Below are 72,089 nucleotides of genomic sequence, written 5' to 3'. Positions count from 1 at the left end.
AAAGGCTAATATCAAAAAGGCAACAAATAACAAGTGTTGGCAAGGATGTGGAGAAAAGGGAACTCTCCTGCACTGTTTGTGGGGATACAAATTGGTGCAGCCACTATGGAAAACAGTATGGGGGTTCCTCAAAATATTAAAAATAGAATTACCATATAGTCCAGCAATTCCACTCCTGAGTATCCAAAGAAAACAAAAACACTAAGTTGAAAAGATATGTGTACCTCTATGTTCATTGCAGCATTATTTACAATAACCAAGATATGAAGGCAACTTAAGTGTCCATGAATAGATGAATGGATAATGAAGATGTGGTATACACACACACACACACACACACACACACACACAATGGAATATAACTCAGCCATAAAAAAAAATGAAATCTGGGACTTCCCTGGCAGTCCAGTGGTTAAGACTCTGCACTTCCACTGCAGGGGGTATGGGTTCAGTCCCTGGTCAGGGAAATAAGATCCCGCATGCTGTGTGGTACAGGAAAAAAAAAAAAAAAATGAAATGAAATCTTGCCATTTTCAAAAATATGGATGGGCCTAGAGGGTATCATGCTAAGTGAAATAAGTCAGACAGAGAAAGACAAATACTGTATGATTTCACTTACATGTGAAATTTTAAAAACAAAACAAATGAACAAACATTACAAAACCTAAACAGGGTCATGCATGCAGAGAACAAACAGGTGGTTGCTAGAGAGGGTGGGATGGGCAATCAAAAGTACAAACTTCCAGTTATAAGATAAATAAGTTCTAAGGATGTAATGTACAACATGATAAATATAATTAGTATACTGCTGTTTTTTACATATGAAAGTTGCTAAAAGAGTAAATCCTAAGAGTTCTCATCACAAGGGAAAAATATTTTTTCTATTTCTTTAATTTTCTATCTATATGAGATTATGGATGTTCACTAAACTTGTGGCAATCATTTCATGAAGTGTGTAAATGAAATCATTATGCTGTACACTTTAAATTTATACAGTGATGTATGTCAATTATATATCAATAAAACTGGAAGAAAAAGATAAAGTAGAGGTTTTGGAGGACAAATGATGAATGGAGTTTGAGCTCAGGCCCTTCCACAGTGAGTCCCTTGAGCCTATCAAGCCACTCTGTGGTTACTTTGGCATCTGGCAGAATATTTATATTGTTTCCCTGGATTAAAAGTTATTACGGTGGGAGGTGGGAGGGAGGAGTGAAGTGGAAACCTCTGAAACCACCTCTGGCCAAGATAGTATATCAGAAACAGTACTGCAACTGGAGTATTGCAGAAGTTCCCACCACCATCAAAGAATTATAAGGTGTGGGGCTAATAGTCCACAGCTTATCCCTTTTCAAATCTCAGCCCTGTGAAAACATGGCTGATTGTGACAGATGATAGTTTATGACGAAACTTAACAAGGTTGCTGTCCCAATTGCAGCTGATATGGCAGATGTGATATCTATCCAGGATTAGATCAACCCAGTTTGGACTATAGCTAATGATCTGGCAAATGTATTCTTGATCCCCATCAGTAGGAAAGATGAAAAAAATAGTGTGCATTTACACGGTCAGGGCAGCAGTACACAGGCACTGTATTTCCAAAGGGCTATATTAACTCTTCGCTAAAGTGTAGTGCACAAGGACCTTGTTCACCTTGACATTCTGCAGACCTTCTGAAGGTCTACTATCAAGATAGTAGACAACCATATATTTATGATTTATACACAGGGATTACAATGGACAAACTAACCTTAAAATATCATATAGCATATACACAAGTTTGTGTGAGTTCAGTAACACCCACACTGGTCTAACCTGGTAAAATAAGAACTCCACCAATCATGAACTTAGATGTCACAGCAATGTCAAATTGCTGTAGAATTTTCTAAAAGCATACCTCTCAATTTCTGCATTTATCTCATCGCAGAGCAGTAACAAACAGTTCACAAACTGGCACCAGTCCACAAACCACACTTTCAGTTAGCTGATGGCCTAGGGAAAAATGAGTGCAACAAATAAGAAATTCCACGAAGATTAAGGATTCTGCCGTATATTGAAATTTTTAGGATGCTGGTGGTCTGGGGCAGGTTGAGACATTTTCTCTAAGATAAATAACAAGTTCTTGTATCTCATTCCTCCTACCATTTGCATTGGTATAAGAACATGCCCTAGGGAATACTGTTTTGATCCGTTATCAGGTGACTTTGAAGGCTTTCAAAAAGAACAGCCTCTGTAGCATATCCAGGCTGTGTGTGCAAGTTGTCATGTCACTTAGACCATATGAACAAGAGGCAGAGAAATGTATCCATAACGTACAGCGGTATTTAGTGGAATCTTTTGCAAGCACCAACTGGTGAGACCTCTGACATGCTATTGGTAGCCCTAGTAGAGACTGAACCCATATGGAATCAACGAATTGCATAACCAGAGCTGCCCATTATAGTGTGGGTATTATCAGATCCACCAAGTTATAAGGTTGAGTGGGCATAACAGCAATCCATTATGCAATGCAAATGGCACATTTCAGATTGAGGCAGAGCAGATCCAGAAAATACAAGTCAATTGTACTACGTGAGCCAGACTCCCATGTCTACTATATGTTTACTGATTCCTCTACCCCAATTCACATTTATTACCTCATGGGGTAGAAGAGGTCTTAAACGAACCAAGGGAAAAAAAAAAGACCTCAGGCTGGTCTGTAAAAAGTGCAATATGATAGTACTAGCCAAAACTTACTGCTGCATTAAAGCCCTACTCAAGAGTGACAAAAGGAAATTTTCTCAGTGGTAAATATTCCCAGAGGGCAGACAAGGAACATTATGCTTCATCATTTACTGTGGGTGAAGGAAAAGAAACCTGAGCTGTGTATATACATGATCTCTGGGTAGCAGATGGCTTGGTTGGAAGGAGCCTGGAAGGAAAAGAATTGGAAGATCCGAGACAAGGAGGTCTGGTGAAGAGTTACCCAGACCTGTGGGCACATAGGTGGGCACAAAATATGCAGATCTTTGTATCTCCTCATGCTCAGCAGAGGTCATTCACTATAAAAGCAGCCCTCAACAACCAGGTAGAATTGTCCTGTGAAATCAGCCAACCCATCTCCCCAGCCAACAAGTGCTGATGCAATGATCTCATGAACAGAGTGACAGTTTGGCAAGGATGGAAACCACACGGGGCCCCAAAGCATAGGCTTCCTCTCATCGTGATTGATTTACCTATTTTCAGTGATGACTGCCTGACATGCCAGCAGCAGAGACCTGCCCTGAACCCTTGATATGGCACAATTTCTGAAGGAGATCAGCCAGCCACTTGGAGACCTTCAATTACATCAGACTCCTTGCTCTCTGGAGGAGACATCCATTTGTCCTTACTGAAATTGATATTCTCAATGTAAGTGTGCCTTCCTGCCTACAAAACCTCCACTGGCACTACCATCCAAGGGCTTATAGTATGCCTAACCTATCAACATGGTCTCCCATATAGCACTGCCTTGGATCAAAGCTCCTATTTTATGTCAAAGGAGGTACACCAATGGACACATGATCATGGGATACACTGGTTAAACCAAGTACCCCATCACCCAGAAACAGCCAGTCCAATCAAGTAGTGACTAGCCTTTAATGCTCCAGATAAGATGCCAGCGAAGGGTCGAGATGAAGATACATTATATGTGTTGAAGTAATGACCTACCTATGGTGCTGTACTCCAATAGCTACAATTAATGGAAGTGGGAATCAAGGGGAAGAAGTAGGAGTGGTCACTCTCACCGTCACTTCCAGGGACTCAAATACAGAATTTGTCCTTCCTAACTTCACAACATTACGCTAGCCAGGTTAGAGGTCCTGGTTCCCAGGGGCAGAATACTTTTGTCAGGGGTCACGGTAAGGGTTCCACTGAACTGAAAGTTGTGAATTTGGCTATTTTGAGTTCCTCATATCAATGAACTAAGAGGCAAAGAAACGTGTTAATTTAACGGCAGGGAAACCTACCCTGATTATCATAAGTTAGAGTTGCTGCCACACAATAAGGGCAGGGAAGAGTGTGTCTGGTACCCAAGTTGTTCACAGGTATGTCACTTGGTGCTTTTATGCCCAGAGATAATACTTAATATGCAATTATAGAAACAATAGCCCAACAAGGGCTACTAAGGGCTAAGATGCCTCATGGATGAACGGCTGGGTGTCCTTACCAAGACCAGTCAGAATACTCAGGAAATCCAGAATGGTTGGGAGGAGAGAAAGATGATGAATATCAATTACAACTTTGGGACCAACTAAGCAACAGTAGTTTCCTTTATTAACCGCTTGCCTTCAGTCTTTTCAGAGATTGTGACTAGCCTCTATTTTAAAGGGAACTCTGAAACTTACTGGACTCGTATCTCCACTCAGATAATGAAGGCATCTTCTCTCATTAAAATGGGGAAGGTTCAGCATAAGCAAGGCATGGAACCAATAAACATCAATAAACATCAGTAGCATGTGGTTCAGGCAGAATACATGATGGGGTCATAGGAGGTGTGCTAAGACTTGTCTAAGGCCACGTGGAGAAGCAGAAGAGGAAGCCTCAAACCTAGGGCTTCTCATCTTAAACATCAAACTTTCCCCTGCATCTTGCTTTTTACTCTATTGAGTAAGAGCCACCGAGTGAGTCTCTGGTGATATCAAGATGTGCTCACTACGGTTGCTACCCTCAAGTACTAATTTAAATTTGTTTTTAAGCATATATTTTCAAGTAAAGAATAACACAAGGCAGCCAGAGCTCAGTGCCAAAGAAATTATACAGTCATACAGTCCTACAAAGACTCTGGAGGAAAAAATACTTCCCCAAGAAGAGCCAGGTGGGCAGACCCCACCTGTTGATCTTGAATCCAGCTTTACCAATACCCACTTAGAAGCAGAGGTTGGGGGAGGGCTTTTCTTGCCAATGCAGTGACCGTTAATTGGGGGCGACCCTTGTGCTGAATGTGAAGCTAGGTGGATATCTGTATGCCTTATGAATGCTCACATTCTCTGCATGTCAGACTCTTCCCCAGCCCCGCTAGTACTTGCTCAGTGGACCTAGGTACAAAGCGGCCATGGTGGCATGGATGCAGGCTACTCAGGGGATTGACAACATGCACTTTGTGTCACCAAGGCTGATCTGCTTTTCACTCTTGCTGAGTGCCCAACTTGCCAAAAGCAGAGACCAACACTGAGCCTCCTGCGTGGCATCATTTCCCAGGGAGACCAGAGGCAGTTTAAATAATTGGACCCCTTCCGTCATGGAGGGGACAAAGAGTTGTCCTCACCGGGACAGACACATATCCTGGGTTTGGATTTGCTGTCCTTGCTTGGAACACTTCTGCTAGCACCACCATCCATGGGCTTATAAAATGCCTTATTCACCATCATGGTATTCCTCACAACATTGCTTCTAATCAAGGAATTCATTTCTCAGCAAAAGAAGTGTGGCAATGGGCTCAGGCCCGTGGAATTCATTCTTATTACATAGCTCATCAACCAGAAACAACTGGTCCCAAAGAATCTTGGAATGAGCTACTGGAGCCTTAGCTATGGTTCCAGTTGGGAGACAACCCTCTGTAAAAAATGGGGTCTGTCTTACAGAATGCAGTATGTACTTTGACTCAGTGACCAATATATGGTGCTACATAGAAATCTTCCATAATAGGATGCAGAGATCTTAGAATCAAGGGCAGGAAGTGGGAGTACCTCCTCTCACTCTGACACCTAAAAACTCTCAGAATTTTTGCTTCCTGTCACTGCAACTCTGAGCTCTGCTAGTTTGGAGGTCTTGGTTTCCAAGGGAGAAAATCTTCCACCAGGATAAATACCAATGGTTCCACTGAGTTAGAATTTGAGACTTCCCCCTGGCCATTCTGGGGTCCTTGTGCCACTGAAGCAACAGGCAAAAAAGCGAGCATTACTCTACTAATTGGGATGATGAATACCAAAAGGAAATTTAATTGCAGAGAAGACTTTGTCTGGAGCCTAGGGGATTCTCAAGGACATCCCTCACTACTTTTGTGTCCAAGAGTAAACAGAAATGCAAAATCACAGCAACCACAAATACACAGACTCTCTAAGGACTTGGACTCTTCAGGAATAAAGTTTTGGGTCACACCCACATTCCACCAGGTAGAAAAACACTGCCCAGATAATATCCTGGATGAGGATGATGAAAACACAAAAATGTGAACAGGTAGTGTAAGAAGGGATATATATATTTAATATAATTTATTCATATGTAATTTATTTGTATAATTTACCTTGATATATATACTTTATGACCAGTTATACGGACAAGGACTACAGCAGTGCATATTTTCTTCTTCCTGTGTACGTGTGTGTGTGTTATTTTACTTTCTGTCCTCCTTACCTTGTTGTCATATAAGTTGTTAGAGGTTAACTTCGCAATAGAGAAGAAAATACTCAGATGGACGGCACGGAGAGAAGCTTCACCCGGGATTCGCTACATGCTTTATCCACGTGGTTTTAAGAAAAAAAAAACGCGGAATCCGGGCGCTACAGTGGCCATTCTCGGGTGGCTGGAGCACGTTACCCAGAAACCGCTCCCTCAGAGGCCGACGGGAGCGGCTGGCGGGCGTCGCGCTTGGGGGCGCTGAGCATGCTGGGAGGTGTGGTCCCGGCGCGGCCCCGAGGATTCTGGGTAGTGTAGTCCTGGCGTCCTGCTAGAGTGCCCCCTCCTTGCCCCCAGCTGGGGGCTCGAATGACCCCTTGTTCTTTGGTGGCGCTGGTGAGTGTGGCTCCAGCGGGACCCTCGCCGCAGCCCTGCACTTCCCCACGTGGAAAGCAGGTCCATTCCTGATGCCTTTAAGGAAGAGGAAACCCTACCCTGCCAGATCTTGAGAGTTTCCAGTGACTCTCCTGAACCTTTCGGTTCTCGTTCTGACCCCTGTGGCTCCTGCCTGCCCAGAGAGGACTGCCTGGTGGGCAAGGGGAGGACTCCTAGGCTCCTGACAGCCCAGCCTCAGGCACACATGGCATTCAGAGATGTGGCTGTGGATTTCACCCAGGAGGAGTGGATGCCGCTCAGCCCTGCTCAGAGGTCCCTGTACCGGGAGGTGATGCTGGAGAATCACAGCAACCTGGTCTCACTGGGGATTCCATTTTCTAAACCAAAACCCATCACCCAGCTGGAGCAAGGGAAGGAAACCTGGAGAGAAGAGAGAAAATGCCCACCGGCCACTGGCCCAGCAGAACCACAGCCAGAACTCCACCTCAGTCCTTTCTGCCCTCCGGATTTCTCCAGTCAGAAATTCCGCGTGCAGCATATGCTGTGCAGTCATCCTCTCTGGATCTCCTCGTGCTGGTGTGCGGAAGATCCTGCCCGGCCGGGAGATCCGTGCCCCGGGGGACCAGCAGCTGCATCAAACCTCCGATGGAAGTTCCCGGAACAATAAAGCAGAAGGTCAGGAGAGAGAAGGTACCCAGCCTTTGGAAAGACAAAGAAAAGGACTTCAGGCACGTTCCCCAGGCCGCCACCCCAGAGGCTCTAGGGATGGCATCCAAGGCGTGGAGGTAGAGGCCAGCCAGCTCAGAGGGGGAACTCCGAGGAAACAGACGGACTGTTGAAGAGGATAGAAGTGTTAGGATTTGGACCAGTCAACTGTGGGGAGTGTGGACCGGGCTTCAGCAAGATGACAAACCTGCTCAATCACCAGAGGATACACTCAGGGGAGAAGCCGTATGTGTGCGCGGTGTGTGAGAAGGGCTTTAGCCTAAGGAAAAGCCTTGCCAGACACCAGAAGGCACACTCGGGGGAGAAGCCCGTCGTGTGCAGGGAGTGTGGGTGAGGCTTTAACCGGAAGTTGACGCTCATCATACACGAGAGGACACACTCGGGCGAGAAGCCTTACATGTGCAGCGAGTGTGGGCGGAGCTTCAGCCAGAAGTCAAACCTCATCATACACCAGCGGACACACCCCGGGGAGAAGCCCTACGTGTGCCAGGAGTGTGGGAAAGGCTTCAGCCAAAAGTCAGCTGTCGTCAGACACCAGAGGACACAGTTAGAGGAGAAGCATTTTGTGTGTGGCGTGTGTGGACACAGCTTCAGCCAGAATTCAACCCTCATCTCACACAGGCGGACACACACTGGGGAGAAACCTTACGTGCGTGGGCTGTGTGGGTGAGGCTTTAGACTCAAGTCACACCTCAACAGACACCAGAACATACACGCAGGGGATAAGCCCATTGTGTGTACGGACTGTAGGCGAGGTTTCAACCAACCAGTCCAATCTCATCAGACACCAGAGGACACACTCAGGGGAAAAGCCGTAGTGTGCAGGGAGGGTGGGCGAGGCTTCAGTCACCAGGCAGGTCTCATCTGGCACAGGCAGAAAGACTCAAGGGAAAAGCCTTACCCGTGCAGGCAGTATGGACTCGGCTTTAGCAGTAAGTCAGCTTTAATCACGCACAAATGGGTACACTCAGAAAAGAAGCCCTGTTTATGCAGAGAGCGTTGCCAAGGCTTTCCCCAAAAGTCACACCTCGTCTTACATCAGATGACACACCAGGGCAAGAAGCCTTACGTGTGCAAGACGTGTGGACAGGGCTTTAGCCAGAAGTCTCACCTCAGCAGACACAGGAGGATGAAGTCCGCCCACCACAAACTGACTTCAGTCTGACCCTGAGGCCCACTTGGGGCAATCTTCTGACCCCTTACGCTCTCTTTAAAAGTGAAGAGGTGGCAAGGACTGAATAATCACACATCTTATACTTTCATGAAATGCATTCCGTAAGTGGTCAAAGGGCATTTGACTTCATTTACTTCTTCCATGCTAAGTCTTCATCTTTTGTGGCCTTTTGTTCTAATAAACTGCATCTTTACAAAAAAGAAAAAGAAAATACTCAGATGATGAAGCTCTCTTTTTTTTTTTATTTTATTTCATCATATGGGTTTTTTAATTTTATTTTATTTATTTATTTATTTTTGGCTGTGTTGGGTCTTCGTTTCTGTGCAAGGGCTTTCTCTAGTTGTGGCAAGCGGGGGCCCCTCTTCATCGCGGTGCGCGGGCCTCTGACTATCGCAGCCTCTCTTGTTGCGGAGCACAGGCTCCAGGCGCGCAGGCTCAGTAGTTGTGGCTCACGGACCTAGTTGCTTCACGGCATGTGGGATCTTCCCAGACCAGGGCTCGAACCCGTGTCCCCTGCATTAGCAGGCAGATTCTCAACCACTGCGCCACCAGGGAAGCCCCTGAAGCTCTCTTTTGAAGAGAGTAGTCAACACAACCTGGTAATGGACAGGTGACTGTCCCCCAGAGATGGATACAATGACTATTGAAAGTTTGCATCTCCTCATCTTGAGAAGAGGATGGGAATGTCTTTGTACAAAAGACGGTTGCATCTTGTTAGGTGAAAGAACAATTCATTTTATGGTTGTGGGAAGTTCAAATCTGTGTAGAAAGGAATGTATAGATGCTGAGGACCCAAAGGAATACCCTGGAACAGCCCAACTGTCTTTCTAATTTGAACCCTTCCTTCCAAACTCCACTTTGTGATACTGGGACTTCTGCTGTGCACTGGCTCCCTGCCCAGCTCTGTCCATCGGAGCCACTGGAGGAAGACTGCAGGGCTGCAGGAGGAACAGAGAAACTTGGCCCTTCCTGTTGGTGCCCTGTTCGCTTCATGTTCCGGTCAGACTTGTCTATCTGGTCCTGGCAATTTGTTTCAAGGCAGCAGTTGAATACAGTTTGAAGTTTCTCCAATACAGGTCCCCCGCCCCTCACCCTTAGAAGGATTGAGTCCCAACCCCATGAGCCCTTCCTTCAAACTCAGCAATACCAGTCCCAGCCAAGCAGTTTCTTTTCCTTAGAAGTTTGACTTTCAGCTCTGTGGGTCCTCTCTTTCAAGATTCTAGGTTTTAATAACTCCAACCTCTTCTCTTTGTTGCCCCAGTTCTAGGGGTGGCGGCTGCTTCCTGCAGTTGCTACTTGCATGACACTCTAGTGTTCTCTTTTCAGTGAGTGAGCAATTCTTCTGAGCTACTTACTGTTCTTTACATTAATTCTCTATGTTTACAATTTTCAAAATACCTGGTATGGCTTTTGTCTCCTGATTAGACCCTGACTAATAAACCATTCAAGGGGGATCTCTACAATGACGTGGCAGACAAAGATGGAAGCGCCTCCTTCGAATCTGGCCTCGACCACTCTGTGCTCTAGCAATATCAGAACTGCCTGTAGCTCCCCATCCATAATGTGGTTTCTGCTTCTGGGTTATCTACCTATTTTGGAATCATGACAAGACCATCTCTTTGGACCAAAGACTAAAATTAAGATGTGTAGGGGCTTCCCTGGTGGCGCAGTGGTTGAGAGTCTGCCTGCTAATGCAGGAGACACGGGTTAGAGCCCTAGTCTGGGAAGATCCCACATGCCGCGGAGCAACTGGGCCCGTGAGCCATAATTACTGAGCCTGCGCTCCGCAACAAGAGAGGCCGCGATAGTGAGAGGCCCGCGCACCGCGATGAAGAGTGGCCCCCGCTTGCCACAACTAGAGAAAGCTCTCGCACAGAACGAAGACCCAACACAGCCATAAATAAATAAATTTAAAAAAAAAAAGATGTGTACATAACACAAAGTGTTAAGTGCCCTAAGAGATAAAGCAGTGTGGGACTATAAAAGACTGAGATATTCCAATTAGCAGTAGGTGGTGAGGGAACCAGGAAAAGCTTCATGAAAAATATGGCATTGGATCTGGATTTGGAAACTTAGGTAGAATTTGTACAGGTAGGGGAGAACGAAGGAAGGGCATGATGGGCAGGAAGCATGGCATAAGGAAAGGCCCGGAAATGGAAAATCGTGGGTTGTGGGTGGAGAAGAGTGAATCAGATTATTTGGATGGAGCATTAGGTGAGTCTTCAGTGGGATAGTCACCCCTTCAGCTCCATACCCCACAGTCATTCCCCCAGCTTCACCCCTGCTGGAGCTCAGCTACCCCTCTAACTCATCCATCTCTTGCTACTTCCATCTCCCCATCCCTGCCCCCAGGGAACCCACAGTCAGAATGGAGGGATTTATGAGCAATAGCACTCCCTTCTCAGATCAATGGCCGAAGATCAATGGCTATAATTCAGAAAATTAATCCATATTCATTAGAATTGATTTGAGCAAATGATATTATAAAAACTCCCTTGGAAATCTATGGAAGGGAATTAAAGAGAAAATTATTCTAATGTCACTACTGTCTGCCAAGCTACAGGTTTAAGAAATCAGGCAACTGAAGCTCCTGTTAATATTCAAAGGAAGCTCCAAAGGTCATTTAGGGGCATAGCTATATTGGCCAGTTGGATGTAGAGGGTAAGGAGAGGGAAGAGATGTTTTCCTCCCTCATCTTCCTTGGAGATCTAAGAAACAAATGAACTCATGGGTCGCCTCCAATCCTAGAATCTTGTAACTCCTGTATTCCTCCCTGATGTCATGAGGAGTCACAGATGAGCTTCAGGAATGTCAAGTGCAATCATTAACTTAGAAAACAGCCTTGACTCCTGAAGACCAGGCTCCCTAGGAGGTCCCCTGTCCTGTCCCAGGGAGCCTCTGGTCATTCTCTGAGCCAGACCCCCCCACCCCCCATCTCTATTCACCACACAACTCACAAAATAAGAATAGATACAGATTCACAAGTCTTAGTCTAACACAGCTGTGAAAAGTGGAGAAAGGTCAAAGGGAAAGTACAAACTTGGCCTGGTGAACGTTTGCAGAGCTCAGGCAGAAGGACTGGATTCCAGTTTTGACTTCACCTCTTAGTAGCTGTGGGAAAATGACAGAATTCTTTGAGTCTCAGTTTCTTTGTCTGCAGAATAAGGATAATAATATAATAACTCCTCCCTCAGCAGGATTACTACGAAGATTAATTAACACAATGCATGGTGAAAGTGCTTTACGCACTGCGAAATGCTATTCAAAAAATTTTATTGTCCTAAAAGCTTAGAGGTGTTCTTCTGAAGCAGGCATCTTGTTAATGGAATCTGTCTATGGTTCCATGAGGTTCATAAATGCCCTGAAATTGTATGCCAAATTGTCTATGTATGTATGTATGTATGTATGTGCATTTTGAGGGGGAAGAGGACCATGGCTTTTAAGAGATTCTCTAAGAAGTTTGTGACCAGCAGCCATTATGAATTAAGAACCCCTGATAGAAGGAGACTGACAGAAGTGCCACATCTCTGTGCAGATGGGACCAGAGTCTTTTATGCATCACAGCAAGAGAGACCTTACCTTAGCAGGAATCACTGCAAGATGAAGCATCAAAGCCATTGAGGAAAGTTGTAGAATCTTGGTGGTCAGCCGTGCGAATGGCCTGGGTGCTGACTTGCCCTGAAGCAGGTGGAATGGTATTAACAGCTCCTTAACAGTTCTTCAAACCTCCATGGTGTCCAACCCCAGGGGGCTCTGTTCAGCTGTATGTGACTGGAGCCCTTTGGAGGTGATCCCTGGAGTTTGGCAGAGAGGGGGGCTTGCCTCCATTACTTCCCTCTGCCCTCTTTCCAATCTCAATCCTCACAGCAAAAGGAATCACAAATTCTATGGTAGCCTCTTGCTCTCCTTTACCCTTCCTGAAACCCCAGTTGCTTCCTTCTCCCCCGGGCATGCTGGGAGATTCCTTGCTGGGGGGAGGGAAGGGAGCATCTAGATTGCATCTTACTTTACAGTATCTTGTGTTTGGAACCAAGACTCAGGTACAGGATGGTCCCCCACTCCCTTCTTCTAACCCAGGGTGTCTAAAATCTCCCCTGGAGTCCCTGGAATCCTCCAGGGGAAAAGTTAATCAGGGCCCCAGCTCACTGAAGGCATGATTGGCCAACTGTTAGGTTTTTGTTTTTATTGTTCACATAATTTTATTCCCCACTGATGGCACTTGAAAATCCTGGAGGCCCCTTACTTATATCTTCTCCAGTGTTTATAAGATGGGGGCATAGAGGATGACCCACACTGGAAGGAAATAAAGAGGTTATCTTGTCCTTGCCCATAGCTTCCTTCCCTGAAAGGGCCCCAGGGTGGACACCTCACAAGCTCCCCTCCTCAGGAGACCAGAAGCTTCTCCTGGTGTCTCATCTGAGTCCCTTGGATGGTGCCATGTGAAGTAAAGCAAGTGACCCCACATCTAGACTCAGTCTCTTCCACTCCAACTTTCTGCAAGTCTCAGAGCCCCATAAACTACTTTGGGTCTCTTTTCTTCCTCTGAGTTTTATTTATTTTTTTCTGGGAAACTGCCAAGTATTTGGGGGAGGTAGTGTGGACAGAAATGACCACAGTGCTAGAGGGAATGTTTAAAGAGTCCAACAACCATCCAACACGATTTATTGAGCATCTGTCATGTTACAAGAATGATGCAAGTCACACAAAGAGATGGACTCTGGCTGGGTGAGCCCCTCCAGGAAGCCAGCTTCCAAGGACAGGGCAACCACCCTGCAGGTCAGTTCCACAATGTTTGCCTATCTTTATGGAGTTTATCCCAGTCTGTCTAATGGGTATCATGGCGATTTGGGTAAAGGATCTACTCCCCTACTGGACCACAGATGCCTTAAGGGCAAGAGGGGTCCAGACATGTTCTGCATTTGTTTGTTGAATTAAATTAAATTAAAACAGGGTTCATGCCCTGTTTTTTATTATCTCTTTAGGTGGTAGAGAGCAAAGGTAAATAGGAGTAGAACAGTGAACACACACAATGCTCCTGAAGAATTCTCCTCTATTAAACGCACACACACACGCTCATGCTCATATACACACATGCACATATGTGCATATTCATGCACGCACACACGTCACATTCAGAGGAGACTCTTGGCTCCCTGCCGCTTGCTTGAAAACCCAGGCTTCAAGAGACAATTAAATATTTATATCTTTACATCTCAGTGTCTTCTTTTCAAATCCAAACAGCCCCAACAGGAGCCATCACTGGCACTTATTTAACTCCTTAAAAACATCCACGAGGGGTTTTATCCTTTTACAATTATGTTGTTAAGAGCAGAGAAGATGCAACAGGCTTTAGGGTGGGAATGAGCTTACTCCCCAGAAACAAGGTCGTGGGAGCCCCAACTCACTCTCTTAGACTCAGTCTAGGATCCAGCGCTCCTGGATCTGGGGCCCAGCCGCCCAGCCCATACCCTCACCCATGGTCCGCAAAGGACAAAGGGATGCTCTCTTGCCAGCTTTCCCCAACAGGCACTTGAGTGCCCTGCAATCAGGGCTTGGCAGATTATGCAAATTGCCTGTGCATAATAATGTCCTCACTGAGTAGATTAACCCAGAGTGGGGTACCGGACAGGAGCTAGCAGGTACTGGCTGCCAGGCCCTTAGCTCTCTGCCCCAGCCCCAAGCATGGTGACAGTGCTTCTAGACCAGGCTGCCGATGGCCTCACTACACTACCTTCCCCACCTGCCACCGGGCCTCTATCATGTGCGCACTCTTACCTCTTCTCCCTCAGTCTGTGCCTAACCGCCTACCCTGTGGGATCTCCAATGTCAGGGCCGAGAGGAAAGGGAACAAAGCCCTTTCCCAGGAGTTGCTTGAGCTAAGGGTAGGTAAAGGAGCTTTCAAATGGGCCGAATCTTACCACCTTGAGTCACTGACATATGCATTTATGTCTAATTCCCCATCTGTGTGCAGGACTTATGTCCCTGAACTCTCCATAAAACCCATTCTAGGGCCTGCAACACAATAAGTACTCACCAAATGAATGTTTCCCGGATAGAATTGAATTCCAAAATCACAGGGCTGGGAAAACATCTTCAAAATGATTCAAGCAGTCAACAGACATATTCTGATTATGACTCATCTGCCAGGCACTGTGTGAACGCTGGCATAGGGATTTTAACCTTGCTGCTACGAGTTCCTTGAAATTATAAGCAAATTATATGCTCATACGTTTTTCTGTAGGGAGAGGGCCCATGGTTTTCACCAGCTTCTTCATGGGGTCCTGACCCCTCCCTAAAACAAATGTTAACCACTGCCTGTCCGCGGGAAGGACAGACATGAAAACCAACAATCACAACAGTGTGATAAGCCTGGGACCAAGATGAGCACAAGATGGTATGAGGGCACAGAAGAGGGTCCAACCTGCAGAGGACAGAGCCCTGAAATCAGCATCACTCCCTTCTAAGGTAGATATTCCAAGTCCCATTTCACTAGTTGGGAAAATGAGTCTCAGAGAGTTTAGGCTACCTGACCGAAGTCACACATCAGTAGAACCAAAAGTGACTCGAAGCTCAGTATTGAGCTTGCTCCCTGCAGCTGCCTTGGCATTTGAGATCCCAGCTTCGAGACCCCTCATGCTCTCCCAGGGTTCAGGGGGCAGAGGAATGGAACCCCTGCAATGACTGTCTGAATTCTGATCAGCCATGGAGCAGGCTTGGCGGCTAGGCCTCCGGGTCCCCGGTGTGCACATCTTTGCATGCTTCAGCGGACTTTGTGGAGTCTATTTACCACATCTAAGACCAATTTCCTTCCCTTCGGTTGCTTTGAAGATAATTTAAGGTACTTGCATTGTCTGCCTGGGAATGTAAAAAGCTAGCTAATGCCGAAATCGATGCTTCCTGCTTGATGCTGTGCCTCCGCCCACCTGCCCTGAGCAGCGGCTGGCTCACCACACAGCCTTCAATGACGGCTTCAGCAGATCTTCCCGGCCGGCTACTCTGTTCATCAGAAAGTGGCTGGGGGCTGGTGGGGGGGGTGCCTCAGGATAATGGCAAGCAGATTGGGTTGTTAAGCCCGAATGAAATATTTAGTAGCACCACTGGCAGGATTTGGCTGGTCGGGAACAGTACTTCAGCCCTGCTTGGGGAAGGGGGGGGGGGTGGGGAGGGTGCCCAACATGGGCTCCCCAAGCTAGGGGTGCAGATTAGCCTGTTCCAGCCCGCAGTGAGGGAGCAGGGAGCAGCACCAGATCAGGCTGAGAAAATGCTGCAGAGAGGAGGGAGGAGAAGACCAACCCGGACATGACCTCCCAGCTGGCTCTGTTCCCAGGGCAGGCTGGAACCACTTAGGAGGGCAGGTTGCTCTGCCAAACCTGCACCTGCAGCCCCCAGAGGGCATGAAACAGGGGTGCTCATCACCAAGGAGAGAGCTCCCATTGTCTGCGTATCTCCACACCTCTTCTAGGTGCCGATGCTCTGCTCTGGAGCTGAGCTTTTCGTAGAAAGTTTAACCGGGACTTAGAGGGCTAGCTGAAGGGTGGGGTTGGAGAGGTAAGAATAGAAAAGATGGCATTTTCCACGTTCTTCCTTCCTAAACTACTCTGGGAACAGAGTACTCTAGTCCTATGTACTTTGTATTATACTATCCTGACTTCCTCACTGCTAAAATCATGGAATCTCAGCCTTAGATGGGACTTAGCAGATCACATGTTCATTCAACAGTTATTGAGCTACTTACCTACTATGATCAAGTATAGTATATACCATGCCCTTCACCCATCCCACATTCAATATTTTAATCCCCTTTATAGCACCCCATCCCAAATTGGCCAATACTAGAATGACTTCATGGATGGGGAATGAGTTATTTCCTACTGATCCTCATTCCAGCAATCTTTATTAGGAATAATTCCCTTTATTCAAACCAAAATCTGTACCCCTTCAGCTTTTATTTATACCCTTGGCCCTTGTTCCCCTGACCCATTCCCTACCCCCCCCCCACCCTCCCCAACATTGCCAAAGCCACAGTAGCATCCTTCAGGTATCTGAAAACATCTCCAGGCTTCTTCCAAGTCAGCAGTATGACCAAAATCTAATTATAATCTGAGGAACCAGGTGGGCTGTGGCAGTGCTAAATCTTTTGGATGTCAAATAAATCTTTCCATAGCTTTTCTCCCTCACGTTTATTTGATTCCTTTTCTACTTAATCTCCAGGTCTACCGCAAAGTGGCAGTCACAAAACTCCTTCATAAAAGCAGGTTACAAAATTTCTGCTCTTGTCTGGGGCAGACTGGCTTGTATCAAACAAATTCTTCTGCTAATAAAAACTTTAAAAATCAAAATCAAAAAACAACTCTTTAAAAATCAACAGAGAGCTGCCAAGGCATCCAGGACCTATGAGCCAAAATTAAAAAAAGAAGGGAAATGAACTGAGAGGCACCCTACATTCATGATTGCTTTTCCCTGATTCATATTTAGTATCTCAGAGGCTGAAAAGACAAGCAGAGACTAAGAAGATGAACATAAAGTAGTAGCTAAGACACAATGAAGCCAAGCAGTCTCATGAAGCTGAGGAGACATATACTGGAGCTCAGAGCTACCAACCAAGGCATTTAGGATATAAAGGTTGAGATCCTGGAGACAAGAGAAGACCAAAGAAGTGAGCCCAATATTTAATGGCACTTTCCCTCAAGGCATGTGTGATCCATAAGCAGCAACCCAGGGGATGAAAAACCTAACTAAAAACTGGCTACAAGGCTGGGAAATTTTAAAAGGCTGTTAGGTCTGGGTCCTTGCTGCCAAGATGCCAGAAGGGCTGGGTGTGTTGTGCCCCCTTCCTAAGAGGATCTTCATCCTGGTGTATAGACCAAGAAAAGAAGTAATAATGGTCATGCCAAAAAGGCTATGGCCACATGTAGCCTATATGCTGCACTAACTGCACCCAGCGTGTGCCCAAGGACAAGGCCATTAAGAAGTTCATCATTCAAAATATAGTACAGGCCACAGTCATCATGGACATTTCCAGGGCGAGTGTCTTTGACACACTTGTGCTTTCTCTATGTGAAACTGCATTACTGCATGAGTCATGCCATTCACAGCAAGGTAGTCAGGAATCATTCTCACAAAGCCCAGAAAATCCACACACCTTCACCTAATTTAGACCTAATTGTGCTGCCCCGTGACCTCTGCCAAAGCCCATGTAAGGAGCTGGGTCCTTAAGGACTGAAGAAAAACTTGTCCTCTGGAAAAAAAACCGACTGGAAGTTATGCTTTTAAAAAAGAGACTTTAATAGTCTCACAGTCCTAGGAAGACAAAAATGAAAGGCCACAACCAAGGAGGAGAAAGCCTGGTACACATTCCAGGATTTCATTTGGGGTCCATGAAGCGCTAAACCAAAAGAATAAATGTGAAGAGGGCATATACCAACCTTCACAGAGACTGGAACTCAGCTTCAAATACAGGTGCTCTTCCTCTACTATAGTTGACTAAGCAAATCTTAACTGGAAGAAGATATCATCTAGAGATTACAAATTTCATAAAAATGTCTGGCATTCAATAAAAACTGACTAGGCATGCAAGGACACAGAATGAAATAACTAAGAATGAAAATAAAGGTCAGATCATAGCTTCACAGCTGAACCAAATGTTAGTATTTTCAGACACAGACTTTAATGTCACTATGACGAATATCTTCAAGAAAATAGATCAAAATGGGAAATTTCAGTAAAAAAGAAAAAAAAACACTCTGGAATCTTTAAAAAGAACCAAAATTCAAGAACTAAAAATATATAACACCTAGAATCAATAATTTGGGTTTAATAAGAGACTAGACACTGCTGAAGGAAAGAATAGGTTGGAATGGCAGGTTGGAAGACAATAACCAGACTGATAAAAAGAGAAAATATTTCTAAAAGATGGAAATGCAGTAAAGAGTACAAGACATATGGGACATGGTGAAAAGATCTAACATGTGAAACTGGAGTACCAGAAAAAAAAAAAAAGAGAAAAAATTTAGCATAAACAATATTTGAAAAATAGTGACTGTGAATTTTCTGAAATTCACATTCTTCTAAACTGAAGAAAGACGTTAAGCCACAGATTTTCAGAGAACCTCAAGTGGGATAAATGTGTAGGCATATCATGGCAAAATTATTGAAAACCCAACACCAAGAGAAACATTTAAAGCAACCAGAGAAGAGACCCACACTACTTTCAAATGAGTAACAATAAAACATAGATAACTTCTTAATAGAAATGATAAAAGTAGTAAAAGTAATGATTTCAATTTATTGTAATAAACCAAAGATGCATATTATAATATCAGGAGTAGCCAATTAAAAAAAATGGCAAAAGACTATACAACTAACACGATAATAGAAATAATAAAACATACTGAATTAACTCAAAGAAGAAAATAAAGGAGGACAAAATAAAGCATTACAAATAAGAAAATACACACTATAATGTGTTTAAGCCCAAATATATCAGTAATTACATAAAAGGATAAATACACTAAATTCTTCTATTGAAAACAAAATTTGTCAGACAAGTTTTTAATTTGTCAGATAAGTTTTTAATACCAATTATTTATTTATGTTATTCAGAAGACAAATATAAGGTTTCTAGATTGGGGCAGACTGTTACTACTTACAGTAACAACTGCATTGGTTCCCCATGGCCAATTTTCCCCCTTAAGGGTGGTATAATGAGAGCCAGATGGTTAGGACTGTACATGCAAAGGGTACACAGAGGAGAGGAATTCAAAAATTATGAATCTGAGAGTTTATATAGGAACAGCCATAAGGCTCCCCTCCCGCCTTCGTCCTGAGAGAGGGAGAGGAACCTTTCTAATGCAAACTATTTTCTCAGGGAAGAGATATGACCAAGTCTCTACTCTGGAATTCAAGTACTTGGCTCTGGGGTTGATATATTTACTTACCCTTTGAATGGGAACAGATGGCTCCATTATAAAGAATAAAAGCAGCTCCAGGTTTATCACCCTTAGAATGTGAGGAGCAAATGTGACTGGGGGAAAGAGACATTCTTTCTTTGCTTAGAAAGACTTAAAAAACTTTAACCAGGCAGAAACATGAAAATATTCATATTGCTTTCCAACAACTATGATGAAGGAAAACAACTATATGCTGCTTATAAGCAATGCATCTTAAGTATAAGACCAAAGAAAGGGTAAAAGAATAGAAAAAGATATACCATGCTAACACTAACCAAAGGAAAGCTAGTATGGCTATATTTATATCAGACAAAGTAGACTTTTAAGGCAAGAAGAATTACCAGAGATAAAGAAAGACATTTCCTCATGGCAAAAAGATCAATCTACCAGGAAGACATAAAAATTCTTTATATGTATGTACCTCATAACATGACTTCAAAATGTAAAAAGCAAAATTTGGAGAAAGGAGAAATAAAGAATTTCTTACGTTTTTCTCAATAACTAGTAGAATGAGTACACAAAAATATAAAGGATATGATTTGAAATACACACTTAATAAACCTAAACTAATTAAAACTGTATTAAACTAATTAAAAATACACAAAAACAATACACTCAATATCCTTTTGGAGTAACAGGTAACAGATATACCTTCACACCTAAAATAACCAAAAAACTTGAACAAAATTTATAAAACAATGATTCTTAAGGCTTTGGACATCAGGATACAAAGAAGAATGATCCTTGAGAGATGGGAAGTAAGGGAGGAGTGAGCCCTGTTACTGCTCCAACTTACTGCCTGCAGAAAGTTTTCAGGCTCTGGTACAAGGAGGAGAAACCCAAGTGGAACTCAGTGGTCTCCTTGAATTGAGGAAATAAATTCAAGAGTCCGGGGAGTCCAAGGTGACCAGAGTTCACTCATACCACAGCTCAATAATTCTCTCTTATTATTTTTCAGTCTTTATTTTTATGTTTCTTTTTGAATACTTTCCACTGCTTTGTCTTCAAATGTACTAATTTTTTCCTGTACAATGTCTAGATTACCATGATCCCATTTAGTATCTTTTTCATCTGAAACATGGCAGTTTTTTCATCTTTAGAAATTCAAATTGGGTCTTTTTCTTTCTTTTATGTCTCTACTTATGCACAGTAGAGCTAAATTTTCCTCTAGCTTTTTGAGCCTATGGAATACAATTATAATAACTGTTTTCATGCCCTTGTCCACTAACTCTACCATTTGGATCAGTTTTGATTGGTTGAAAATTCTCCTTATTATAGGTATACTTTTCCTGCTTCTTCACAGATCTGATGATTTTTTATTGGATGCCAAGCATTATAATTTTATCCCATTATGTGCTGAAATATTTGTATTCCTATAAATACTCCTTAGCTTTGTCCTGGGATACAGTCAAGTTATTTGGAAGCAGATTGACCTTTCTGAAGTTTGGCTTTAGGATTTATTATGTAGGACCAGAGAAACATTTAATCTAGGGTTAATTTTCACCACTACTGAGGCAAAATCCTTCTAGTTTCTGTCCCTGAGGCTCCATGAATTATGGTTTCCATTCTGGATAGTCGGAATGGGCACTATTCTCAATCCTATGTGAATGCCAGAGATTGATTGTTCCATAGAATTTTTTCAGGTGTTTCTCTCCCTGGCCTCAGGTAGTTTCCTCAAATCAGTTTTCTCTCTCCCTTTCTCTCTCTCCCTCTCTCTCTCTCCCCTCTCTCTTTCCTCTTCTAAAGTTAGATTACAATAAGTTTAAAATACATACTATAAGCCCTTAAGATACCACTAAAATGGCAAAGCAGATAGTTACAGCTAAACCCAACACGTGATAAAATGGGATTGTAACAAGGACTCAATTAATACAAATAATAGCAGACATCTTAGGCAAATCTAATACAACAATATATAAAAAGATAATATATCATGACCAGGAATGCAAAATTGATCTAACATTTTAAAATCAATGTTATTCGTTGAATAAACAGACCAAAAAAGACAAACGATATAACCATCTCAATAGATGCAGAAAAGCATTTGACAAAATTCAATGTCATTTCTTGTAAAAACTCTCAGAAAACTAAGAATTAAAGAGAACTTCCTCAACCTGATAAAGATCATCTACAAAAACCTGCAGATATCACACTTAAAGAAAACTTCAGGTACAGATGATTTCTCCAGTGAATTTTATCATACATTTAAGAAAGAAATCTACACAATTTTTTCCAGAGACTAGAAAAACTTTACAACTCCCAACTTATATTATGAGACCAGTATAATCTTTTTTTTTTTTTTAATCGTATTGTCTGTGAATCAGCTATCAGAATTCAGCTGAGAATAGAAATCTCATTAAATATTGCATGATAGAGCCAAAGGCCTCGACCAGTATAATCTTGATACCAAAACCTGATAATAACATTACAATAAGAAAAACTTCAGATCAATCTTTCTCATGAATGTAAATTCAAAAATTCTAAACAAATTATCAGCAAATGGGATCCAATGATATACAAAGAGAACAATATATCACAATCAACCTGGGCTTATTCCAGGAAAGTAAAGTTTGTTTACTATTTGAAAAGCAATCAATGCAATTGATAGTAATTCACCAATTAACAGAATAAAGGAGAAAAAATTACATGATCTCCTCAATAGATGTAGAAAAGTCATTTAATAAAATTCAACACTCATTCATTTTCAAAATTAGAAAAAGAAAGCTTAACAAATTAGCCACAGAAGGAAAACTCCTTAATTTTATAAAGGATTAAGGATAACTATAAAAAACTTGGAACAAACACCATTCTTAATGATAAATATTGAAAGACTTACCCCTGATATCAGGAATGAGGCAATGATGTCCACTGTCACCCTCCAATACAACATTATATCATAGGTCCTACCCAATGCAATAAGGAAAAGGAAAAAAAGTATATAATGTTTGAAAATAAAGTCATTTTGCAAGGGATGTGATTGCGTATTTGAAAATCCAAAAGAATATGCCGATAAACTGACAGAGTTAAAAAATTAATTTAGCCAAGTCAAGCAAGGTTACAGTTCAACATGCAAAAATGAATTGAATTTTTATATACAACCAAACTATTAGGAAATATTTTTTAAAGATAGCGTTTTCAAAATAATATTTTCAATAGCATCAAACACATAAAATACCTAGAAATAAATCCAACAAAAGATGTGCAAGACTTCTAGGAAAAAAAAAAAACCTACACACTTTATTAAGATAAATTAAAGAAAACTTAAATGAGTGGGAGATATTACATATTTATGGATTGGAAGATTCAATATTGTAAATAAAATACTGTAACAAAAAGTCAATCCTCCCCAAAATGATGTAAAATTCAATGCCACCCTAATCAAAATCTCAGCGTGTTTTGTATTTTGTAGAGATGGATAAACGGATTCTAAAACTTACATGAAAATGCAAAGCATAAAAAGAGCAAAGACAATATTGAAGAAGAGTAACAAATTTGGAGGACCTAAACTACCAGATATTAAGTATATCATTAAGCACCAGTAATTAAGAAACTGTTGAGTTGGCACAAGGTGATCAAATGTACAATAGAACAGAATAGAGAATACAAAAACAGTCTGATACATGCTTCACTTCTAGCAAAGGTGATAAATGGAATAGCGGGCAATGAACAGTCTTTTCAATAAGTGGAGCTCAATTATTGGATATTTATATGGGGAAAAAAATATTGACCCCTACCTCACACCATACACAAAAATCAGTTCCAGATGTATTATAAATTAAAAAGTGAAAGGTTAAACAATAAAACTTCTAGAACGTAGGAAAATATATTAATGATCTTGAAGTAGGTAAATGTTTCTTAAATTGGGCACAAAATATACTAACCATAAAGGAAAATATTGATAATGGGACCAAGGTAAAATTTAAAGCTTCTGTTTATCAAATGATACCTTAAAAGAGTGAAAAGGCAACTCACATAGTGGGAGAAGATTTTTTCAATAAATACTTGTCAAAAAAACCCCTCATATCCAGAATATACAAATGACTCCTACAATCAATTCTAAAAAACACAGAAAATCCAATAGATAAATGGGAAACAAATGAACAGGTATTTCACCAAAAAAGGATATCTATGTGTCCAAGAAGCATATCAAAAAGCACTCGATTTCATTAGTCATTAAGGAAAAACAAAATAAAACCACAATGAGTTACTACTACACACGCAACAGAATAGAACATTTTAAAGCATTGATAATAATGAAGTGTCAGCAAGGATATGGAGCAAATGAAATTCTCGCAGACTGTTGGTGCAGGTGTAAATTGGTTTACCCACAAGTCTGTTCCCTAATAGAAATGCATACATAAATGTATCAAAAGACATTACTGATAACAACACACTGGGGTCGGGGGTGTTGGGGGGGAGTACCTATCGATAGTAAAATGTGTAAATAATTTGTAATATAGTCACACAGTGGAATGCTAGGCAACAAAGAAAATGGACGAACTAATACTACATACAACAGCATGAATGTACCTTACAAATATAATGTGGAACAAAAGTCACACGAAAAAGCATATACTGTATGATTCTATTTGTAAAAAATTCAAAAGCAGGCAAAACTCCTATCTAGTGATGAAAGTCAGAATAGTAGCTGTGTTTGGTACGGTTAGTGACTAAAAGAGGCATGGAGAGGTTTTGAGGTGCAGGCGATAGTCTATTTCTTGATCTGAACATCAGTTGGTTACATACCAGTGAAAATTCATTGAACTATACGTATAATGTGTGCACTTCTCTGTATATATTTTCAGCTTCAATTTTCTTAGTGCTTACCAAAAAAAATAAAATAAAACAAGATGATAAACGTCATCTGTAGCATGATTTTATATGTGTAGACCTGTATAAAGAATATGTGCTAAACATATATAACTATATATGCCAAAATGCTAACAGTAGTTATGTCTGGGTGTTGGTTTATGAGTAATTTTCATTTTCTCCTTTATACATTTTTGTACTGTCTGAATATTTTTGATGAGAATATATTACTTTCATAAAAACTAAAAATAATAAAGCTTTAAATAAAGTCCTAATTTTCAAGTGGTAAAATGGCATGTGGCTATATTTAGAGAAGAAAAGAGTCCTAAACTCTTACAAATACATAACGGAAGCATTTACATATGAAATAATACAATGTCTACCAGGGTGCAGGGAGAAGTGGGGAGTAAAGTTTCTTAATGGCCATATATTGGTAATTGTTAAGGCTGAATTATGGTCCACAAAGTTTCATTATACTCTTTTTTCCACCTATGTGTGTTTAAATAATAAAAAGTTGAAAAACAAACAAACATTCTTTCATAAACATAGAATTTGTGCATGGCAGATATTACCCATAGCAAAAGCGATGCATAATCTATATTTAGCCAGAGAGGGTGAATTATTAAAGAAGATGTTCTCAATATTTTGATGGAGTCTCAGCAAGACTCCAAGAAGACTTTGGCATGGGGACTGCATTCATGCCACGTTGAAGGTCCACCAGGTTCTACATGTTGGTCAAGAGTCCAGCTCAAAGAACCACTGCTCCAAAGGAAGGAGACCACTCAGGGAGGCCAATCTTCCACCAGCCTAGAGAGAACCACGCCCAACAGAGCACACAGTGACTTAGAAGATGGAGCACCCACAGCTGACCCTTAATCCAGGGCTTCCCTAAAAGGAGGCAATGAGGTGACTTCTTTCATGGGAATTCAGGACCTACCAGAAACTTCGAAGAAGTCTTGCCCTTTCAGCTTAGGAGTAAGGTATTGGAGACAGGAAGCAAGAGTCGGGATGAGGTGATGAAGAGGCATGAACTTGGAGCCACACTATTTGACTCTGAGATGTCTCCAGTCTCAATGCCTCCTCTGTAACATGGGATAATAATATCTGCTTCTCAGCTTCTGTAAGGACTAAATGACAGAAAACACGGTACCAAGCAAGTGCCTTACCCAGAGTAGATGGAAAAAACACATTATTTCATTTTTGTAATCAACAAATATTTGTTCAACAGCCCATATACAGCCGATGCTGAAAAAACCAAAGCCTACAAAGAGGGAGAAGTGAACGTAGGGCAGTGAGTACCACTGAGAGGGTTCATCCTATCTCAGAAAGGCTTCTACCCAGCTCTGTGGCCCAAGCCTTTGCATTTGTTGCTTGTGTCCTGCTCATTTATGAAATCTCTAGAGCAGCACATTGGCCTCAGGAGTTTCGCCTTATCCAATCTGTTCACCATTATTCTGGATTTTGACAGACATGATACTCGAGGAGAGGATGGGAAAGTTTCTTGAGGGCCTACAGAGCAGATGTGGGCATGTATACCAATCACCCAAAGGTATAGAATCCAAGGGAGCTCAATTATAGAAGTGAAATGATGGCTATAGCAAGACAGCTACCAAAAATCTTCTTTGTGACTTTCCGGATCACCTCTATTTCAATCATCTTCCCCTGCCACTGCTTTGGAGTACCCGTCTCTTTCCAAGCTGCCCAATGTTGAGCAGGGGACACAGTGCCATGATGAGCCAGTAATTTCTGGAGAGCTGTAGCTAAGCAGCATATCACCTGCTGCATCAACAAAGTTTAGGTCTAGAGCAGGGGAGCATGTTTTTAGGCTGCAGGTACGTGCCCATTAGTGTCATGAGGACTCCAGCTCTGCCTAGTAAATGGCAGTGCCTGGTAATGGAGGTGCCCAGTAATGGTGCTGCCTGGTAATGGTGGTACCTAGTAATGGAGATGGCTAGTAATGGTGCTTCCTGGTAATGGTGGTGCCTAGTAATGGAGATGGCTAGTAATGGCGCTGCCTGGTAATGGTGGTACCTAGTAATGGAGATGACTAGTAATGGTGCTGCCTGTTAATGGTTCTGCCTGGTAATGGTGCTGCCTAGTAATGGAGATGGCTGGTAATGGAGGTGCCTGGTAATGGTGCTGCCTGGTAATGGTGGTGCCTAGTAATGCAGGTGGCTGGTAATGGTGCTGCCTGTTAATAGTGCTGCCTGGTAATGGTGGTGCCTAGTAATGCAGATGGCTGGTAATGGTGCTACCTAGTAATGGTGGTGCCTAGTAACGGTTGCTAACGTGCACAGCCTTTTGTTTTGTCCTTGTTCCAACCCACGTGGCACTGCAGTGAGAGCCTCCATTCACTCCCACTTCCTGCCCTCGCCCAGCATCTGGATTCTCCCTCCACTGATCACCCGTGCTTTTCTGCAGCACATCTGCAGAGAGCAGGTCCTGTCCTGAGCTTCTCTAGGCCTGTCCATCTCCAACTAGCCATAGGTCAGCAACTGCTCCCAGGGCTCTGCGTCTCACACAAACTGGGTACCTGTGACCAGGCCACTGACACCAGGGACATCAGTGCAAATGAGACCTACGAGGGGACAGTCAAGGGAGCTGATGAGAAAGCCCCAATCCTGTGGAGGTAGAACTACCTTTCATTGAGTCCAATCAGGCCTCAACACTGTGTCTGACAAGCATGGCTTAATTTAGCCTTCGGTCCAACTCCGTGAGCTAAAAATCATTATCCCCATTTCACAGATGAGAAAAATCAGCAACTCCCAGAGTGAAAGTAATTTGTCAAAAGTCATCCCTCCAGGATTTGGCAGAGCCAATATTAGAAACTAGATCTCTCTGACTTGACTAATTTTTTCACTACAAATAGTTTCTAAACTTTCCATGGACACCTGCTTGCTTCCCAGACCCCAGCAAGTGAATGCACCTGAATAATTCAATAGGTTGTGCGTTGCAAGGGCAGGTCTGGTGGAATTCTCCTAGTCCCAAACCCCACTCGGTTAAAGCCCTCAACCATGGTGATTCTGCCCCACGGTGCTCTGCCTCTCACACAAGGAACATTCATCTGCCTGAGACTTTCCCCCTGCTTCTGTCCGGGAGCCTTTGGGAATCTGCTAGCTCCCTCGTACTACAGAGCAGGGCCCGAGTGGCTGGAGGAGCCCCAGCCCAACCTGAAAGCTAAACCCTCTGTGACCCAAGTCTCCTCAAAACAGAGAAGTTTATAGTTGGAAGGAACCTCCAAAGTCATCTAACCCAACTCCTCAACTCAAGTTGGAGTCTTCCCCACAGGGACTCCACCTGTCTCTCACTCTCCCTCCCTCCTCTTGTAAGAGATTCCCCAGGGCTTCCCTGGTGGCTCAGTGGTTAAGAATCTGCCTGCCAATGCAGGGGACAGGGGTTCAAGCGCTGGTCTGGGAAGATCCCACATGCGGTGGAGCAACTAAGCCCCTGCACCACAACTACTGAGCCCATGCGCCACAACTACTGAAGCCCACGCACCTAGAGCCCGTGCTCCGCAACAAGAGAAGCCATCGCAACGAGAAGCCTGTGCACCGCAACAAAGAGTAGCCCGCGCTTGCCTCAGCTAGAGAAAGAGAAAGCCCGTGCGCAGCAACGAAGACCAAATGCAGCCAAAAATAAAATAAATAAAAAATAATTTTTAAAAAAAAAAGAAAAAAAAAAGAGATTCCCCGGCCTCTGCTTGATGGCCTTCCTCCAGCGACCAGGAACTCACCACTTCCCTAGGGAACCAACGTTTCCCTTGGTCAGTGCCAGCTGGAGAAACCTTTTCCTTCCGTTGGGCCCCAGGCTATCTTCCTGAAGCATCTACACATGTCCTATTTTTACCCTTAGGGATGCAGAGAACAAGGTGTCCCCTCTTGCTCACAGTAGCCCCTGGGAGACAGTCATAATGCTGCTGCGAGTCCTTGGGTCTACAGACCAGACATCTTCATTTCCTTCAACCATTTCTCACGAGTCTCGGCTTTTACCTTCACCCCATCTCCATCAGCCTCCACAGAATGTGCTCCAGCTGACAGGTCTCTGAGAGTATGCTATAAAAAGGGGTCATCATTTGCTGCAGTTCTCTCCTCTCCCCTCTCTGTCTTTCTCCCTGTTTCTCTTTCTCCCAGGTTCATCATGAAAAAAAAGATCAGATCAGGTCGTGGGGCCTCATCCCCCACATCCCTGTGGGGCTCTGGCAGCCAATTTACTAGCATCTGGATCTGGGGCATACCTGGGGCCTCTCCCTCCAGCCCCCCACCACTATCTCACAGAGACTACTGCTACCTGCCAGTGCTGGAGGAGATGGGCACACACAAGCAGAAACGTTCATTTGCCAGGACTTGGCAGGAACTCAGAAAACCTCCACAACTCTTTGGAACTGGTTATGGGACAATCTGCCTCTTCAATCCAACTGGATATTCCAATATCCAAATACTAGGGGACAATCCAGGGCAAGTCAGAACTTGCATGCCAAAGCCCTTAGAGCTGGGAGGGGACACTATTTTCAAAGACATTCCTGAAACTCCCTGCCACAGAACTCCTCTTTCTTGGGACACTATGAACGGGGGATCGTAAGTGAAGCAGCAGAGACTTGGGCTAGATATTGAGAAGATACCTTGGATTACCACCTGGGATGCTGAGACGCATGACAAAGTCATCTGAGGACCCCCAGGGAGGCTGTCCTTTGCTCAGAGTTGAGGGGATAGTGGGCACTCCATCCCCCACACCCTTTGGGAAGGTCCCTCAGACACAGAGGGTGAATCGTGAAATCCAGCCTAAACCCACACGTCTGTATCGCTCCTGCTCCCCACGGTTACACAGTCAGCCTGCATAACTGCATGCGTGGCTGGAGAGGTACAAGAAAGAGCAAACGTCATCCCTCCCATAGCCTGCCTGTGACATCACCCCAGTTCTGGCTAACTTTGCCGAGGCGAGGAAGCACGCAGGGCACACCAGGGGAATCTCAATGGGCAGGAGAGGCCCTGGAACCACTGCCCGCCCTACTTGTTTTATATGCTACCTTAGACCTGTCCTTGTCCCCAAGATCTTACAGTCAGTTAGGGGACACGTCATACCTGGTGATAGAACGTTCGCTCACACTTCAAGCAGCAGAGGGTGGGGCACAGGCTAGCCAGGGAGTTAATCACATAGTAAAGGCTGGAGGAGAGATCCTGCAGAGAAAGTGGAGTCTTCAAGGAGGACACATGTGGGAGGTCTAATCAATCACTGGGGCCAATACATTTGCTCTAGTAATTCCTGTTATGATGGCCCAGATTGGGCTGTAATGGCAAACACTCCCCTGGATGGTCCCCTCAGGTCCACGCACCACCTCCCTCACACCACCACTCCAGCCAGCACATCCCAACTCTAGGCTCAGTGGCCCAGAGAACACTGTAAAGTGGGGGCCAGCCCTCTTCCCTTGCTGTCTCCCTTTCTCTCTCTTTCTTCAGTCCCAGGTTTCCCTCTTACTCTACCTGGTTCCAAGTGCCCTCTATTCATTCCCCAGCTAAAAGCACTCAGGAAAGGCTCTGTTAAGTCATTCACACCTATGGGGTGCCTTTTAAAGAACAAACACATTAAACTAAAGGAATAACATTCAAATGGTGGAATCTTGGGCATCAGGACGTGGGTAGGGGATGTATTTCTGGTTCAGAAAGCGGGAGGAGATGCTTCCAAGATTCCATGGTTGCACTGTAGGTGACAGCTTCCTGTGATTGCTAAGAGGCTGTTGCTACCTCCTGGAGCTGGGAATCTCACTGAATAATAGCAAAAGGAGAGAACTGTGTCCCCCTTTCCCCCACTTCCAGGGTGATTTGTGGGCAGTGCCCATACTCAGCCATAGATACCCCTGGCAGATCCCATCCCTGCCACACCACGCGTTCACTGTGTCTCTTGGGAAGGTCTCTTCCCCTCCTTGGCCTTGTTTTCTCATCTGTAAAACAAGGGGCTTGAACTAGATGGCTCCTAACCCACTTCTTCACTGACATTCTGGTCAGCTGGGTCTCTGGGCTGCAGCTGTAGGAAAGGTTGCCCCCATCTTCCCCCTCACCCTCTCTCTCTGGTGACCTGCATCCCCACCCTCATGAAGGAAAGAAGATGTAGAATGTATGTGCTTAAAGAACCCTCTTTTTTTTCTATCTCTTTCCTTGCAGGCACTCAGGAGATGCCTGGAGGGACAAGAAACTGGGAAGTAGGAAGAAAATCTAATAGGTCACTTGGGTATTTTTCTCCTGGGCTATGATAAAAGGGAAGGGAAAAGAAGTACCAGAGGTTGAACCCGATACCCTAACCCAATCAGGTCCTAATTTGAACAAGCATCCAGTCCTGAGTCTACTCCAGGGCAAGACACACGGACAAGGAGAGGCCAGGATCATGCTCTCCTTCCTCTCCAGACTGGGCTGCAGCAAAATAGGTTCTACTGAAGACTGGAGATGGCTTGGCAGGAGGGTTGGCAAAGGGATTAAAGCTTCAGACAGGCTGCTGGACTCACTGACCTGTAAGACCCCTTCTGGTTCTGGCATTCTATGAGAAGTGGTACCCAGACTGGGCCATCAGAGGTCCCTGAAATGTCTGTGGTGTCCACCTTGCCTGTCCCTGCTCAGAGCCCCCTGCCAGCCGAGGACCCAGTTTCCAAGGCTGGATGCCCATGCAGGTCACCATCAGCATCACTACCCACCCCTCTGTGCACACCCTCCCAGATCCCTATTTATAAATGTGGCAGAGGCAAGCAGGCTGGGGAAACAGCCATTGCTACGCTAACTGCCTACATGCGACCTGAGGGTTAGAAAATGAAACTGTAAAACTGCTCAGAAATCAGAGGAGCTGAAGTCCCTGCACCCTGAAAGCTGAGAGGAACCCAGCTACCTGGGTCTGACCTGGATTTGAGCCCTGGCCCTGGACACCAAGGGCCCATCAGGCTGCAGGAAAAGCCACTGGCCCTGGAAACCAGTGACCACTATGACGCCACTTAGAACATTGCTGTGCCCAAGAGCGGGGTGAACACATGATCCCCTCAGCACAGCCAGGGCTGCACTCAGCCAGCCTGCCCTTGCCCCCTTCTTTCCAAACCAACTGTCTGGGAGCAGGCAGGGCTGCCCAATGGAAGAAGCACAACCAGGACTCAGGAGATTGAGTTCTGGCAGCTGTGGACCTGATCACCTAGGTTATCCCCTTCTCTGAGTCTCAGTTGTCCCATAAGGGTCTATGTGACCCCAAAAGCTCTTCCAACACGGTACCCCTCTAAGAGGAGGTCTGGTAGACTCACTCACAGTGAGGTGTGTGTAAATGATAACATATAAGCATCTCCTCTCCTTACTTAGGAGAAAAACCTCTATCGGAAGGATGAAGAAACAATGATAGAATTTCAGGTAAGAGAACAAGCCAGTCGGTGTACCCTCTAGAGGCAGAAGACAGGTAAAAGATGTCCTCTGACAAGAACAAAAGATTTGACCTAGTGTAGAAACTTGAACCTCATTATTTGGCTGAGTCCCTCACAAAAATAAGCAGAAAGAAGGAGGTGGTCATTAGCCCAAGCCCCCACCCTCTTGTGGGCAACTCCAGGACTGGACAAAGCAAGTACCACCAGATGCCTTTCTGCTGCTCACCCAGGATCTGCCTTGTTGTCTGAGCAACTACTGGGACAAAAGAGCTAGCTGCTTCCAGCCAGGGCCACGGCCTTTGGCAGTGGGGTGGGAGAGGGATTCCTGCACATCACATTTTGTATACAAAGGATACTAGATTAAAATAAACACTAAGGGCAGTCTTACAAGATAGAGGTTTAGAAACCAGTACACGCCCACCCAGTTGGCATAACTGGGTAGGAACAAAGCCTACCCATTTGCTTCAGTGATTAAGAAAAAAGAACTGCAACTCATACAACTCAATAACAAACAAATGAACAACCCAATCAAAAATGGGCAGAAGATCTAAATAAACATTTCTCCAAAGAAAACATAAAGATGGCCAATAGGCACATGAAAAGATGCTCAACGTCGCTAACTATTAGAGAAATGCAAATCAAAACTATAATGAGGTATCACCTCACACCGGTCAGAGTGACCATCATTAAAAATCTACAAATAATAAATGCTGGAGAGGGTGTGGAAAAAAGGGAATCCTCCTACACTGTCGGTGGGAATGTAAATTAGTATAGCCACTCTGGAGAACAGTATGGAGGTTCCTTAAAAAACTAAAAATAGAGTTGCCATATGATCCAGCAATCCCACTTCTGGGCACATATCTGGAAAAGATACATGGACCCCAATGTTCATAGCAGCACTATTTACAATGGCTAAGACATGGAAGCAAACTAAATGTCCATCAACAGATGAATGGATAAAGAAGATGTGGTATATATATATGTATACACACACACACACATACTCACACACAATGGAATACTACTTAGCCATTAAAAAGAATGAAATAATGCCATTTGCAACAACATAGATGGACCTAGAGATTATCATACTAAGTGAAGTAAGTCAGACAAAGACAAATATCATATGATATCGCTTATATGTGGAATCTAAAATATGATACAAATGAACATATTTACAAAAAAAACCAGACTCGCAGACATAGAAAACAAACATATGGTTTCCAAAGGGGAAAGGGGGTGGGGGAGGGATAAATTAGGAGTTTGGGATTAGCAGATACACACTACTGTACATAAAATAAACAACAAGTTCCTACTGTATAGCACAGGGAACTATATTCAATATACTGTAATAAATCAGAATAGAAAAGAATATGAAAAAGAATATACATATCTATAAAAAACTGAATCACTTTGCTGTACACCAGAAACTAACACAACATTGTAAATCAACTATACTTCAGTTAAAAAGAAAAAAGAAAAAGAAAAAGGAAGTATAGACTGATTACAAGTGGCATGCAAAGGTGCAAAGGTCTTTTTCAGTGCTTCTGGCTGAACCAGCTGGTGGTCCTGCCCAGCTGCTTTCCCCTCATCCTCTCCTCTTTGCTCAGTGTAATAATATCCAACCTAATGGGTATAGACCCCAAATTTCATCCATACGCATTATCTCATTTAGATTTTGTTACATTTTACTAATGAGAAAATTAAGGCTCATAAAGGGTAAAATACTTAGCCAAGATCAGACATTCAATAATTGTACTTGAACCCAGGTCTCCAGAGTCTACAACTAGAAGTCTTTCCACCTTGTCAGAGCTGCTGGACTGGGCTGGGAGGAGGCAAGCTTCTGAGCAGGCATCAGTCAACTCCCCCGTGGCAGGAGGGCAGAAGGGCCAGAGCTGATGGAGGCCCAGGAGCCCATGGCATGATGGGAGAGTTTTCCCGCAAAATGGAGCAGGCCGCCAGCATGCTCATTACCCAGCCTTATTCCATTTCATACTAAATGAAGCCCCTGGAGGGCCAGGCATGATAGGGTGGGGTGAGATGGGGAGTGAAGACTATTACTGGATTTTAACCTTCGTCTTCTCTTTCTGGGCCTCTGGAACAGCTGTTCAACAAAATGGATCTGTACAGAGAATCAGTTTTGCTGCATTACTTAATATACAGTTGCTCTCGGCAAGAGATATAATTGACTTGCTTAACTAATCAATCTTTCTATAAGCATGGCTGCTTTTCCTCTCCCAGTAGGGGAGGAAAGCAGGGGAAAGGGGAGGAAAAGAGAAATTGCAAGGAGCAACCTTTGGCATGAATTAGAGAGCTCTAACACCCAGCTGAGGTTTCAGAGCTAGGGGGTAAAAACTGCTGCCTTGCCTTCCCATCCAGTTTCCTTCTTGGTCCAGACGCGATCTGTGGTAGCCTGGAGTAACAATCGCCCCACAGGAAACGGAGGCACGAGTGCCAGAAGAAGTCAAAGGAGCTGTGGCCCAGGCAATCCAAAAGTCATCTTCAGTTGTCTTTGGAGTGACTTCAGTGTCTTTTAGAAATAAAAGTGTGTCTGATGACCTGGGACTTGAAACACTCAAATTAAGCAAGGAAGCCATGGATAAAAGCTCATTTGGGCTGAGTGTGAAAATATCCAGCCTCCCCCATACTCCACCCACCCGTCTACCCCAGCTCAGTTTCTCCATCTCTCCACTTTGGGGGGAAGTGCAGCATCACCCAGCAAATTCTCCCAAAGTACAGGCCCAGACCACACTGCCCTCTCTCTAACCTCTTCTGCATCTGACTCCCCCTTCCCTCCATTCAGAAGAGGAAACTTTGACCCCTTTCCTTTTCTTCTCTTCCCCTCCAGCTCTCATCTCCATCACTCTCCACACCTACACACACACACACACACACACACTCCCGCAGGTACTACTGAACTGGGGGCTATCATTCTAAATTTAGAGGAAATGAAGTTGAAGAATGAGTCACTACATAGAAAGGATGACTGAGTAAAAAGATTGATGTCACCCCAGTGGCTACATTATGCAATAAAAAGTACCCCCTTGGGGCTCATCTCCACCCCCTCCCAGCACTCCAATCCTGGTAAGTCCATCTCCTTCTTTAAGTCCTAACTCAAGTATACCAAGCTGAGTGAGGTGCCCCTAGGCTGGCTTCCCACCTGTGTGCTTCTAGATGGACTACTTAGATGTTATTATTATTCATCTATGTGCTCATCACCCCAATGCCACAAGGTGCTTTGTGAAAGCAAGGATTTTTGACTCGACCACTGTTTCTTTAGTGCCTAGTACTTTGCCTGAAATATCGTAAGCATTCAATGTAGGATTAATATGGAATTGTGAAGCCAAAAATTACAATGTCTCCATTTCAAGGTTCCTGAGTAGAAGATCTCTCTCCAGAGAAGAAGTCCAAGACCCATCTTCTGTCTCATTCAATGTTTTTATCAATGGCATACATGAAGTTTGAGAAAAGATGATTACCTAATTTGTATATGGCGAAATTTAGGGAAATTAATTGCATGGCAGACCCAGAATCTGACTAAGTAGGCTAGAACACAAGCCAAAACCACACAGATGAAATCCAGGAGTGTTAAGTCTTACATTGAGGTTCAAAGAATCAATTGCACAAGTCTAAGATAAAGGAGCTCTGGCTTGGCAGAGAGCCATGAGAAAAAGATCTTGGGGTCTGAGCTGACCACAAGCTCAATATGGTGATACAGCTGCTAGGAAGGGAAAGAAATCTAAAAAGTGCACAATTAAACAGGAGAAACGAAAGCCCCTGCGTAGTTTACCCTGATGGAACCCATCTGGATCATCGGGCTATGCTCTTACTAGCTCATTTTAAAAGGGGCAGTGGAGAGCGACTAGGATACCAAGGAGTCTAGAAGCAGCGACAGAAACTTTGGGAGTGTTTCACCCAGAACAAATGACAGCTAGCTTCAAACATGAGACAGGCTGAGGAGAGAGGAGTCAAGATTTGCCTGACAGTGTAGAGGTTAAAAAGGCCAGCTCAGGAGCCAGTGCTCTCTGGGTTCAAATTAACCTGGGCTCTGCCATTTACCAGGTGAGCGAGCTAGGGCAAGTTTCTTGAGTTCTCTGTACCCAGTTATCTCATCTATAAAATAGGTATAATGGTTCTTAACTCATTTAACCCAAAAGCTAACACAGATCTTCAGAGAAAGGCACAAAGTCAAGTCTCCACAAATGATGACATATTACTATGCTGTGACTCCAAAAGACACACCAGAAGGGAAGTGTGGAAGTTACCAGAAGGCTTATTTCAATGGTGCAAGAACTTCTAACAACCAGAACTGCTGCCCACGTGGTATGGGAGGACTGTGAGATGTGAGAGTCCCTGATCATTGGACTGTCAAGCAGGCTGGGTGCTGTGGATGGGACCCTCTGTACCTGGTAAAAGACTGTCCAAGATTCGATTTGAGGTCCCTTTCAACTCTAAGATTCTTGGACTTTCCAGGAAGTCTTCCTCCTTCCTTACCCTCCGGGGAGCTGATCAATTTTTTTCCCTTTTATGTAAGGAGTGTAAGAAATGGTGCATCAAGAGGATTTCATACTCTGTAGAGGGCCCTTCCAACCCTCCTTGGTCCACAAACCCTTTGAGCCCCACCCCACTGGGACAGACAGACAAAGCCTCACCCCAGAGGCCCGGAGTGCTGAGCTCCCCCAAGGAAGGAGGAGGTCCCTTCCCAATGAGCACTGAGCCTCACAGAGCAGGCTTAGGTCTTGGCCCCCAAGCCATGAGCGAGCACCAGGAAAGGCCTGGTGCCAGGGAGACTCAGAGGGAGATCAGAAGTGAGATTTCATTACCAGAGGCACCAAGCTCTCCTGGGAACAGAAGCTTCACACCTGGGTCCAAGGGTGACATTTCGGGAGGTCCAAGGAAAATGGCTCACTTTCCCCTCACGCCTCTGCCTCGCAGACAGCTGCCAGCATTATTTCAGCAGGAAGGCGGCCTTGGCCTGGCCCGGGCCCCAGCGAGAATGCACTGGAGGGAGGCATCAGTTGAATTACTAACCCAGAATATGGGAGATGGGTGGGAGGGGTCAGCTGTCCTGGTGGCTACAGCAGAGGTTTTGTGCTAAGGAAATGCTATCTCAGATCCCACTTTGCTTTGGGCCTTGGCTCAGAATTAGTAATAATAATGACTTTACCACTTTCTCCCAGGGTGGCCTTGAACCAAGAGGTTCCATCTCTTTAAGCCTCAGTTTCCGGATCTACAAGATAAGGGGCTGTGCTGGTTGACCTCAAATGCCTCTTCCTGTTCAAACACAGTTTGCCAAGAAACCTCACAGTCTTGGGTTATTTAACTCTCTCAATAACCCATTGAGGTCGGCCGGCCGGCCAAATTCTATAGTTTACAGAAGAGGAAAGCTTAAGAGGGGTAAGTGACTTACCCAAGGTCACAGAGCTAGGAAGCAGAAAAAGTCCAAGTCCACTGGACCCCAAGGTGCATTTTTCTTTCTGCACCCAGTTTTCTCTCTATATCACATCAGCCCCCCACCACATGTTCCTAACCCATGTCCTGTAGGGTCTCCCCTCTGGTGAGGGGGTTACAGGGATGCAGTGAGCTGGCTGGGGACAAGGAAGGGGACAGAGGCTCCTGAGGGTCAGGGCCAGCTCCTCCCAGACAGAAGCTGGGAACTGATCCTACCGAGGAGGCAGCTTCCTGGCCCCGCGAGGAGATTGATCGGGGTCTGATGCTATAAATGCACATCATTGTTTTGGCACCTTAGCGCTGAGCCTTCCTCTGCAAATGGATGTGATTTTTATGGCAGTGTTTATGGAGCTGAATATTCAGATTGATTCCCCTTTCCCTTTCCCAGGGCTCTTCTGGGAAGCAACAGAAAACACCCCCACCCCAACGCAGGAGTGGGAAAACTGCTCCCTGCTCCCCCAGGCAGACGATGGCCCAGTCTCCCCGCCCCCTGCAGGCCCCTCCACAGGTCCCCAGCAACACCCGGGGATGGATTCCCAGAGCCTCAGATGCCTCCCCATCCTCATCCGTTTTCTCCCCTGAAACCTAGAAGCCTGTGATTAGGAAAACAAGACAAAACAAATATAGCAAAACAGAACAAACAGAAGAAAAGGCAGCACCCTGAGCCATTTCGAGTTGGCTGGGTCATCCCAGGCTTCTGCTTCTCCAGTCCTCCCCAGAGAACCTGATCTCCTGCTAATCTCCAAGCAGGTGTCTTCCCATTAAACCAACAGGCCCAGTTCCCTTTCCTTTACCCACTAGCGGAGGAGGGACAAGCTTCTTCCTTCCCTAGGGTTGGAAGCCCTGCTCCTGGCCGTGTTTAAAAAGGGGAACCATTCTCACTCCCAGGACCTGACCACCTGCATTTCCTCAGTAGGAAACAGCATGCCTTCACCCACAGCAGAACCTATTCCCATCCCAAACCACTGATCTGCCTCTGGGGCTCAGAGAGCACCTGAGAGGTCACCCAGCCCACTGCTGCCACTAACTAGCTAGACTAATGCATCCTCTCCCAAACCTTGATCTATGATACGGTTTGTTCCCCTTTACACACAACCAGGAAGGTTCTGGAGCCAAATACACTTTCCTCCTCTTATGGGTTCCTGAAGCATATTAACATCTGAAAGGCACCCAAAGTCCTTCATTGAAGCAAGATCTTTTATATCTTTAACCCAAAGTTCTCCAAACTTTTTAAACCATGGATTCCTTTCTCCCTAGGATGATTATTGACATCTTGGAACTAGGGTTCCATGGGACACAATTCCTGAAACTTTGGATTAGCTAGTTCTCTGGGTGCCCTATAAGCCCTGACAGTTCATGATTCTATAACTTAAACCTCTACAGTATCATTTAATGTGGCCCAGAACATGTCCAGCCTCTGGGTTTCTATGATTTGCCCCTATTGTCCATCATGCCCTGTCTGCAGTGATTGAAGTTCCCTCTATTCCCGTTACCTGCCGAAAAGGGAAAGGGTTCAAGGTCTACACTCCCAAATCTCAACACTTTCACCCATTGCTCCTGCAGCAGCACAGCTGCCATGGGCTCTTAGGAGCCAGATTTTACTCCATCTCTGCTGTTTACAACCATGGGGCCTTGGACAAGTCACTCAAGTCCTCCGAGCCTCGGTGCAGCATGCAGAATTCTAAGACAGCTCCCTAGAGGCCCACGCCTGATGCATACCCCCTGTACCCTTCCCTCCCCTAAGGCGTGGGATACTGCCCTTGAGATTAGATCACTAATCAATTGACTTGAGGTTCATCAAAAGGGAGGTTCTCTTAGGTGGGCCTGATCTTCTAGAATAAGGAGGCCTAGAGCCTCACTTCTGTTCTTTTGCTTGCCTTTTCTCACTTTCTTTCAGGACTGTCCTTGTGTACCTTGGGATTAAGATGAGCTAAGTGGGATCAAGACATAACCCATCACATGAAGGAAAAAAAAAAAAAAACACTCAAGATTAGATTAATGGATTTGACCTCCTGAAAGTGAAAAGGTCCTACCAAGTTTCCAACCTCCACTCACCAGGTCAGTTGTCATTGACAGTCAGCCAAGCATGCATTCATCCAATAACAAGCACTTACTGTGTACCAGCCATGTGTGGGTCTGGAAATAAGACAGCATCCTTGCATTTAAGGAGTTCCCAGTGTGTTTGGGTTGCAAACAGGTGGTGACAATAAGATTTCCATCAGGGCCCCAGCCTTGGATTGAAGTTCCATAAACCTATTTGGTTGTGAGCATCAAAGGAAAGACACTGACTATTTATTCCATGGGGTGGACATCAGATGCGCACTTGTAAGATTTTCAAGCAGTTCTATTACCAAGGCTGCCCCTAATTTTAAGGCAGTGAACACCCAGTTGGGGGAAGAGCATACACTGAATGGAGATAAAATACCTGAATCGGGTGTATCAGCTGATCCATAAAGGATGATGGTCGGTGGGGAAAAAAACATTGAGAGAAACACTGTGTGTGAACACTCACTGTCTCCAACCACTCCCAGCCCTGGCAAAAGATAATAAGAAATAAAAAGGAAAGATTTGTATAGAATATTCAGAGAGTCATCCTGGCAAATTCATTCAACAAGTACAAAGAGACTACATGTGCCTGATGTGTGTGTTCTAGATGCTGGGCATACATCAGAGGACAGATGTTAATTCTCCTTTGATAGGGTTTACGTTCTAGCAGACAGAGGCAAACAAACAATAGACATGTTTTTTTAATAAATCAATATGTTAGAAGGCAATGGGGACTGCAGGTGTCGTGAGGTTTTGCAATTTTCAAGTAAGTGGTGATTCTGGTCTCATTGAGAAGGTTGAAACAAAGACTTGGAGGAAATGGAAGAGTTAGCCAAGCAAATACCTAGAAAAAGAGTTTTTTCAGATGAGGGAATAACTAGAGCAAAGACCACAGGGCAGGACTTGGGGAGCAGCAAAGTGGTCGGTGTTGCTAGATCAGCGTAAGGTACAGTAAGGGTAACAGAATATAAGGAAAGGGGGTTGGGTGGGGTCATTGTAGTGATTTCAGCTTTAATTCTGAGAGGAATAGGGAGCCGCTGCCGGCTTTTGAGCAGAGGGACGCCATGATCTTTCGTCGCCTCTAAAAGGATCATTCTGGTTTCCATATGGGGCACAGGGGGAAGAGCAGAATCAGAGAAACCTGTTGAGGCTACTGGAGTGACTCAAGGTGTGAGATGAGTAGGAGCAGTGGAGGTATGAGAACTGGTCAGATTCCATATATTTTTTAAAAGAAAATTCAAAAGTAGGGACTTCCCTGGTGGCGCAGTGGTTAAGAATCCGCCTGCCAGTGCAGGGGACACGGGTTCGGGCCCTGGTCTGGGAAGATCCCACATGCCGTGGAGCAACTAAGCCCGTGCGCCACAACTACTGAGCCTGCACTCTAGAGCCCGTGCTCCGCAACAAGAGAAGCCACTGCAATGAGAAGCCCGTGCACCGCAATGAAGAGTAGCCCCCGCTCGCCGCAACTAGAGAGAAAGCCTGCGCACAGCAACAAAGACCCAACGCAGCCAAAAATAAATAAATTAATTAATTAAAAAGAAAAGCCAAAAGTAGAGTATTTCCTGGCAGGTGTTTTGACCTAAGCAACTGGAAGATTGTAGTCATCATCAGCTGAGATAGAGAAGGCTGTAGATAGAGCAGATTTGGAACTGGAAGGGAGGAGAGGTCAGGAGTTCTGTTTGGGGCACGTTGAATCTGCGAAGTCTATCAGAATTTAAGCAAATGTGGGGAGATTTTTTTTTTTTTAATTTATTTATGGCTGTGTTGGGTCTTCGCTTCTGTGCGAGGGCTTTCTCTAGTTGCGGCAAGTGGGGGCCACTCTTCATCGCGGTGCGCGGGCCTCTCACTATCGTGGCCTCTCTTGTTGCGGAGCACAGGCTCCAGACGCGCAGGCTCAGTAATTGTGGCTCACGGGCCCAGTTGCTCCGCGGCATGTGGGATTTTCCCAGACCAGGGCTCGAACCCGTATCCCCTGCATTGGCAGGCAGATTCTCAACCACTGCGCCACCACGGAAGCCCGTGGGGAGATTTTATACTTCTTAATAGGTCAGAGTAGGCTCATTGGATATGCAAGTCTCAAGGTTGGGAGAGAGGTAAACTTTGGTGTTATCAGTATATAGCCAGTATTTCAAGTCACATGACAAGGTGAGATCACCAAGGAAATGAGTATATTGAGAAGAGGACCAAGGAGTGAGCCCTGGGTTCACAATAAGCCCAACATTAAGAGACCTAGGAGAAGGGATGAGAAAGCAAAGGGAGTGAGGAAGAATCAGCAGCGAGATAGGAGGAAAAACCCAGAGACTGTCATATGTGGGAATTCAAGGCAGAAGGTGTGAGCACCTGAATCAGAGTGTCAGCAGTAGTGTTCAGTCTGCATCTTGCTTGACCTGTCTACTGGACTTAGCGATAAGAAGTCATCATTTGCCTTGACAAGAGCAGTTTCAGTGCAGTAGTGGGTGAAAGGCCTTCCTGGGTGGCACCAACTCTTCTTAGGAGTTTTGATGCAATAAGAAACAAAGGTATAGGCACTAAAAGAGAGGTGGGATCAAGAGAGGATTTTCTTCATCTTGGAGAAGAGTATATTTATGTGCAGATGGGAATGGTCCAGTACAGAGATAAAATCTGACGAAGTATAAGAGAGGGAAGAATTGTTGGAGGGGAGAAGGAAAGGGCTCTCATGTACACACAAGTATAAGAGCTGGCTTTAGCTAGGAGTATGGACTGTTCATCCATGTAGCATATGGGAAAGGCAGAGAAGGAGTGAGCAGATGCTTGTAGGTGGGTAGATGCGGTGGTAGAAGTCTGTGGAAGACCTCTTTTCATTGCTTCAATTTTCTCAATGAACTAGGAAGCAAAGTCATCAGCTGGGAACAAGGATGGAGGAGGTGTCATATGAGAAACCTTAGGGCAGGCTGTCATGATGATATGGTGTTATGACATAAAATTATTGAGCTTTTGCTTCACGCTGTATACTAAGCTCTTGACACGCGGCATCTTCACAACAACCCTCAGAGGTTAGTCATTACACACCTTTAAAGACGGAGAAATGAGGCTCAAGATGATTAAGCAAATTACCCGTGGTCACCCAGCTGGTAAGTGCCAGAGCCAGGATTCAAACTGCAGCCTGACTCGCTGCAAAGACTTTGCTCTTAACCAGGGTGGGAGTGGACGCAGAAGCAGAGGATGCTCTATAGGGGGGAGAAGGACACTCTCCCTTCCTTAGGACAGTGATGGGCCCAGAAGACAGGAATGGCTTGGCTGCCTCAAGACCCATCAGCGAATGAACTGAGTTTATCAATGAGTTGCTCAGATGCTCCCCACACCTGCCATGCCCCTTTCCTGAGCTCTTACTGTGTTTTGCACATACATTTGTTAAAGACAGCACTTTCATGCTCTATTAAAATCCATTATAGTGTACCTCAAGCTTCCCTCCATCACATCAGCTAGATTCAGGACACCTGAGAAGCACACGTACTTCTGTATTAGTTTCCTATTTCTGCTGTAACAAGTTACTACAAACTCAGTAGCTTGAAACAACACACTTTTATAATCTTACAGTTCTGGAGGTCAGAAGTCCAAAAGAGATCTCACTAGTTAAGACCAAAATGTTGGCCAGACTGTGTTCCCTTCTGGAGACTCTAGGGAAGAATCCATTTCTTTGCCTTTTCCAGGTCCTGGAGGCCACCTGCATTCCTTGGCTTCCTCCATCTTCAGAGCCAGGAATGCAGGCTGAGTCCTTTTCACATGGAATCACTCTGACCTCCTCTTCTGCCTCTCTCTTCCACTTTTAAGGCTCCTGTAACTACACTGGGCCTGCCTGGATAATTCAGGCTACTCGCCTTATCTTAAGGTCAGCTGATTAATTCCATATTCACAGGTTCCAGGGCTTAGGGGGGTGGAGTATTATTGGGTCTACTACAATGGGTAAATTCTAGAACACTAGCCTCTAGGTCCTTATTATCCTCTTTCATTCATTCATTCATTCATTCATTCATTCATTCATTCATTCATTTATCGATTTAGGAATCTGGGCTTTAGGAACCAGCCCTGGCCTGGGAGTCATTGTCCTGACTCCTCCGCAATGTTTATGTTATTAATAGGTATGTTCTTTTGCGAGGAAATCCCACAGAATGTCTGAAATGAAAAGTTACTTTGTGCCTAATCCAACACCACCTCTGTGCTCACTGGGGGGGGGGTCCGTGGAGGCAGGGGGTGCTCAGGAGAGTTGGGGGAGTGGTATGGGGGTGGAGGGTTGAGACCCCCTTCCATTTCCCCAGCATGTCTTCTCCACGCCTTCCTTGTCCAGGATGTAGTAGGTGTAGAAGAAGCCCTGATGGGCTGTGGTGTTTTTCCTGACAAACTTTGTTAGCAGGGCTATTTAAATCATTGTAATCACTCCAGAAACACCCCATTAGGTTTCCCAGTAAGGGACACTGTGGAAAAGGACCAGGAGAGACAGAGGGGGTTGCTGAGAAAGAAAAACTGCAGCAGACCCGCCATTTGGCTCCTGCAACCTCTACTGCCATTTGCTTCAAACAAGGAGGCAGGAGAGGGAGCCAAGGGCAAGAGAGAAAATAACAGATACTGTCAGGTCCTGCCATTAGAAATGCAAAATTCATTAGAAAAACATTGATTGCAAAGAATTGATTTAGTAGTGATTTGATTGTCAGGCATACAGTACATCCAAGGAAAATTTTCATTATGATTCAGAATTCGTTAAAAAGAAGATAAGACCGGAAGGTGGTGAGGGAGGACACGTCAGCCCGGCTGCCTATTTATTGTTAGAGACCCGAGTCTGGCAGGGCAGACGGGGTGGGGCGGAGATGTTGCCCAAGAGGACCATGCCTATTGCGTTATGGAGGAACTAGTGATTTACCTGTCACTTCCCCGGGAACTTCAGTCTGTGTACCCTACCGAGGGGCTCAGACCTGTGGGCATGACCCCACCTCCCAGTTAAGGGAGCCCAGGCATCCCTCTGCTGTGCCCCCCTGTCTCTCTCACCCCTGCAGTGAGGTTGCGCAGCTGAATCTGGGGCAAGCACAGGGGCTTCAGGGTACCAAGGATGCCCAGTAATGTGCCGCCCTAGTCCAGCTTCCCACTCCTCGGAGAACTTTGCTAAGCCTCCCTCAGACCCTGCTCTCAACACACCCCCTGCCTGTGTTCTGAGGCCCCTCCTTTCTTCTGACTCTCACCATGCTGCCACCTTCTCACTCCTTTATGTCCCTGGAAAAGCCAGGTCCTTTCTCTTCGGGATCCTGGTATATTCCTTTTGGCTTCTGGTCTTAACTCCATCTTCCTCACCAACGTAGATTCTCTAGGAAAACTTTGACTTTTCTCTGTCCCACCTTTCTGGCCCTTGATAGAAGCCGGGGTTCCTCAGCTGATTCTAAAGATAGCTCTCCATCCACTAAAACCACTTTGTGCATTTTCTATTTTATTTATTGAGCTATCTGTTCTAGCCAGCTCTGTCTCCATCCACACATATCGATTGTCATCTTTTATCCTCCTGCCTCTGTCTCTGTTCCTACCCACTTGTACTCAGTATTCTTTGCTTTCTCCCTCTCTTTTACCAAATACCAACCACTAGCTTTTCTCAGCTGTGTTCCTTTAATCCCCTGGACGACTGGCCAAGGGGATGCAGGATCTTCTCCATCACTTGGCTGGAACATCATCTCTCTTTACAAGGTTTCTCGACCTCCTTCCCTAGATTCTCATCTGTAAAATGAGCGTGATAATAGCAATTGTGCCTACCTACCTCAGAGGAGCAAATATAATCACACACTGCGTAAGTGCTTTGTAAACTGAAAGGGCTACTTAAATGTAAATTGTTTTACTTCTCCAATTCAGGGATTCACAATATAATTTGCATTCTGAAGGCAATCCTCAATGATTAGCATTAAATATTTAAGAAATACTTTTGGCCAGTGATTCTCAATCCTAGATGAAAAATAGTGGTTTCATTGCTCCAGGTTAAAACTCAAGCAAAGTATTTTTGAGAAGCTTCCCAGTAATGGAAATAGGCAGCCATATTTGAGAGCCAATGATTTGTACTTGACTTTTACGTTTCTACACCTATCTATCCCCTTGGTCCAGGAGTAAACTCCCCTCCTCCACCTACTTTCCTGCCCACCTTCCTTCCTCGTCTCCCTCATCCAAAGTGGGTCTGTGGAAAGAGATGTGTAAGGGGACAAAGAGGCCTAGAATTTGGGAGACTGACAAGAGACATGGGAGGTGATTGTTGCCCTCGAGGATAATGGAGACTTGTTCCCTGACCTCAAGTATCTCATCTCAGTCTCAACAGCTGCCAGTCCTCTCTGGTGAGGTGTGATCCAAATGGGAGGGTAAAAGTCAAGGCAGGCTTCACGGAGGAAGTGACAAAGAGCCAGGTCCACAAGAATAAGAAGGAAATTAACAAGCCAATAAGAGGGAAAAGGTATTCCAGGCAGAGGAAAAGGCATGAACTAAGACTCCAGATATAAACACTCAAAGCATACCTGAGGAGGTGCTGTGTCCCAGGTGAGCAGCTGTGAGGGGATGCATGGCCAGAGAAGGGGTAAAGTGGAACCTGGTTGTGAAAATCCTGAACGGCAGGCTAAAGAGTTAAGCCTGTGGTCTTAGCAATAAGGAGTCATGGAAGGTGGAGTGTGGCATGCCTTCTGTGCATGCTTGCAGCACACTCACTGGCTAAGGACTTCTGCTAAACGAGCAGGTCTCGGTGATCATCTGACCTCTGGCCTTCTCACACTACCATATGGTTTCATAGGCTCTGTCCCTGCCTCTAACTCTAGCAGAGCTGAAATTCCAAGGATGGCATAGATGCCAGCTCAGAGGACTTAGCTTGGGGGAAATCCTCAGAAGCATTTAATGAGATCGTTAGCACTGATCCAGGTTGCAGCAACAGAACCTACTCCCTGCAACGCATGAGGCTGGGGTGGGGAGGAACACTCATCAGGACCATTTGGGAAGAGGAAGAAGTCCTGAACTGGGAGAGGATTTGAAGAGGGAAAATCAAGTGTGAGCTCCTGGTCACTGAGGTCATATTGATCCATCCTCCAAAGAGCAAAGCCATTGGCCCCGTGGGCTGAGGTTGCAAGGAGATCTGATTCTATCTGCAGTTTTAAAGGATAATTCTCAGGCATCATGAGTAAAAGCCAGTGATCCCTCTGAAGAGTGAAATTTGCTCAAAGGACAGCCAGAATTACTGTAATGAGTACATCCATTAATTTTATTATACACCACAGGAAGAGTCGCCATGGAGACTGGGGCTTTCTCTCTGGGGCTGGGCTGCTCCGGGTGATCACAAGGAACCTCATTTTGGTATCCTGTGATTTAAAGACAATGACAGTGAGAAGGGACTTGGGAGGTTTTTCTTAAGGGTCACTTCCTGAAAAAGAAGAGGCAGTGTATTAAGGTAACACTAGCTGCTGTAACAAATAAACGTAAAAATCTCAGTGGTTTAACGTGACAGAAGTTGTATTTCTTCCTCTCCTGGGGAAGCGCTCTGCTTCAAGGACCCAGACCAACAGAATCTTTTCCACCATCAACACGTGGCTACTCCCTGGTCACCCTGGGCAGTCACGTCTAGCCAGCAAGTGGGGGAGACCAAGAGAATATGTGCCTGGGTGGTAATTGCGAATGAGACCTGGAGCTGGCATATGTCAATCACTTCCACTCATATTCCAGGCTCAGAACTCAGTCACATGGCCCATGCAGATGCAAGGGGTGATGGAAATGTGGTCCCTGTATGAACAGGGACTTTTTCCATGACAACTCTACACTGTAGAAAGGAAACATGAATCTTTGCTGGGCCACTAGCCATCTGCCCCAGGAAGCCTGGTGTAAACAGGGGAAAGAGCACTGGACCAGGAGTCCAGGAGTAAATGTGTAGGCCACAATAAGTCCCCTCTCCTCCCTTGGCTTCAGTGTCTTCATCCCTAAAATGGGAGCGTTGGACTTCATGGTCTCCAGCAGGCTTTGACCGTAATGCTGAAGTTGAGGCTGCCCTGTGGGAAAGGAGCTGTTCTCCGAGCTCATGGAAAGTTCTGCCCAGCGAGCTGCCCTCCTGGGCAGCGCGAGTCACACTGCTTTGGGAAGACTGTACCAGGCCACAGTCTCACTCTCAACCTGACATCACGCAAACGGGACCCCAGAGAGGCTGGAAATTGAACAGTCCCCACAGGAGAGGAAACATGAAAGGTTACATGATTTGAGCCTACACAGGGGTCCAAGTGACCTTTCCTTGAGTGGAAAGACACAGGCTGCTGGTCCAGTGACCAATGAGGCAGACGGCGCCAGGAGCTGGGCTGCCCCCAGGAACCACGATTGAGCAGAATGGCTCACGCTGCCTGACTCACAAAGGTGAGCATGCCGAGTGCAGGCAGGAAATGCCGGAGCTCCATGGAGACAAACGCACAACCCATCTGTTACACAAACACATGTAGCATTTACATGGCTGGATACCGAGGTCAGGTACACATCAGAGATGCAAGAACATGGATGTGCAAACACGGAGGTACATATAAATGGATACATGGCCAGCGCATACTTGCCCAGGGTAGATAAGGATGAACTGGTACACACATGTACGGCTATCCATGAACGGGCAGACACACTTAGATACACACAGAGGCGCATTTGGATATTATACCAGGACCCATGGTAGATACATAATTAGGTGTATGTGGATGGATGCATAAGCTCGTTTATACACAGAATTCACATCAATACATTCAGAGCATTCCCATGAAAATCTGCATAGCTTCCCACATATGGAAACACATACACAGGAGCCCATACACAGGAGCACACAAAGACAGCCACCCATATACGACTAACACCACAGATATACACACACATATACATAGAATCCACACAGATGAACATCTCACAGTTAACTGTCTAACCTCAGAGCTGCACACAGAGGAGGCTGGGAGTTTGTCTTAGACCCTGGTTAGGTGTGTTGACCTTCTAGGCAAATCATTTCCTCTCTTTGGGCTTCAGTAAACTCATCAGTACGATACGGGGGCTGGGCTAGGCGATCTCCAAATGCCAGTTCTAAACTGGCTGAGAGACATTCATAATTAAGTTAGAAGGCATGGCCCCTCTTCATGGGCTGCTTCCAGTCTAAGGAGAAGCGGGCAAGCGCAGTCTAGAAATGACAGGGAGGCATGGAGAGCTACCAGCTTGTGACTAATGATGGAATCTGTACAGAGAGTCAGGGTTTGAGGAGCTAAAATAAAGGTGGCACCACAATTTCCTTTAAAGAACACTTGGTTTCCTCCACTGGACAATACCGAAGTGAACTAGACAGTCTCCAGGCCTTCCCGTGGAGGCATGCCAGGGCAGCCTGCAGAGCGCAGGTTCAAGGAGGGTTGAGGGGGGCAGGGGATACTTACTCCCAGGTGTCAGGACCATGGGGGCAGGCACATCTGTCCAGGAGTCCCCCTGCGAGGCTGAGAGCCCACACCAAGAGGACCAGACTCAGGTGACCTACAGTGAGAGGGAAGAAACGACCATAGTGACAGGCTGGATGACAAGTCATTCTGCCCATACTCAGCCCACAGCAGCCCTCTGGCTAAAGGAACTCTATAAAGTGGCCTCTGAGCAGATCTGCACACTCTGTCTTCCACCGTCAAATGGCTTATGGATCCCTGCAGGACGATGCTGGCCAAGATCCAGGATATAAGGCTACGTAGTACGGGCACCTGCATCCAAACGTGCCCACACGTGAAGGCCTGTGTACACGCATGTGGGCGTGGGCACTTGAGGCCCCGTGTTTGCGCATGTGTGTCTGACAGTGGATACCACACAGGTGTAACTGCTTACAAGTCTTCCTCGCCCACCCGAACCTGCTGTGTAATACACACTTGAATACGCAAATCATCGTATCTGAGGGTGTCTGTATCTGTTTTTGCCCACTCACCCCATTCATGGTACCTGGAGGTATCCATCTCAAAGGGAAAACCATTTCCTGTTTTCTTGCCCTACTCACACAATGGGAAGTTCTGCCCTCCAGGAAACAGTGGGAAGAAATCTGTCCTCCTCTCCACCTGCCTCCCTTCCCCGACCCACTCCTCTCTTGACTTAATTGGCAAGACTGGGGCAAGACCAGGGCATGGCGCCTGCGTGGCTGGGTCAGCATGGACTGCATACACCCTCCCCTCCTCGGCAGGGTAAGCTAGCCAGGCTCTGCCCGGAAGCAGGGAGGCCTGCTGCTGTCTGGGTACTTGGCTTGTGACTCTGGACCACCTCAACACAGGAGGGAGGGGTAGGAAGCCCGTGCGGGCCTCATTTCTTTAAATCAACTTTGCTAGCCATAGAGCTGGTATTTCAACACATCTAATATGCTATCAATTGTAAAACACACCCCAAATTCAGAAATGTGAAAACATGTGTCTTAAAAAAAGAGATGAAATACAGGAATATTTTGGTCACTCTCTGCCTATTTTTTACTTGATTCAGAAATTGGTAGGAAGAGGGATGCAGTTAATTATCGCCCTGAAATCTCTAGACATTTGTTCCTCCTGGACACAAAGTATCTGTGTGTGGGCAACGATTATAGCCGGACCGTGGAGCCTGCCCATCTGTGGTTACTGACGTGTCCACTGATGGCTGAGGAACTGCGTTTATACGTGTGGCTCACTGAGCATGTAACGGCTGCAGGTACAGGTATTTTTATGTGGGTGTGAATGATTTCATGGGTGCTTTATTTGTCAGTATTTGCCGTCTTCGTGTGTGAATGTGAATCATAATCCCAGACCCAGATTCCCCACCCATCATCCTGAAAGGGCCACAGCTGTAAACCAGGAGAGACAAGAGGACGGTGACCTGTCTTTCTCGCTCCTTCAATCTCCTTGCGCTGGCTTCTCCCTCTCCAGGAAGAGGTCATCCAGAGGCCCCTCCAGAGACAGGCCCCGCCTTGCCTGTCTGGGAACAACAGGCGCAAAGCAATCTAGCAATTAGTAATAATCGTGTCTCTCTGACAAGCCATTATTTCTCCAGGACAAAGAAGGCACTTGGGGGCTGATGAGGGCCAGGAACAAGAAGGATGGAGAAATGGCTCCTTCATGTCTCTGGATTGGGCAGGAGTTTGGGACTCCTCAGGGGAAAGCGGGGACCCCACACTGACTCCCCTCGGTCTCCTCCCCGACTCCCCACAGCCCCCCTCCATCCTCTCCAGCCCTTTTTCTCTCCCTCGCCCCTGAGTGTCCAGGCAGGCCTTACTTCCATCCTCACAAAGGGAATGAAATGGTTCAGGCACAAAGAAACCCAGGCCCAGCCCGCGGCTCAGGGCAGGAGTGCAGGAATGACTGACGGGGAGACCTGGATTGGCCAGTCCTTGGCCGCTGTATCAGCAGAACATGCGTTTTGCAGGACTGAGCAGGTGCAGAGCTGCCTTAGAAAACCAGCTTCTGGAGGACATGCCTCAGCATCCAGCCGAGCGCTGGGTCTCACAGACGCTCCCTGAAGACAGCTGGTTCTTAATCCCTCCGGTATTCACGGAGGTTTCTGGGGTACAAGGAATGTTGACAAGGGGACACGAAGGTCCAAAAGACATGATACCTTCCCTTGAGGAACCTAAACCCAGTAGGAAGGAAAGGAAATCTCCACAAATGACTGTAATGCAGAGCTCAGTGTAAAGTACCAGGAGAGAGAGGTGAACAAGTGCCATGGGAGATGAGAGACCCCTGGCACCTAGGGAGATTGGGCAAGCTTCCTGAGAGAGAAAATATCAACTGAATCATCCAGAATAGAGAAATAAAGGATTCCAAAGGGAGAAGAGGAGCACAAGGGCATTTGGTGGCCAGGAAGTTTTGAAGATGAAGATGATGATGATGATGACTTTGATGATGTCAAACAATATCAAGGATGACATCAAAAATCTCTTTGTTACTTTCTAGCATGTTCTCCTGAGTCCAAACCCAGCCACTCTGCTCATTACTGCCTGACCAAGCCCAAGCCTCATCACCTCTCCAGCCTCTGCTTCCTGGAATTGCTAAAACATAGAGGTGATCCAATCTGCGCTCCATAACAGATAGAAAGAGATAGAGCTTTGGTCCTGGCTCAATCACAGGGCAGGCTGAGAATACATGAGAGGATTACAAAAGGAAAGGAAAAAATATATAGTACTTTGCATCTGGATAATACAGCTTTCAAAGCACTTCTATATATATTATCTCATGTTGGCATAAAAGGTGATACCGACCACATCGCAAAGATGACAACCAGACTCAAAGAGGTGGGGGGTTAGCCAAGATTGCATAGCTGGCCTTGGCTCTATCTGCTGCCACTCCACAGTGCCTGGAAGGACACATGTGGACCCACTTTGAGCCCATTCAAGAGGAAGCAGGTGTATGCGCTGAAGATTAATCTCTCCACAGCGGGCCTTTCTCCCGGCTGTCCAGAAGGATGGGAGGAGTCAGATGTCCAACAAAGCTCATGGCCAGAGAACCCTTGCTCCATGCCCAGACACTGTTTCATTCCAACTGGAGACCCACCCCTTTTTCAGCAAACCCTCCAGGAACTGCTGAGAATGTGGCTCTAGCATGGTGTCAAGCTGTGCATGCACTGGGGACACAGCCACCCCAGGGATGCTCTTCAAAAACCGGCAGAGGACTCCAGTCTCCTCCAAAGCAAAACCGAGCCTTCTGTGATCTGCCCCAATCCAGCCTCCCACTGCTCATCCCTGGACATCTTTTTCTCTAACAGGGAAGAGCCAATTTTGACTCCACTGTTGGATCTGTTTCTTTGACTTTAGCCTTTGCTTTTCGTTGCTTTTGTTATTATAATCATACATAATGGCCTGCCTCAGAGAACCCTACCTACCTGTGAATGGCTGGCTGCAAGAAAGAAGAAATTAACACATCCCCTCCCTGAGGCTAGACATTCCAGGAGATGTTTTGCAAGACTGATGGCCCCTTTTTACTTCCTCCCCACCTCTCCCTCTCTATTCTGCCTCTTTACTTCTCTCTCTGATTTTATAAAAGAAACTGGCATCCAGACCCCAATAAGATGGTTTTCTGGGGACCCTAGTCTGCCATCTTCTCGGTCTGCCGGCTTTCCGAATAAAGCTGTATTCCCTGCCTCAACACCTCGTCTCCCGATTTATTGGCCTGTCATGCGGTAAGCAGAGCGAGCTTGGACTCGGTAACATTTCTTCCGCGATACCATTCAGCCCTCAAACTCACCTATGCTCCCTGCCTCTGTGCCTTTTGCTCTTTCAGTCCCTCCACCTAACACATCCCCCTCTGCCTCCCTGCTGACCTTCAAAAGGTCTTCTCCTCCTCCCATTCCCATCAGAATCCATCTCTCCCTCCACCAGCACTTTCTACCTCAGTAATGCACTTAACCCAGCCTGCCAGGCAGCAGGGTGATTGATGGATGCCTCTGTCTCCCTCCAGTGGACTGTGGGCCACAGGGAACCACACGGCGGGCCTCCTTTATTTCTTCACCTCCCCAGTCCCTGACACACACACACACCACACACGCACACACACACACAGTAGGCACTTGGTTTAAATTCATTGCACATTGTTTCATCCAGAGGTCACAGTGACACTTAGTGCTGCTGCTGAGCCTTACATAGCAGGACAGGGTCACACCAGGGTGGTCCAGGGGGAGATCCAGGCTGCTGGAAGTTAACCTGGCTGGACACAGACCCAGCTGTAGGGCAGTGGAGTATGGATGGCAAAGTGTGCCCAGCCCCGCAGGGATGACCCACCTGGGAAACCCCCATTAGCAACCCCTTCTCTCAATCAGGCTGGTCCAGGCACAGAAAGACCCTGAGGACCATTCAGATCCCCTGGAAATGTCAACACTCCCTGAAAGAGGTCTCAACTGGCCTAGAAATCTCCGGGCTGCCTGTACTTGTGATAAGCACAATAAATAAAACAATGAGACCCATTTGAAGGCACTTGTGAGACAGTAGAGCTTTGAGAACTTGACTTTGATGAGTTTGAGGAAAAAAAGAAGAATGAGTTTCCTCTTGGGCCCAGGTTTGTTTATCCTGCTTCTCAGAAGCCAGAGCCTACAAGTGTGATGGTTTTAAATGGCCCAATATGTTTCTCCTACAGGCCCAAAGGCACCTGTCTGCCCTGGGCCAAGTCCCAAATCAGTACAGAAGAGGCACAGCCACTCTGGCTGCCTGGAAGGGGTGGGGGGGGGGCAGGGGAGCAGGGGTTGTCTGGGGGGGGAGTCCAGATTTAGTCCTCCCGTGGGAGTGCGCAGAAGAAGTGAGGGAGTAGGGGAGCTCCAGCTAAGGGGGAATCACAAGGTACAGGTGGCTGTGCGATCCAGCCGGCGGAGCCCGTGTGGGCTCGTCCCACAGGGGAGTGGAGGACAGAATCGGGGATTAAGAGTTTGGAGCTCAGAGCTTGGGCCTGGATCTGCCCCTCACATGCCTGGTGCCAAGTCTTTTCTCTCTGGGCCCTGCCTTGATTCCTTCACTCCCTAAGCAGGTGGCTCCATGGGGTTCCCCAGCTCCTTCCTGACCCCTCTCCTCCCCAGCTCACACCAGACCCATCTGGACCCCATTCTGCAAGGGCCTTGCTCCCTCTCAGCTGTCATCACATCCCCAACCCAAGACCACCCATCCGACTGGAAACCTGACTGTGGTACCTTGAGGCATTTCCTCTCACTATGGAAACTTGGTACTTGTCCCCCTGGGGCCACGGGCTACACACCCGTGTGCCCCACCCATCGGTAATAGTACTACTACTATTTCTGTAGTCCTCACTACCGTGTCAGGCACTTTGTATGCCTTCTCCTACTTGATACAAACCTTTCTACAGATGAGAGAAAAACCAAAGCTTAAAAAGATTTAAGTAATTTGCCCTCCTGCTGCCTTCACAAGGGCTTTGGCACCCATCTCATCCTCACGACACGTCTGCCGGGACAGCAGCCAGATATTCCCATTTTAGCAAAAAGGAAATAGAGGCTGGGAAAGGTGAAGCCGCTTGCCAAGATCACAGCTAATAAGGAGCAAAGCTGGGGCTCTGAATGCATGGGAGGTACCCATGAACCCCACACACTGTTGCCCCCCTTCCCAGGACGGCCAGACCACACTCCCCTCCCCCACCGCCGCCCACCACCGGTGTCACAGTAAGACCATCAGCCCGCCCTGCCTCCCGCCGGATCATTCCACAGAGTGCGGCCAGACCCTAACTGACTCTGAGAAGTGATTACTTCAAAGAAGCCCCCAGCGGACCAAGATTTCTCTGAAAAAATAAACAGCAAGCCCTCTGACTCCCCGCAGCCTAGAGGAAGGTGGCCCCAGAGCTGGATTTCTGCCGGCCAGTGGGCGGGGCTGGTGGGCGGGGCTGCTGAGCCGGGCTGGGGGCGGGACCAGCACGCCCCGGCCTGGCCCCGCCCCGCTTCCTCCTCGCCCACCTGGGCCCCCTCCCATCCCGACGTGGAAGCAGAGGCAATCGGGCCGGAAGGCACTGAGCAGTGTGAGGACAGCCCCACGTCCAAGTGCGGCCAGAGATGGGACGTGTCCTCTCAGAGTCCATCAGCCAGTCATTAGCAGAGCTGGGCTAGAACCCACTAGACTAACGCCCGACCCCACACCACCCTGGGCTGCCAGAAACTCACTCTCACAGCATGGCACCTGAACCAGGCAGGATGCCACCTGTCCACAGGTGAAGGACAGGTGGAGGGATGCTCTGTGGGGAGCAGGGAGCCGAGGGGGCGGACCAGAGTACTCAAGAGATTCCCACCCTCGGGCGCGCTGTTCCTTCAGCACGTGCGGTGACCTACTGTGTTCTAGGCCTGGGTTCTACGGTAAGCAGGACCTGCCCTCCAGAAGCCTGCAGCAGTGGCCGTGACAAACTCGCTTGCGAGTACTCCTCTCCTCACCTCCCCCAGCCCCACCACGCCTCCTAAGAAGGAAGGATCCGTGGAAGTCTGGGCAGCCTCTGGCCTTGCCCTTCTGCACCTTTGAAACCAACACTAGAGCACGCAAGCTCGGTCAGAGGTCTTGACCCAACGTAAGCACCTGGCCGTGGTGAATTTTTTTAAATTTTGAAATAGAATCCACAATTATAACTCAGATTTCTCACTACCTTTCAGATTCCTGGCTTCTCTTGATAAACTCAGGAGGTCTGGTAATGCCCCGCCCACATTCCTTCCTTCATTCATTCTTTCATTCGACCAAGTGCCTGGTCCCATCCCAAGTGCTGGGAATACGGAGGTGAACAGGGCCATCCAAGTCACTGCTCTTGAGAAGAATCTCTTCAAGGGGCCACGGTCAGCTGGCGCTGGCCCGTTTGTGAGGCATGGCCACTCTACTTCGCCAGAGTCTCCACCATTCCCTGGACCACCCTTCCCATTTGTGAGCTCTGCTTGGTCCCTGAGTTCATGCCCTCCTTGCCAGACCGGCTGATTAGAAGGGCAGAAAGCTGAAGCAAACTGGACCAAATGCTAACCTCTCTTTAATCTGTGGTGGGTGCAGGAGTGTTTGTCATACTGTGTTCTGCGTTTGTATGAATATTTGAACTTTTTTTTAATTTAAAAATAAGAATGGAAGTGAAGAGAGTTACTTGTGAGTGAAAATCTAGAAAGGTGAAGGAAGGGGTGAAACAAATTAAAGCCAGCAAGGGCTGTGCTTGGGGTGCCTTTGGGAAAGCGTAGGGGGAGGGGAAAGAGATTGTAGGGATGCTACCACACTGGGTGGGCCGGCGTCAGACGGACAGAGATGGAGGAAGGGTTTTTTTTTAAAGGTTTGCTGTATGTTAGGGATGAATGTCCCTTTGGCATTTTTCAAGCAGCTTCACAAAAATTTTAAATTATTTTTCAGTGCTTTGGGGACGCCCGTCTTCTGCTACTTTTGAACATAACTCTGCGGGATAGGTGTGAGGAGAATAATCAATAAAGCATAGTGAGTGTGTGATCAGGAACTAGGGGCTCCTGAGAGGAGCACCCCTACTGATCTGGGAGTCAAGAAAGGCCCCCAGGGAGAAGTTCTTTAAACTAAACCGTGGATGAGTAGATGTTGCGTGACACAAGAGGAAGGTGATGAGATAAGGAAAGGCAAGGAATCTTCCAAGCAGTGGGGATAGCTCTGGGAAGGCTCAGAGGGCAGACTCCAGGATCTGTGTGTGGTTCGAGATGGGAGGACAGTTGGCCTGAGGTAGAGATGGAAGGAGAGATGGGGCTGAAGGGGTGGGCAAGGACCCTACCAGGCCTTCTGAGCTCCATGACAGCTCATGGACCATATCCAGTGGGCAATCAGGAGCCACTGAGGGCGGTAATCAGTGGCTTTAAGATACTCCTCTGTCTGTTCTGCGAAAATGGATTGGAATGAGGCAAAGCAGTGGTAGGCAGACCAGGAGGCTATTGCAATAAATCAGGAAAGAGATGATGGCGGTTTGGGCTGGGTTGCTGGCAAAGAAAGTGGGAAACAGGGCTTGATTCTAATGACATGTAGGAGATGGAGGAGAGTGATGGGCTAATTCAACACCACGTCCCTAGCACCTAGCATGCTGCCTGACACTCAGTACAAATGAAATGAATATGTATTGAATGAATGGATGAATGGATGTATTGAAGGAATGGATGAATGGATGAATGTATTGAATGAATGAATGAATGGATAAATGAACCAAAGACCTAATACATTAGTAAGCAAATACTGGTAGATGAATGTTAAGATGTTAAGGATGAATGTTAAGATGAATGTGCATCCCTCCATTGCACGATGCTCAAAAAAAATGGCTACTATTTCTGAAGGCCTACTGTGTTCCAGGCAGCGGTATTAGTTAATGCATACACATCATCTCTACACAATCTCTAAGCCTCACAAAACTCCTGCCTTTAGGCGTTATCATTCCCATCTTGTGGCTCAGGAAATAAAAAAGTAGCTTGCTCACATCCACCCGAGGAATAGGAAGCAGAGCTAAATTTCCACCCAGGGATATTCTTTCCACACCTCACAGATTCTCAGAATGGCCCCTTCCAGGCTGAGGACACGATGCTCAGCTCCCCCACTCTGCTCTCCCCCAACTTTGTATTATAGGTAAAAGGGAACAGCTACCAAGTGAAATGGAAGGTTGGAAAACATGAACCCCAAGTTCCTGAACATTTAGTTCTGCTCTCCCAGTAGTCATCTTCATCATCACCAACACTTAGCCAGCGCTACTGTATACACCAGCTACTGTCCTAGACAACAGGGCTATGGAGGAGAAGTGGATTCATTCCCTGTCCTGGAGGAAATCATCCAGCATCTGATGAGGAGGGCGAGTGAGTGAGGAGTAATTGAGTAACGGGTTTCCTGAGAGCATGTGTGAAGAAGGCTCAGAGAGGTGAATGTGTTGAGACTGGAGTGTGGGACCCTCAAGGGAAAGAGGTGGTGGAGGAGAATGGAAAGATGGTGGACAAGCACCTGAATTAAGGCAACAACAACGGGGACTAAGAGAAGGGACAGAAGTAAAAGCTGCTTCAGTGATGGTCCAGACAGGATGGTGATGCTGGGTTAGGAGAATGAATGGACTGCCCACCCCCCTGGAGCTACTGAGAATCTTGGTATTTCAGTCAGAGCGGCCACCAGCTCCTCCCCCTGTCCCAGGGCAGCTGCTAAGACATTTTATTGTCCCCCAGGGCCAATGTCTCAGGAACAGAGAAGGGACTCAATCTCTGCCCAACTCCCTCTGAAAGCACAGCTCCTGTTACCAAATGCATTTGTGCCTGGTGCACAGTGAGGCCAAACAAACCGAAGCGTCAGAGTTTGGAGCCGAGAAAGGTTTACTGCAGGGCCAAGCCAGGAGAATGGGTGGCTCACACCCCAAAAACCCCCGAACTCCCCTAAGGGTTTCAGCAAAGCATTTTTAAAGGCCAGGTGAGGGAGGAGGGTCGTGGAGTATGTGATCAGCTCTTACACAATTCTCCGATTGGTTGATGTTGAGATAACAGGGGTTTACATTATCAATCCATAGATGCCAGTAGGTCTGTGTGCTCATGATCATCAAGTAGTTAATTTCTTCCATTTGGTGGTGGTTTCAGCATCTGTGAAACAACTCAGAAAGTGTGCAGGGGCTTCCCGGGTGGCGCAGGGGTTGAGAATCTGCCTGCCAGTGCAGGAGACACGGGTTCGAGCCCTGGTCTGGGAAGATCCCACATGCCACGGAGCGACTAGGCCCGTGAGCCGCAATTACTGAGCCTGCGCGTCTGGAGCCTGTGCTCCGCCGCAACAAGAGAGGCCGCGATAGTGAGAGGCCCGCACACCGCGATGAAGAGTGGCCCCCACTTGCCACAACTAGAGAAAGCCCTCGCACAGAAACGAAGACCCAACACAGCCATAAATAAAATAAATAAATAAAATTAAAAAAAAAAAAAAGAAAAAAGAAAGTGTGCATCAGTTACTATTATCTGGGTACTTCAGAGAGGAGCTACAGCAGAAGATGTAGGGGAAGGGTCTGTCCCGGGAAGGCCCCATAGGGTCCTGCTTGCTTACACTCCTGCTCTCCTTACCTGTCAAAATTCACAAATCTGATCAACCCACTTGCCCTCAAGCCAAATAACTCCCGTCTTTGGCTAAATAGAGAAGAGGAGATCAAGGATTTGAAGAGACACTTATTTATCTCTTTACCAGACAGTCTAATGAATAATTTCATGTTTGCAAAAGCTCATTTTGAAATTTGAAGACAAGAGATATATTGCCAAGGCAGCTCTAATACTGCGACATTAATTTTGCACTGAAAGATTTACTCAAAAATTAGATTTTACAATTTTAATGCCTCCATTCTTTTCTTTAAATAAGCTGTGAAATACAGTTAATTAGACTTAAACCCTGGAAGCTTAGACATTTGAGCTTTGGTGTAAGCTACAAAAGAATGCAAGCTTTTTCACTTGCAAATTAAATCTAAATTCATTACATGCCTAAACCTATACTACTTGCAAAAATCCTGCTGGGCTGAGGAGGGGTCTTCTTGAGGCTCCAGATGTCTCCCTACAGCACCCTGGCTGCAGAGAAGGGTTGTGAAAATGAAAGGAGGGACAAGACGGGAGGTGGAAAAGACAGAGAGCGTCTGACAAACTTGTCTTGGGTGATGTTAGTGTATTCTTTGGAACGCCAGCCTTGAGAATTGCTCCTTGGGGAAAAGAAGGTTCCGTGCTCAAAAAAATCAGGGAGATGCCGCCTATCATGCTCCCTTCTTGGAAAGTCACAAGGTTCAAGGAAGTAAAACAAACGAAAAGCTGTTTAATTTTACTTCATCCAGAATTCCCAAATATATTCGACAGTGAAGCCCTTTTTGTCAAAACACCTAACATTAGGGTCTATCCACTGCTCCGCAGAACAGTCTGCTTTGGGCTCTGGCAGCCCCACTAGGACTGCTTTCTCCTCCTTAGACATGGCCTTGGAGACCCAGCCCAAATTGTCTGTTCTCTTGCACATTGATCTCTTCACTGGGAGCTGTGAAACAATCACATACACAGCCAGCTGAGAAATACAAAATTGAATTCACAACAGGCTGAGGATTTTAGGGACCCAAGGTAGATACAGTACTGGTATCCCGCTAAGTGGTCATGTCTGCAACACACTGCTTAACACTTGAATCAGAGAAACAAACAATTCAAAGGTGTAAGAACGTGTAGGGACCTTTTAACCCGACAGCCCACCTAATGCTAGAATCCCTTCCACAAAAGCTATGCCGGTCCATTCCAAGCAAAGCACTTCTCAGCACAGGGAACTCACCACTTCCTGGAAGTCCGTCTTGTCTCAGGACAGATCTGACTTCATATGTAGCTATAAGGCCACTTCCCTGTGAGACCCCTCACTGGCCTGGAGGTGAACTTGTCTAGGACCCTGCCAGGTGGGCTCCAAATTAGCTGGACTGGGGGCTCCACTCCTGCTAACCTCCTAGTACTTCCCCATCCCTAACTTCCATTTCTGAGTCAGAGACCTTCTTTCCAGCTACTAGCTTGTGCCTGGTTCCACGGCCGAGCCCCTTTCCTTCGGCCACTGCCTCCTCACACTCCTGGGGACCATGGACACCTCTGAGAATCTAATGAAACCAGTGGGTCCTCTTCCCAGAATTGTCCAGTATTGAAAGCTTCACAAATGCCTTCAAGACTGTCCATCAGCCCCGTCTGTGACTTCCTAGTAGAGGCATCTTGATCTGATTGTGGGTGTTGGCAAAATCCAGCCAACCCCAATAGACTGTAGGGAATTTTCCAAACATCCACCGTGTGCCTTTGTTTTGTGCCCTTTACTATTCAGGACACCACCCTTGCTATCCACTGCCTATTACTCTATTCCGGACATAATTCATCTTTGGAGGGTAATGATAAAAATGATAACAATAATAATTCCACCTTGCTTTTGCAGTTTACAGAGTGGTGGCATGACTTTATTTAACTTGACCTTCGCCAAGGTCTGAGTCATAGGAGTTATGTTTTGCTTTTAACAAAGGGAAAAACAGGTTCAGAAAGTTGAGTGACGTACCCAGCAACAGAGCCACAAGACAGGTTTCCTGAGTCCTAGTTCTTATAAGTTATCATGTTGCCTCCAAATTATAAACCCTAAATCCTATGTTTTCTTATAGCACCCATAGCCCTTGGTGTCACAGAGGAGAGGGGAGGCTATTTATTCTTTGCATAACAAGTACAAAGACCAACTGATTATTTTGTATACAACAGGGTTCAGAACAATGCTTTGGATTTTAAAATATCAGGTTCAATACCACTATTGAACTTGTAGCTCTGTAACTTTGTGCAAGGCACTTCAGACTCTTGGAATTAACAGAACTGAAGCCACAGAGCTACTGGGAGGACTAAATGAGATAACACACATACAGGGCGTGGCGCATGGCACACACTCAACCGATGTCAGACTGAAAAGGAATGTGGGCTGGGGAAGCCAAAAAGTTCTTCCTGGGAGAGGTAAGATTTAAATTGGGCTCAGGAAGTGGGTTGTAGGTATAGGAAGACAGAATGAGACCTGTGAAGAGGTGTCTAGGGAGGAAATTGCAAAGTGCATTGGGGTGGAGGAGGGAGGGGCATTATAAATAAGCTTCAGTCTTTGGCAGTAAACATTCTGGGTGGAGGGAGCAGAGAGTGGAAAATACGGTCCATTGGGGCTTTGGAGTTTGGACTTCTTTTTGAGGCCAAGGAGAGTCACTGAAGGTTTTGAACTAGAGAGTGATAAAGGACGATGCTTAGTCAGTTGACTGATGGCTAGAAGCAGATGGAAGCAGGAGAGACTAGAGAACAGACAACTGGGGGGGTTATTGCAGTGGCCTGAGTGATAGAGATGTAAGCCCATTTTTTACATCTTGTTTGACTCTAGCAACTTGCCCTGCCTTGTTCCCAATCTCCAGGTCCCCCTCCCATCCTTACCCTGAGTTCCCAGGTAGAATGACTGGGCCTTTGCAGTGGGCCCCATTCCAGGATTCCCATTCTAGTGGCCTGATTCATAGCACAGTTCTAGCCTTTGTCTGGGATCGTTTTTTGCTTTTTGGGGGTTTTTTAAATTGAAGTATAGTTGATTTACTACGTTGTGTTAGTTTCAGGTATACAGCACAGTGATTCGGATAGATGATAGATAGATAGATAGATAGGTAGATAGATAGATAGATAGATAGATAGATAGATAGATAGATAGATAGATAGATAGATAGAGATAGATAATCGATAGATAGATGACAGATAGATAGAGATAGAGATAGAGATACATTCTTTCTCAGATTTTTTCCTGTAGGTTATTACAAATTATTTAGTGTAGTTCCCTGTGCTATACAGTAGGTCTCTGTTGGTTATCTATTTTATATACTGTAGTGTGTATATGTTAATCCCAAACTCCAGACACAGAAAACAAACTTATGGGATAGTTCTTCACTGTTGCCTTCCTGGGAACTGGACCCTTATCCTTGGGACCCACCCACCTCTGCTATAACTCACCGTGTTGAAAATAGCAGTATGACAGTGGCTTTCCTGTGGTCTCAAATCACTCACAGGGGTGTTCAACCCATAGCCTGCAAGAGACAAGGTGCTGTGCTGAGCGCTGTGGAGGGTGCAGAATTGGGTCCAACAAGTTCACAGCTTTCAGTAAGCTTGCCATCTAGTACAGAGGGTAAGCCATATATAAAAAAGACTATGATATAAGGTCAAGTATGACTCAAAGAGCTTTTTAGAACAGCTCTGGATAAACAGCTATGGCTGTTCTAAAAACAAATGACCCAGAAAGCCATCATAGGTCTCCATTTATTTGGCCAATGTGATCATTCCCATCAGAGCTTTATGCCACCCATGTGTGAGGAAACAACTGCCATGGGAAGTGGGCAACATCCCTTCCTGACCTGCTCTGTGCCTCCTGTTTCCATCTCTCTTCATGCTCCAGATCCCTGCTTTGGTTCTTCCTGGCTTTGAGGTTATGGCTGATACTCCATCCAGCCACTGAGGTCTGTATCCCCGCTTAGGTCTGCAAACACACCCACAGTGGGATTGGGGTGGGGGGAACCTTTCAAGGAAAACAAAAGAAAAATACCAAGGCCTATAAAAAGAAACATGTTTTCAGAGTGCTTTTTTCCCATTGCAAATTGAACATGTAGCAAAATATCGACTTGGCGGGCACAGCCCAGTGAGGCCCCCCAGGCCCTGGTCTCTTCTTGTCATTTCCCCTTTTTTTTTTTTTTTTTTTTTCCCTAAATGCTTAAGAAATGCTTGGATCTCTCTCCAAGCAGGTTAGAGCTGGCCCTGCTCCCAGGTCCTGTAGGATCTTCAGTGACTTCCTAAACCTACTTTGTCTCTGATTTAGGGCCCCTAGTTGTTCCCATTGAGCCAGAGCTGCTGCTCTGACACCTTAGTTCTTCTCAACATGGCCCGTTGAGAACTATCCCAGACAAAGCCTAGCTGCCCCGCCCCAGCCTGGGCCTCCCTACACTAAGCAGAGTGGAAGCAGATCTTTCTTTGCTTCCACTCAAGAATCTTCTGACTTGGTCTGGAATAGCCTTCTTGCCCACCCACCCTCTTGGCTGTGTGGGCTCGGTTTGCTGGTCACTAAGGGCCAGTTAAAACCAATTTTGTTCCCAGAACAACTTCTGCAGCCTTGTTTGTCCACACCGTGCTCTCATCAGCTTCCAGGCAGCCTTCAGAGCTGACACCATCTTCCCCCAACTGAATCATGCTGCCACCATCCAAGGACCGGAAACAAACACCATGTCCCTTTCCGCCTATAAAGGTCACTCCTTTACCCCCACTCTCCCATCTCTTTGGGTGAGCAGAAGAGGCAGCCTGTCTCCAGCAACTAGTTGACAATTGCAATAGCACCCTAGGCATCCTTCCTGCCTCAAGCCTTCCCCTTCCTTGTCTGTATTCCACGGCGCAGTAGAGAAAAGAGCTTCCTACGGTGCACATTTCTGCTGTTCCCTGGCTTCAGACTCAGTGATTTGCATTGTCTTCACATAAAACCCGCGTCCTTGGCACAGCTGACAGTGCCCTGCACAGTGCATCTATCACCTGCCTACCCTGGCACTCCCCATAGCACACCTTCCCTCTAGCCATTTGGGTTGGAGGTTACCTAATATGCCTGGCTCTTCGCCCATCCCTTTGCCTCCTGCCCAGCCCACCTGGTACACCTTGGAAATGCCTAATTCAACCTCCAGCTCAAGCATTACCTCCTCCAGGAACCTTCCTTGACCTCCCTTGACAGAGGCAGCGTCGCTATTCTCTGAGGATCCCACGTGCTGCATTTGGACCTGTATCGCAAGATGATGCCATTTCTATAATTTTATATGTTCGGTCTCTCCTAGACATAAATTGTGGCCAAGAGCTCAGACTCAGAGTCTAACAGAGCAGAGATCAGATTCCAGCTCCATCATTTACTAGCGAGGTGACCTCATGCAAGAACAGACCTCAGTCTCAGTTTCCTCCTGTATAAAATGGTAGTAATGATAATGAGACCTACCTTGTAAGAGGCTGTTGTGAGGATTAAATGAGTTAATGATCTAAATCACATTGCCTGGTATACAGTAAGCAGCCATTTGATGCTGATTTATTCTGTTTTAGACTCTGAGACCCTAAGTTCTTACCACATAGGAACAGTAACTACATTTATTTAGCATCTGCTAGTTTTACTTGTATCGATGCACTTAACCCTCATAACTGCATGTAAGTGGTATTTTTGTTATCCCCATTTTGCAGATGAAGAAAAGAAGCAAAGAGGCTAACTTACGTGCCTAAGTGAACACACCCAGGCAGCAGCAGATTCGAACCCAGGAAGTCTGGCTCCAGAGCCCTCCACCCGAAGGACTACACCCAGTGGCTCTTTAGATAGTCACTAAACATTTATTTTTAAAACTGAGCCAACCAGTCTGTTCAGCTTTGTATCTTTAGTGCCAATCATGGACCCAACACATCTGAGTTCTCATAAGTGGCTGTTGACTAATGAGGAGCAGAGATTACAAGGCAGGGAGTGAAGCCTTTCCCTGTGATCAGTTCTCCCTCCGCTCCACGCATGCTGATGAGTCCTGACTCAGGAGCCCCAGTGACTGTGGACTTACTCTCCACCGTAAACAAGTACAGTAAACAGAGCAGACTTCCCATTCACCGGCTCAGACAGCCACAGCCCCTGGGCCACCCCATACAACCCCCTGACACCTGCAGTTGTCTGAAGAGAGAGAAGGGAAAGAACCAGCCCGGGACAGGGAGAGAGAGAGAGAGAGAGAGAGAGAGAGAGAGAGAGCATTTGACTCATTAGCTGCATATTCCATTCTGACATTTGAACCTGACGGAATCCAAGTAGGGCTGGAGTAATGAATTAATCCCAGGGAAGAAGACAGGTCTGCAGCTCCTTAGCTATTAATGGCCCACTGTGAAGGGGAGCCCTGCTGAGCCAACATGTGACATGGAGACTGTTCCCCACTACCTGGCTCCTGTTGGAACCTCCCTGGTCCAACCCAGCCAACTTCAGAGAGACTGACACATGATAGGTGTTTGATACGTATCTACCAATTAAGGAACTGGTTGAAGAGTGAGTCATTCCCCCCGGGTTCACTGGGACAGGACCAAGCATCCTATGATTCTGTGCTCCAGTTAGCAGTTCCCATACCTCCTAGAGGTCAGCTTGTCCAGGCCCCTGCCTTTGGGCAGTCTGTTCTCCTTTTCTAGGGTCACAGACCAGGGTATCTCCTATCAACGATCACAGAGGAAAAATGGTCATCAGTTTCCCCAGATTTATTTTCATTTATTCATTCATTCATTTTCTTTCTTTCTTTCTCTTTCTTTTTTCTCTTCCTCTTTCTATCTCTCTCTCTCTCTCACACACACACACCCTCCCCAAATCCACCAGTCTCCCTTCCAGTCTCCCTGGCTACCCACATTCTTAGTGATGCCAGATCCAGGAGGCCACAGGATGGTGCTGGCACAAATCTGCTTCGAAAGGGAAAGACGAGAGAGGGAGCGACAGAGAGGAAGAGGGGCACCCCTGCACTCCCCGGCTCTCTTCTCCAGGCTTGGCTGTCTCTAACCCCAGGCCACAGAATTCATCGCTCACTCTGATTCAGTGGGACAGTTATTTTATATTATTAAAATAAGAGATTATCATCACCACCGATCTCCATCTCCTTTCCAATCTCATTTGAAAAGCAGGCATTGCCTCCTGCTCCCGGACCCCTAATTCTCTCTGCCTCGGCTGTTAAATCATTTAACCTAGCAAAGTGTCGGAATATGCATTTTACATGAGAGACACGAGGCAGGATAAATCTGGGCTGACTGCAGAGACTGAAAAGAAATATCTGAGGTGCAGACAAGGGTCAAAGAAGTCTTGGATGGGATGCAGAGTCCGGAAAGGCGGGGTCTCCTCCCTCTCCTCTCCTGCTTAGCGGATAAGAAAGCCAAAGCCTGGTCCCTCTTTGAAGAAAAGCAACTGAAACCCATAACAGACACCAGTAACAGGGGCCAGGGCACATCATGCAACCCGGCCTTCCCTAGATTTCTATGATGGGGCATTACCAGACATGACCTTACCAAGCTCTGAGACTCAGATTAGACCCAGTATTCAGCATTCAACTTGATGCACTCAAAGCTGGGCTACAGAGTTCAGGACCAGTGGAGCCGTCTCAGAATGTCTGGGCTGTAAAGACCCCAAGCACAGCTGCCTCTACTTACAGATGAGGAAACCAGAGCCCAGAGAGGGGTAAAGACTTAGCCAAGGGTACAAGATATTAGCCAACACCAGGACTTGCACCCAGGGTTTGAGCCTAGGGATCCTGGCCCTTGGTCCAATGCCTGGTCCAGAGGACTTAAGATTGGTTCTGACTCTGGCCATTTCTATACACTTAACCCTTTGTAATTTATAAAGGACAACTGTAGTTACTCAGGAGCCTGGGTGAGAACACTGGGAAGGTTCATTTACTCATGAATTCATTTTATCAAATTATACTGAGGGTCTGCTATGTGTTAGCCCTGGGCTGGGTGCTGGGGATGCAGATGTGGACCAGACACAGCTGTGCTATCAAGGACCTCATGGTTAGATAACTCTAACAGGGTTAAAAGCTAAAAACAATGCCAGGTGTGTGCTCTTGGTTGAGAATATAATTTTTCCATACGTTTTATCGGTCAAATGGAGATTTTGCAAACCACTGTGTGAGTCCCATAAATGCTTAAGTGCCCCTAAGTTCACAGTTGCTTATTTCTTGCTTGACCTAGAAAGAAGAAGCAATGCTCCTTAGGACATTTGGCATGTAGATAGCAGGCCCAGGGCTCAAACCCAGGAGTCCCACTTCAGCTATGGTGTCAGGCTACTAAAACAGAGGGCGGGGGGAGGGTTGCCACATTTAGCAAATGAAAATACACGAGACCCGATTACATTTGAATTTCAGGTAAACAATGGTTAAAATAATTTTGTAATATGTGTGTCCCAAATACTCCATGAGACATACTTACACTAAAAAAAAAGTATTCATTGTTATCTAAAATTCCACTTTAACTGGGCATCCTGTATTTTATCTGGTAACCCTTTGGGGACGGGAGAGAGCACCACTTGGAAATTGGATACACAGGGACCTGGGTGAGAGATAGTGAGAGATGCTGGGCCTGGGAGCCAGGAGAGATTCCTGGAGCCCAGTGGGTGCCTCCTCAGTTCCCAAGGGAGGCTGTCCCCACTCCCCCAACCCAATGGCAACTTGAGCTGCTTCTATAGCTGTGCTAATGAGAACGCTCTTCCCCAAACAACAGATTAATTGATTTAAAACTTTCAATGCCAGATGCTTGGTGGAAGCATTTTAATAATCCTCGAGTCAGAATTAATCACGTCTCCTGATCTTTGAGGAGGGCAGTTATTAAATCCTGCAGAGGCAGGGGATGGGGCCAGGCAGGGGAAGAAGCTGCTTTTCCTGGGTCCTCTCTCCTGCTGTGCTCTAACCATGAGCCCTGGGGGCGCTAGGTGGGGTGGCATGGGATGGGAGCAGAGGCAGGTCTGGAACGGCACATGCAGGGCAGGAAGTTGACCGGCTAAGCCCTGGTTTCTCGCAGCCCAAGGCCAAGGCGGGGTACAGGGGAGTCCTGTTCCAGAGGTTCCCCCACGGCCTGGCCACAGTTAACTGCAGAACTGGACATACTTGCTCAGGCCCAGGACAGGGCCGTCTTTCTCCCTGAATCCCTCTCACTCCCCCTTTTCACATCCAAGGAATTTTAGAAGAATCTAGTTCTCTGAATCTAGGAATGAGGAAAAGGAAAAAATGTCTCCTGTAGTGAAACCAGGGGCTTGTCGTCCCCCCTTGCTGAAAACTAGCTTCCTGCCTCTCGGCAACCTCCCGCCACACCAGCTGCCCCTCCGTGGGCTCTGATGCCCTTTCTCCTTTGCCTCTCAGCTCGCTCCCCCTGTGGGCTCTTAGTCCTTTCCCTCCTCCATCCAGAAGCCACCTGAATTCCGCCTCTATGTCTCCAGACTTCCACCTTCTACCCCGTCTCTCTTGCTTGTCCAGTTGCCTGTTCTCTGCCCCTAATTCCTCTCACTTCAGCCTCCTACACTTACAGTATACCAAGCATATCACCAACACAAGTTCTAATCTTCATAACCCTCCTATTCAGTAGATTATTACTACCCGTTGTTTGCAGAGGGGTAAACTGCGGCTTGTTTTGTTAGGTGGCTTGTCCACAGACACACAGCTGCATTAGGTCAGTCCTGAGCCCCACCCCACCCAGAAGGCTTCTCGGACCCCCATTTTCCTCTTGGTTTCAGAGTTCCTAACGTAGTCACATCAGAGGGAGCTGATTTTGCACATAATGATACCAAATGTTTTGCCCATTCGAAGCCCCTAAAAGTCCGGGGCCATGTTTTGTGCTCCTGCGCAGAACGGGGTATCAGCCCACCTGGGAAGACTTGTTAAGTGACAACGGGAAGCCTTTGCCTGGGGGGAAGGTGTGTGGGCACCTGAGCCTCCCACGATCTGAGCCAAACAACTCCATTTCTCTTGAGAGTCATCCTGTGGATGGTGGCCTCACTCCATCACTCCCCCCTCACCTGAAACCCTCACACACCCCTCAGCAGTGTCATGCAGACACTAAGCACTGAGCAGGCAGGGGCCTGCCAATGGTCTCCACCACATATGAGGTCCGGCCCCAAACAGCACAACCCCAGACAGCCTAGAGGGTGACACATTCTGCCCCTGTTAATGCTGAGCACCCTTGGGCTCCCCTGGTCCCCTGATGCCCCACTGTCAAAGCTAAATCAATACTCCCTTTTTTCTCTGCAAGAACATCTCAGTAATCCTAATTGGTCACTATGGCAACCCCAGCTGCAACCCTCGTGGCCTCAATGAAGAGACAGAAGGATGAGAGGGGGTGAGATAGAGGTTAAGCCTACTTATTGTATAATGCTCTGCCTTTGATATCACCTAGATCCACATGCTAAGTACCTGGAAAGAAACAAAATCCCGTGTAAATTAGAATGATACCATCCAATCCCCTGCTTATATCCTCACTAGTAGCAGCCGATAAGGCCACTGTCTGCAGCCGCTGGGCCTGACCTCCTCCGCCTGGCGGCTGATGGGGTTGCGGCGGTGGGTCACATTCATCAGAGAGGATGGGCGGGGCTGTGAATCCCGCAGGGCAAAATGGCTGTGCAGGGGCCTCTGCCTGTAGCATCCCCACCCCAACCCAACCAGGAGGGGATCTGAGGGAAAAGGAGAGACAGGAAGACCACTGCCCAGAGCCTGGTCCTGTGTCTCTTCCTTGGTGGAACCTTGAGGCTGCTATTCCATTTCCTCAGCAGATGGATCATTCCTTGCTTAGCTGGGGTACCCTCAAAACCCCAATCCTGCCTTGCGCTCTGGGGCGAGATCTCCCCATCATACAAACATGCACACACATGCACATACATACACACTTCCTGCCCGCAAATGTGTCTTCCCATCTAGCCACCCTCAGAAAAATAAAGCCTCTGCTCTCTTCATTCTTCAAGACTCCCTCTTCCCCTTCCCCTCAGTGCCGCTGCCCCACACGGGCTGGGCCTTCCTTCTGTGACTCCATGATCTCTCTATTGCCAGGGTGAGGGTTGGCTCTGCAGCTGCCCACATTTGCCAGTGACATCAGTTCCTTCAGCTCTGCCCTCTGAATTGTCTTCTCAGAGCCAGACTCCTTCCCCATCCCAGGAGAGGTGGGTTTCAGCTTTCCCTCCTGACACACTGCTATGCTTATGCCCTACCTGCCCCACGTGGAACTTCTAACCTATTTTCCACTTGTTGCAGCAGAAGACTCCCAGGGTCATAGTCTACCCCAGCCAGGGCCAGAGCCAGACCAGTCCTATAAAGGATGGGATTCAGTGCAGCCTCTTTCCTTGGCCCAGCTGCCCCAGGTCCATTTGAGCAGAGCTTTTAATCCTACCCTGTGGCCAACAGAGAGACTCCTTTGCTGGGAGTCCCTCCAAGTTTTTCTATGGTCCGTTTTGGTCCTCTCCCCCTGGGAAATCCATGGTTGGACACTGGATTTTTCTTAATGTTAAACAGAAGGGGAGAAAGCTGTGTCTGTTCTGCCCTCTTTCTGTCTGCCCCTTTCATAACTTCTCCTTGTTCAGCACACACAGCTGTGATCAACCATCCATTTCCGAACTCCAGTCAACACCTAAGGCTTTCCCTGCTGCCTGCCAATTCACTCTGTCAACCGTCCATCTTAGAACCATTTAGGGGGCACTTTGCCATGTCCTGGGCACAGTTAGGGACACGAAGAACCTGAGAAGTTCCAATTTTCTAATCCAAAAAGGATTAGAGGGCATGCATCTGTCCATATCTAGTCTGTAGAAGATAAAGCTTTTCTCTTGATTGTATCTGGGAACAGAGAGGAAGAACAGCTGTGGTGTGGGGGGACGAGACATGACTTTGGAATCACACAGATCTTGTTATGGAAACTTGGGCACATTCTTCAACGTCTCTAAGTCTAGGATTCATGGAGATCATAATGCCTGGCTTGGAAGGTTACTGTGAGGCGTGAATGTGATATAGCCTGGAAAAAGGCTTTGTCAATGATGAGATGCGGTACAAATGTAAGGAACTAACATTACCATGACAGTGATATGGGACTATAGTTCTCTTGGCCTTGGATGGGTGATCTTCCTGTTTCTCCCCTCGGGGAGACTGTTTTGGGAGAGGAGGGATCACAAGTCCCTCTCAGGCTGTGACCCTATGTATTCTTGCCTTCTCCCCCCAGGTTGGTCCAGGATAGGTGATTGTAGGTAGAGAACGTAGAGACAGAATCCCTCCTATCACCACTTACCCATAGATGAGCGACAACGGCATCCTCTTAGCTTAAGATGTGATAATAGTCTTTTCACCTGTGAGTCCCAATTCCAGCTGCCTGGGAACATGTTCCCACCAGGTAATTTTTGATCAGGAATGTAGGTGCAGGCACATTTCAGATACGTCCCTTGATCCCCAACACCTCCTGTGACACAGATAAAGAAAACACTATGCTTATCCTCCTTATGTCAATGAGGAAACTGAGGCAAGAGAGGAGAAGTGACATTTCCAAGACCATGGAGCTAGCAAGCTGCAGATCTGAGACTTCTAATTCCCAAATGCAAAACCTGCACTCTCTTTCTCTGTGCAGCTGCCTGCCTCCTGAAAGCTGCTCCCTGTGGCCCACTCATCTGCTATTCTGGCAGGGTAAACACTTGAAGAAGGCCCTTTGCTCAGAGGGCATGTTGAGCAGAATATCAGGTCAAAGTTCATCTGCATTTTTGGCAACAGAAGGCTGCCGAGATAATAGGAGCCCCTTTGTCCTCCATGGGGCTGGATGGGAGCAAGTGGATGTCTGAAGGAGATTACAAGCAGTTATGGATATTGCTTGTCATGCTACCATCAGCAGACGCCTTTTTCAATTGACTAGTTGCTTGTATTTCCAGAATAGGGAATGCCAGATGTATTTCCTGCACTGAAAGAGAGTACTGAAGGCCCTTGGAAAGAGACCCAGCTGTTAAGTATCAGTGGAGGCTGGGGTAGTTTAACCCCTGGTGGCCAGGTAATCAGAATTCCTGGGAAGCCAAGGCAGCCCACATCTAACAAATGAATGGAGGCTTGAAAGTCCTTTCTAAGTTGCTTGTTTGGAGTTCAAAATTCACTTTGCTGTGTAAACAGTGTTATTAGAACTAACATTTATTGAGTCCTGTATGTGCTACATGGTATCAAAGCATTCTATCTGCTTTCTTTTTTCTATTACATCCTCACCTCATTACAACTTTACAAGGTAAGTGTGGCAGACACTGGCTTGTTCACCGTATCAGTAACCCTTTCCTCTTAGGCACACAGTCCTTCCTCAGCCTTCCTTATATTAGGGGCAGCCATGGGACAATGGAAAGTAGATGGAAATCATATGCACC

General features: G+C 46.4%; 1 long non-coding RNA gene and 2 pseudogenes across 1 annotated transcript; 2 read left to right on the top strand and 1 right to left on the bottom strand.

The window, feature by feature from the left end:
- The first annotated feature begins 6,994 nt into the window (after positions 1-6,994).
- LOC137772133 (zinc finger protein 133 pseudogene) lies at positions 6,995-8,690 on the top strand (annotated as a pseudogene).
- A 4,797-nt stretch (positions 8,691-13,487) lies between these two features.
- On the top strand, positions 13,488-17,850 carry LOC137772132 (small ribosomal subunit protein eS26-like; annotated as a pseudogene).
- A 28,691-nt stretch (positions 17,851-46,541) lies between these two features.
- LOC137772640 (uncharacterized) lies at positions 46,542-62,253 on the bottom strand. Its single transcript, XR_011075509.1, has 3 exons — positions 62,180-62,253; positions 48,682-48,775; positions 46,542-46,608 (listed from the first exon to the last, which is right to left on the bottom strand). It is a non-coding gene; the product is annotated as an uncharacterized lncRNA (long non-coding RNA).
- Positions 62,254-72,089: the final 9,836 nt, after the last annotated feature.

Source organism: Eschrichtius robustus, chromosome 11 (genome assembly GCF_028021215.1).
Source record: "Eschrichtius robustus isolate mEscRob2 chromosome 11, mEscRob2.pri, whole genome shotgun sequence".
Classification (NCBI taxonomy): Eukaryota; Metazoa; Chordata; class Mammalia; order Artiodactyla; family Eschrichtiidae; genus Eschrichtius; species Eschrichtius robustus.
Note: the sequence above shows the minus strand (reverse complement) of the source record. Positions and strands in the feature narration are given on the sequence as shown.